The sequence below is a fragment of the Nomascus leucogenys genome, chromosome 23 (assembly GCF_006542625.1).
Source record: "Nomascus leucogenys isolate Asia chromosome 23, Asia_NLE_v1, whole genome shotgun sequence".
In the NCBI taxonomy this organism is placed as follows: Eukaryota; Metazoa; Chordata; class Mammalia; order Primates; family Hylobatidae; genus Nomascus; species Nomascus leucogenys.
In genome coordinates this window covers 22,470,564-22,531,511 of record NC_044403.1, presented here as the reverse complement: position 1 = coordinate 22,531,511, position 60,948 = coordinate 22,470,564, and the positions used below count along the sequence as shown (strand labels likewise).

The 60,948-nt window shown below is 37.1% G+C and overlaps 3 protein-coding genes across 3 annotated transcripts; 1 reads left to right on the top strand and 2 right to left on the bottom strand.

The window, feature by feature from the left end:
• Nucleotides 1-9,007: 9,007 nt before the first annotated feature.
• On the bottom strand, nt 9,008-11,649 carry LOC115832934 (taste receptor type 2 member 42-like). Its single transcript, XM_030804943.1, is given in 2 exon segments — nt 9,008-10,426; nt 10,428-11,649. Coding segments are annotated over 2 exon segments (987 nt in total). The 5' UTR covers nt 10,958-11,649; the 3' UTR covers nt 9,008-9,969.
• A 6,720-nt stretch (nt 11,650-18,369) lies between these two features.
• On the top strand, nt 18,370-23,822 carry SMIM10L1 (small integral membrane protein 10 like 1). Its single transcript, XM_004092116.3, has one exon. The coding sequence runs from the start codon at nt 18,978-18,980 to the stop codon at nt 19,407-19,409; it is 432 nt and encodes a 143-aa protein (XP_004092164.2). The 5' UTR covers nt 18,370-18,977; the 3' UTR covers nt 19,410-23,822.
• Nucleotides 23,823-27,387: 3,565 nt separating this feature from the next.
• Nucleotides 27,388-28,247, bottom strand: LOC105738855 (taste receptor type 2 member 42). Its single transcript, XM_030804942.1, is given in 3 exon segments — nt 27,388-27,957; nt 27,960-28,143; nt 28,146-28,247. Coding segments are annotated over 3 exon segments (777 nt in total). The 3' UTR covers nt 27,388-27,466.
• Between the last annotated feature and the right edge of the window lie 32,701 nt (nt 28,248-60,948).

The window sequence follows — 60,948 nt, the reverse complement described above, 5'->3', positions numbered from 1 at the left end:
GTGTAGAGTCTTCATTTGCTTAGTTTTTGTGCTTGTTTGTTTGCTTATGCAAACAGTGCTAAGTTGCTATCAGCTTGAAATAATGGGTTACAAGATAGTATTTGGAAGCCTCATAGCAATCGCAAATCAAAAAACATAATACAATGGATACACACAAAAATATAAAAAGCAAGAAACTATATCATATCACCAGAGAAAATAACTTTCACTAAAGAAAGATAGGAAGGAAAGAAGAGCAGACTACAACATAACCAGAAAACAGATAACAAAATGGCAGAAGTCCTTACTACCAATAACAACATTGAATGTAAATGGACTAAACTCTCCAATCAAAAGCCATAGTCTAGCTAATCAGTTGCCTATAAGAAACACAATTCGCCTATACAGACATGCAGATAGAAAATAAAGGGATGGAAAAAGACATTCCATGGCAATGGAAGCCAAAAAAAGAGGAATATCTATACTAATATTAGACAAGATAGATTTCAAGACAAAAACTATGAAGAGACAAAGAAGGTCAACATGTAAAGATAAAGGGGTCAATTCATCAAAAGGATATAACAATTGTAAATATATATGCACTCAACACTGGAGCTCCCAGGTATATAAATCAAATATGATTAGAGCAAATACTGTAATAGATGGAGATGACAACTTGTTAGCAAGTCTACTGGCTCCAGGCTGGTACTGGGAGTTGTCTGCAGAGTCCTGTGATATGAACAATTTATAGGACTCTCAGCCTTGGACACCAGTGCATGTTCCAGTTGAGGTGATGGAGGGTGCAATGGACTCCATGGGGGTCCTTAGCTTTGGTGGTTTAATGCTCTATTTTTGTGCTGGTTGGCCTCCTACCAGGAGGTGGTGCTTTCCAGAAAGCATCAGCTGTAGTAGTGTGGTGAGGGACTGACAGTGGGTGTGGCCCTAGATCTCCCAGAATTACATACCCTTTGTCTTCCACTACCAGGGTGGATAGGGAAGGACCATTAGGTGGGGGCAGGGCTAGGCATGTCTGAGCTCAGACTCTCCTTCTGTGGGTCTTGCTGTGGCTGCTGTGGGTGATGGGGATGAGATTCCCAGGTCACTGGAATTGGGTACCTAGGAGGATTATGGCTGCCTCTGCTGAGTCTTGCAGGTTGTCAGGAAAGTGGGGGAAAGCCAACAGTCACAGGTCTCACCCAGCTCCCATGCAAACTGAAGGGCTGGTCTCACTCCCACCATGCCCCTCCAAGCCAACAGCCCCGACTCTGTTTCCAGGCAGAGGGCAAGATGGGCTTGAAAACTTGCCCAAGGCTATCTGCCTCCCAGCCATGAGAGGAAAGGGCTTTAGTTCTTCCCCCGCCTGTGAAGTCTGCATGCCCAATTCACACCCTCCCCCGAGTTCTGGCCAGGTGGCTTCTTGACCAGTTCAAATTGTTACAAAGTTTAGCTAGAGATTTCTTCTGCCTGTGGAGTTTTACCCCTGCTCCTCTGGCCACCCTCCTGATGGAGTACTATGGTGCCAGGCAGGAATGGGCTGTCTGGGGACCCAGTGAGCTCCCGGGCCTTTCCGCCCTGCTTCCTCTACCCCTGCATTTCACTCAGCTCTCTAACTTGACTCAGCTCAAGGTAAAGCCAGAAACTTCTCCTGCAAACAGACCTTCAGTTCTCCAGTGGTGGTGTGTGTTCAGAAGAGGAGGGTCTCCCTTTCCTACTCCTGCAGTTGGGGCAGTCACTGTATTTGGGTGTCTCCTGGGTCCTGCAAGAGCAGTCTGCTTCTTCAGAGGATCTGTGGGTCCTCTTGGGATTACTGGTTTGTTCTTGCAGTGGATTTGTAGCTAAAATTCACAATACAAGCATCCACATGCTGGTCTGTCCAGAGCTGCAATCTAGTCCTGCCTCACATCCATCTGCCACAATCCCCTGAATCTCTGCAGTGTTTATTGTTCCATCCAAACCTACACATGTGCCTATACTTTTGTTTTGTTTTTTGGTTTTTGGTTTTCTTTGAAATGGAGTCTCGCTCCATTGCCCAGGTTGGAATACAGTGGCGCGATCTTGGGTCACTGCAACCTCTGCCTCTCAGGTTCGAGTGATTCTCCCTGCCTCAGCCTCCTGAGTAGCTGGGATTACAGACACATAATACCATGCACGGCTAATTTTTGTATTTTTAGTAGAGATGGGATTTCACCATGTTGGTTAGGATGGTCTGAAACTCCTGACCTCAAATAATCTATCCTCCTTGGCCTCCCAAAGTGCTAGGATTATAGGTGTGAGCCACCACGCCCAGTCTACATATTCTAAAAAATGAAATTGTTCCTCATTGATACATAATCCCTCAATATTAGAATTTCTCAAATTAAATTCCTGAAAATGTTAGAATTAAAAGGTATTTTCTAAAACAGAAAAGGATTTCACAGAAAAGGAAATTTGGGAAACTCCACATACAGCACTTCCTTTTACATTTGTAACAGAGTATACAGAAAGCTTATGATTTAAAAACAAACAAAAAGGTTAAAGTCGCTTAAGCCAGCATTGCCTAAAATATTTAAAAATTAAGAACTTTTTTTTGTAACAACTATGAATATTCTGCTGAACTCTGAGCAATGCTATTCTATATCTCTTTTAATGACAAATGTGTGTTCTGCTATATTGAAGCATTATAATGTTTTTAAGCATAAAAAAAGTTAAGGCTTTTATCTTAATGTTAACAAACTATACATAGCTCTATAACTGTTTTTGCATATCTGTAATCGTTTTATGATTATTTTTAGAATTGTTTCAGAAATATGTAGTTATACATGCATATCAAAAGTATGTGTACATACATACACAGATATAAAGTGTATGTATTTTTATGCTAAATTCGCATTCACTATATCCCACTATATGCTTCTGCCAGTAGTAACTGAAAGAGATTTTTCATGTTTTTGAGCTTTTTACTATCTGGATACCTTTTTGGTATTTTTATAATATATTTTACCAACAGAGGTTCCTCATTCTGTGCATCTTTACACATTTTTTTCTTTCAGTCTTTTTCTAGTATTCATTCTCCTTTATTCTTCTAGGTTTTTTTACTGAATCTAAAATGTTTCCCAGGCCCTTAGCATAATAAACTACTCTAAATGAGAAAAAAATGGCAATGTTTGCCTTAACATCTTACATGTATACCTGAATTTGGCAAGAACTGATGTCATCACAACATTGAGAATCTCATCTAAGAACATGATTTTTTTTATTAGGTAAAATGAGTATTTTTATTTTCATCCATATAATCCTAGTTTTAATACTCTTTCTGTATTCATTATCAAATGCCTAGATGTATAATTAGACTAGGGTCAGACAGCTAACTTAGCTGGATTAATTAAAAGATCTTTCCAAGGAATTTAAAACTTATCAAACTTTTACTTTATGTTTTGCGGTTTTTGTATCTTTCAGATAAAATCCTCACCTACCTTGAATTTATAAAATAATTTACATTTTTCTTAGCTTTAAATTTTGTTTAACTCCTTTTTTTGCCTAACTCATCCTTTACTTCCATTCCTGCTTCCATGGTACTGCAGGCTCAAATAAATTACTAGGATATAAGATTACCTCAAGCCTCTTTTCTGTGGAACTCATAATATCATAAGCATTTGTTACGAGATTGCCTGTAGTTGTTTAGGGGACAAATTATATTAGGGAAAGAAAGTCTTTCTTTAGTTGGTTAAATTTTCTATTATAATTGGGTACTAAATTTATTTAAAGAGTGTGTCCACAACTATTTTATAAACATATTATTTCCCTCTTAAATCTATTAGTGAGTTGATTATCATAATATATTATCATATGTTAAACCATCTTCACATTTCTGGAATCAGAATTTCTTTGGTATGTCATATTTTTTTTTCATGATGGTAGCCAGATCTAAAATTTTATAATATAGCAATAATACATAGGTATTATTTTTACAATTGGGTGTTTAGATTTTTAAATAACTTAATATTTTTCTTTTTTTTAATTTTCTTTCTTTTTTAAATTTTATTATTATTATACTTTAGGTTTTAGGGTACATGTGCACAACGTGCAGGTTTGTTGCATATGTATACATGTGCCATGTTGGTGTGCTGCACCCATTAACTCATCATTTAGCATTAGGTATATTGCCTAATGCTATCCCTCCTTCCTCCCCTCACCCCACAGCAGGCCCTGGTGTGTGATGTTTATTATAAATAAAATTTTAAATATAACCTACAACTCTTTTGGAAAAGATAATTTATGAGATAGTATAATAATACAAGCAAATTTCTTTCATTATTTTTGACATATGCAAGAGTATTTCTTCACAAGAAAATTTTGATAATCTATACTTTTAAGCAAATTGCACATTTTATTAGAATTTTTTATTTTTATCACAAAACTGTTTTCTTTTTAGAGAAGAAAATTTCTCTTCTCTCAAGATCAATTTATTTTTGTTTTATCACTTATCTGTATTATATTTTAGTTTTAACTATTCTCCACTTTTATGTTTATTGACATCTATGGTTAAGAAAGTTCAGCTTGGGAGATGATAGTAGATTGGATTTTCAGCCCCAATTATTTATTCCCTTTAATAGTATTACTCACAGCCTTTGCATGTAACTTTGCTGTGCTCTCCCACTGTGGGCAAAGTATAATTTCCATGCCCATTAATGTTGTACTTGTCTGTGAATTGCTTTAGAATATTAGCAGAATGTATATGAGCAGAGATCTTAAAAATGCATTATCAGTTTGTCTGGGCCTTCTTGTATTTTGATGATCACCATGAGAATAGCCACAGCTACACTTCAAGTACAACTGCCCCTTCTGCCTGAGACTCAGAATGAGACTGTGGATCATGACAGAATCAAATTCCAAGTCTAGGTAGGAGTTGTCTGGTATTAGTTGTCTCATATAATTAGATTTAAGGGTATTCATGACCCTGTTTCCAACAGTAAAGGAGACACTGGCAATCCCTGGCATGCGGTGACACAACAGTTAAATTATTGTCCATAGATGATCACTTACAAAATAATTTATAATCAAGTTCCTATAGAAGGCAAGACATTGAGTGAGGCTGCCGTAGAACATTTTAGTGAAAATAAGTAGAATAGGGTTCGTTGCTGACTTATAAGTGTGCTAGAAAACTTGGAGAAAGAAAAATTATGAACTTAAGGCTCTGAATTACTAGCTTAGGATTATGTAAACTAACATAACATTCCTACGACTGTCTTCAAAAAAGTCCTTATCTCCTATAGCAGAAGTACTAAAATTTCTGAAAAGCAAACTCAAATCAATTTCTGCAATAAATAAATTACCTTGAAAATTGTATTTACAACTTCACAACTTCCTGTGTTAAAGTCAGGAAATTTGCTAAAACAGAAATAGGACCTTAAAAATTGGGGTGGGCCTGTAACGGCAGATCCCAAAGAATCTGGAAGATCTTGAACCCCTAAATTCTGCTGGTGCACCGTTGCCAGGAGATGCACTCTTCCTCCCCTCGCTGAGAAGGTTAGTCTTCCTTCCCTTGCCTTAAAAACCTGTAATGACTTACCTTGAGCTGTTTGGCTTACAGAGGGATGCGGATACCCCTCTATATATATCCCCGCCTCCTCTTATGTTTAAATATATGATAACACTCAATTCCCAGCAGGCCCCAAATGACAAGGTACAAAATGTGATACAGGACAAAGTAAAATTCAGACCAAAAGACTTGTAAGATTTTGTGAATTTTATACCAACACACACCTGAGATATATGAGTAGAAATGGATCTTATGAATGGGTAGATTAGTATAGCAATATAATACATATAATGTGAATTATAATAAGTATTATGAGCTCACCAACAGATATTACCCCCAAAAAATGGCAAACAAGAGAGCAAAATAAGTGGTTTGTGTCCAGAGCAAAACAGTGGAATGTTTTTTCTACTTTAATATTGAAATAATATTTTAAAATAGTACAAAATATTTTTGAGTTTTGAAAAATAGTATATAGTATTCAACATACTCAATACTGGAGACAAATTTGTTAGAATAAAGTCACTCAAATAAATCTTATGATACATCAGCCAACTATGGCAGTTTATGGATACAATCAAACAATTCCAAAATGTTTTTATCAATAATTCTTTTAATTCTCCCATCTGTAGCATATACTCCAATTCAACTGAAATACATTAAAAGAGAATCAAGTATTGTAAGAAGCCAAGAGACAGTTTTCATCTGCTCTGAGGGTTCATTGAAAATAAGCTGACAATAGATAAATAAGAAAAAACACATACAAGTTTTTATTAATGTGCATATACACATGGGAGCCATATGCCAAGTATGAGACTCAAAGCGGGGGCCAGACAATTGACTCTTAAGTGTACTCTTAATTGGGGAGAGGAAAGTGAGGGATGTAAGAATAAATGATTTCCAGAGGAAATGAATAATCTAAAGAGCAATGGCCTAGGACAAATTTCTTCTGAGCTCTAGGGGAGGTGGAGGGAAGGTTAGGGCCAGAACTTCACTGTGAAAAAAGATTGTCTTATTATGCAGATAAAGTCACCCAGGGAATCTCTTGGAGCTGCCTTCATAAGAACAACTGAAAGGTCTGTCCAGGCATGTTGACAATTCCAAGTATCTTATCCAGTGGTTATTTGATCCAGTATCTTATCCTGGTCATTTGATGAGATTCCTAGACAAGGAGTCTTTTAAAAATTGCATTTCTTCTGGAAAGGAATTTTCTTAATCAGATAAGGAAATTCCAGAGAGAATTCCCTCTGGTGCTTCAGGAAAGAGGATCAGAGACACAGACAGAAGGGAAAATTTCAGACAGAATTTGAGGCTTCCTGTTTAGTCCAGCATGTCAAAGAGCGATATATTTTCAGTATCATTTTCTGAGCCCCAATAGTATACAGTTGTAGTTAGTTTCATGGTGCCATATCTCTTGCAGTGTGGCACATCTTATGCTTAATTGTACAGTTTTAATAGAAAAATCCTTCATACCTGTGGGCACAAATTTTATATTAACATAAAAACATTTTCATTCCTATCAAACAGTTCTGCCAATCCCAGGCAGTAACACTCGATCTGTAATTTTGATTGAAGGGCTGGATTCAACTTTGATTACACACAAGTACGAGAAAAAGTAACTTGCACTGATTTGCAATTTTCATTTTGCCCTAAAGCTTGGGTCACTTGGATCCAAATGCCAACTTTCTAAATCTCTGCTCAAAAAAGAGAGGTGGAAAACTTTCCAGTGTAATTCATGGGGGTGCTTAGGTGTAGCTTTTCTCACTTGAAAACAGAGAACCAGAGAAGGTACAGAAACCTGGAAAAATGATTGTAAGTCTTTTCTAGAACATTAGAAACCAATTAGGTCAGTTGTTAAAAATCAAAACTAGAATTTTATGTGAAATATAGAAAATTTCCTGACTTTAACACAGGAAGTTGTGAAGTTGTAAATACAATTTTCAAGATGATTCGTTTATTGCAGAAATTGATTTGAGTTTGACTCATTTTTTAACTCTTTATAAATACAACCTTAATATATTTTCTTCTTATGACTTCTTTTTTTAAGCATTATGTTGATAAAATGGATCCACTTTGTTGCATGTACATGTGGTTCATTCCTTTCAATTTCTCTATATTGTTCCATTATACAAATTTGCTATAATTATTAATCCTTCCTTAATTTATAGGTATTTGAGCTGTTTCTTTTTAGAACAATTACAAATAATACTACCATGGGCATTATTTTACATGTCATTTAATGCACTTCTCTTGGATATATAGCTAGAGTACATGCATTGAATTTGATACTCAGACTCTCTCCACAGACAATGAAAAGGTTAAATAATAATTAAACTAAATTTAATCTTTTCACCTTCACCCCTAGTCTATATACTGTTATTGGCATACATTTTATTCATTATCTCTTTTAACACAAGATATTATTGTTCTATACAGTCAATAGTCCTTTTAGTTATGCACATTTGCCATTGCCTTTATTTTCATTCCTTCTTGCATCTTCAACTTTGTATTTTCAGTAACTTTTTTCTATCTGAAAATGTATCCTTTTGAATTTCTGTTTATGAAATGTCTGCTACTCCTTTGAAACGCACTGAAAATATATTACATTGAATTCTAGCTTCCATGCTTTCTGCTGAAAATCCGTTGTCATTCAAACAGTTGATCCTTTCAACATAATCAATCTTTTTTCTCGGGCTACTTTTCAAATTTTCTGTTGGTCTTTGGTTTCCTGTAGCATTTATATGTTAATTTGTTTTCAGTTATCTTGTCTGAGGTTTGTTGGTTTCTCAAATGTATGGATTGATACATTTTATTATTTTTGGAGAGGTCTCAGCAACATTACTTCTTCCTTCCCTACATTCTCTCTTCTAATCTTCCAGAACTCCAAAAGTATGTTAAGACTTTCTGACTGTAACCTCAATGCTCTTCCCCTTTAGCCTGTATTTTTCCATCTCTTTGTCTAATTATGCTTCATTCTGTGTAGTTATCTTCCAATTCACTAATTCTTTATTCTACCATTTCTAATTGATTGTTAAATCTAATTGATTGTTAAATATTGAATTCTTAATATTAATTTTTTCAGTCATTATTTTGGTGGTAGAAACAAACTTTCACTCTATTTCTATAAGTTATTTTTATGGATAAATACAATACTAATAATACCAAATTCTTAAAGATTTTTTTAAAACTTTTAGTAAACTTGACAAGAAAATACCAATAATTCTCTTCTTTTACCCACACTTTGATCAAAGAAAACACCAATTTTTTTTTTGAGACGCAGTCTTGCTCTGTCACCCAGGCTGGAGTGCAGTGGCGCAATCTCGGCTCACTGCAAGCTCTGCCTCCCAGGTTCACACCACTCTCCTGCCTCAGCCTCCTGAGCAGCTGGGACTACAGGCACCCACCACCACGCCCGGCTAATTTTTTTGTATTTTTAGTAGAGACGGGGTTTCACCGTGTTAGCCAGGATGGTCTCGATCTCCTGACCTTGTGATCTGCCTGCCGCAGCCTCCCAAAGTGCTGGGATTACCCACTATTGATGATATTAATAGCGAAATGAGAGAACCCTACCTGATAAATGTGATAGATGTGACCTCACTCTAATTTCCTGAATGGAAGAGTTCATTTTGTCTGGAGAAAACAATTCTTCCCCATGGCCTTATGATTCTTACACCATTCTCTACATTAGGGCTTAACCTGGAAGAATATTTTCACCTACTACTTCATGAAGACTAATATAAAACCAACATACTTCCCATGATTTACTGGCTATTTTTTCCCTTTATTCCACTTTTTAAATTATGGTAAAAGTTACCTTAAACAACAGTGCTGGATTTTTTTTCTTTCATATGGACATATCCATGTCCTCTATTAAAATAATACATGATCTTCATTTCATATTTTAGTAACATCATTTGCAAGCAAAATTCTCTTAACTGCCTCATTACATTCCCAGCTACTGTGATTACATCTGGGTTATTTTATTACAGTAGTCAAAGTAGCACGACACATACACAAACATATCCAAGCATTACACTGATATATATTATGCTTTAACAAACTTAATTATACTTAACATTTTATAATTTTTTCCCTATTCTATTTATAATTTTTTTGTTCAAAAAATTACATTACACTTTTTTCTGACTGTGATTTTATATATATTTATTCATATTACTTTGTATATCATATGTGCATTTATTTATATTCCATTATAAATGTTTATCTTTTTTCTCCAAGTCTCACATACTCTATTGTTATCAGCAGGCATTATTATAGTAAAGATATTTCCTTGAATCAGACATTATGTCAGGCAACTTTGAGAAAACATGGTTAGTGAATATTTTAAGGAAAATTTCAGAATTATTTAACAACACTTAAAAGGACTCCAAAAAAGAAATTGTTAAATATAAAATTAACTTATGAGGTCTTCTATTAAGTTATTTCTTTCACAGATGCAGAAAGTTAAATTGTGTCTATGAAGTTAAAGGTTTTGCTTTTTTCAGAGAGAATTTAAGATGCCACGGTAGTCTCAAGGAGCTCTGTCTTAGCTTGTTGTTTCCCAAAATTATAATAAATGAGTGGCCTGAGGGAAAGACAACTAAAATCATCATAATAAACATCATGACCTGATAATTCTCTATCTCAAGGAAGATCCAATCTCCTATTAAAGTGGAAATAAAGTTAATAATAAAAAGGAGGAGGAAGACTATTACCATTTTCATGGCCCTTTTATGGGCCTCTGTGCTGGAGACCCTTGAGCCCAGAGAGTTGAGCTGCAAATTCTTGGTGTGTCTCACTAAGGATATAAATAAAAGGAGCAAAGAGGTCAGAGTCAGAAGAAAGGGAATGATGTATGTCAAGCTGAGAAGCCTAAGGCCTTGAAGATAGACTACTTTACTTATATCTGAGTGCAAAGTCATGTTTTTTTCACAACTCACTAATGGCATTGTACATAAAAAGGTAAATAAACGATAAGAACAAAGACCCCAGGAAAAGCACAAGAACCACTCTGTTCATTCTCCAGTTCAGCCAGGTAAAAAAGAAGTGGGAGAAATTGGCTATCTTAAGCAAGTAGAAAATGCTTAGGCAGGTGGCAAACCAGATACTTAAGTGATTAATTAATGCCCAAAGAATAGTAAACAGTTTTACTAGTTTACAGATGGTATATAGATGAGGAGACAACACCATTATAAGTGAATCAAATAGTATTAAATACAGTTGAATGATTCTGACCATACCCAAGCTGGTGAGGATGAAATCAGCTGATGAGACCTTCCAACTCTTGGCCCACTCAATGCAGTTTACCAGTCCAATGAGCCCGTTTCCCAGCATTCCTAAGACAAGTCCTCTTGTTGCCACCACCAGAAAGAAAGTATTAATTCCAACTGACATTTCTATGAAAATATTTCTGATATTGTACTTCACTGACAGCTTTATAGTCAAACAGTTGCAGATGGGCATGCATTTATGATGCTTTCTATATATGTTTTCATCACAATTTCAGAAGGCATAGTCAAAATTCAACTGTATGTTCAGAGATCTTCATGAAAAAAATAGTTTGTTCTATTTATATTGTAACTCCAGTACTAAACCAAATTGTTAAGAGATACAAAACTTCATGAATACCTTTCTTACCACTTTCAGTCAGCTACTATATAATTTCTAGAACAAACACTAATGATGTCTATTTGTCTTCAGCATCAGCCACAATTTTCCATTCATGGTAATGACTAAAGAAGTGAAGTCGGGTATGTAAACATGCAAAAATGAGAGATCATTTTTCACTAATTTGCACTTTCATGTCCCCTGAGCCATACCACTTGAATACAAATATCTTAAATTTTGAATAGAAATTGCTAGAAATAACATTTATTTCAGTAATTATTTGTCTCTCATTCAATAAGATCCTTTTACATACCAAGTATTTTGTTGATGCAATATGATTTATAGAAATAAGTTCATAAAATTATTCATAGTTCAAGAATTTCACCCAAGTCCTAAAACTATTAATAATTTGTACGCAATGTTATAGGAGCTAAACAGAATAAACAAAATATACCAGAATTAAAGATGAAGAAGATACAAATGCTTCAGTGAAGAATTGACTATAGTTCTCTGAGGTTAGGGACATTCAGTTTGAACTGGAATCCTTTTTTTTTTTTTGAGACAGAGCGAGAGTCCGTCACACAGGCTGGACTGCAGTGGCACAATCTCAGCTCACTGCAACCTCCGCCTCCCAGGTTCAAGCGATCCTTCTGCCTCAGCCTCCCGAGTAGCTGGGAATACAGGCAAGCATCACCACGCCCAGCTGATTTTTGTATTTTTAGTAGAGACGGGGTTTCACCATATTGGCCAGGCTGGTCTCAAACTCCTGACCTCATGATCCTCCTGCCTCAGCCTCCCAAAGTGCTGGGATTACAGGTGTGAGCCACCATGCCTGGCCCTGGAATTCTTTAGAATTTATGAAAAAGTAGAAGAAAAGAACTAATATTCAAGACAGGTTTAAGGGCACTTTCAAACTACAAAAGTGACATAAACAAGCTATACCATGCATCTATAGGCAGCAACTTTTTTGTTTCACATTGTATGGCTATTTTAAGCAAAATGCACTCTCCAACTTCCATGTCCTAAATTTCATGTCCTACTCTTTTTTCTAAGCATATAGACTGTATTTCCAAGCCTCTCTTACAGATGCAATGTGACTAAAAGCTGAACAATGTAATGTGAATGGAAATTATGTGTACTATTTCCAGGCCTGTCCCATAAAAATTTGCCATGCATCCTCCTCCATGCACCTTTTCTGCTCCTGGCTGCCTGGAATAAGGTGACCCCAAGGCAATCTTGGAACCTATGTGTTAAAGGTCACCAAGTGATCAGCCTAATTTAGTGAATAACTGCATAGGGAAGGTTACTCAGACATATAAGTACCATTAAAAGAACAAAATTAAATCATATTGTTCAAAATGCTTTACATTTTGGAGCTCATTTGTGATGCAGTTTTTCTACCCAGTCTCACACAGAAATTGGAACTGAAAGTGGGCGAATTTGTTTAGAGGATTTGGATAGTGAAGGAACAGATCTTGGAGACTGGCAACATGATGGCACATGTGGTGTATAGGCAAACTTTTTAAAAACATTATATGCAATAACTTAGAAAAAGGCCATGTTTAATGAGTCTCTGGCCCCAGGGGAAGTGGTTGATGAAAGTCAAAACGGTGTGCCAGGGTTGTTCTCCAAAATATTTTAGCAAGATATTATGAGAAGATGAGAAAGGAAAAGAATTGACTGGTTTGCAAATAAGAATTAAGAGCAAGAGAGAGTTCAGAAATCTAAGGTTTCAGAGGGGTATAAAATCTCACAGGTTTGGGGTATCAAACAGCAATAAGTGAGACTGAAAAAAAAATTGTTAAGAGGCCCATTTAGACTTTTCAATTAAACATAGAGACCATTGTTTCGAATGCCTTCAAGATAACTGCCACCAAAGTGAAAGAAAGAGGCCTGGGATAAGTAAGGGAAAAATGTTTGTCTATTTTCTTATTTATACAGACATGAAACATTTGTGTAAGGACAACCATTTTGGAAATTTTTATAGGGGAAGATGGAACTGACTAGAAGCAAGTAGATTAAAAACTTTATATGTTGCTGAGGATATTGCATTTGTCAAATAAATTATGAGTGATTTAATTAAATATGTGATATTAAAATGACTCTCTGGCTTCCAAACTTGCATTATTGAAAAGACTTGAAATACATACCTTCTCCAGGAAGGTACCCTCCTCATCATCCTTTTCAGATGCAGCCAAGGAGGATAATAACGAAGAACATCCAGAGGGTAAAGCCAGCATCCTCAGAAAATGATGGATAAGGGAGTTTCTCCCAGAGTCCAGACACAGGGACTAACCAGGAACTTCCCTGTAAATCCAGGGCAGGCGACTCCACATAGCCTACCAAAGAAGGTTTGTCACTGCTATGGCCAATCTACCATTGTATTCCTCCTGTTTTCTTTCTAAATGGGAGGAGTTTATTACTGCCAGTTAGCCTGCCCCTAATCATCCACTTTATACTTTGAAGTGAAGATATATCTTGTGTTTTTTGTTTTCGTTTATTCCCAGACCATGAGGGACTACATTTGGACGTGGTAAACAGAACTGTCTATCACTCAGAAGCCCTGAACTTCAAGCTGATATAACATAAGACTTTAATGCATCCCCAGGAAAGGAGCATAAGTGTGTTCTACATGTGGGAAGAAGGGTACATATGGTGATTTAAAAATAGGCATGAAGTCTGTGGCAGATACTGTGTTGCTGACCAAAATCCTTGTTCTCCTCTTCCTGAGCACACATGAGACTACATTTCCCAGGATCCCATGCAGTTGGGTGTGACCCAGTGTCTGAGTTCTTGCCACTGGAGTTTGAGAAGTGATGTGTGAAAACTCTATGTCCCCAACAAATACAGCCTCACCCCAAACACAGACATAAATACACATGCACACTTGTAATGAAGAATACCCCCTGGGCAACCATGGAAAAATGTGTTAATATTTGCCAAGACTTCTTTAGCCTGAGTCAATCAATAATTGCAGAGAGAAGGGATACATGGAGCACTATTCAGCTGTAAAAAGAAATGAGAAAGATTGCTGTATAGTACTATGGAGTGATAACTAATTATTAAATTATTTTAAAAGGAAAAATGCAGAACAATGTGTGTAGTATGTTCTGTATTGTCTAAGAATGGTATTGTCAAAAGCTGACTTTAAAAAATGGTTACGTATAGTGTTCACTTCAGCAGCACATACACTAAAATTGGAACAATTACAGAGAATATTAGCATGGCCCCTTCCATATCTTAAATTTTTAAAAGCAATTAAAAAAGGAAAAAAAAAATGGTTACCTATAGGAAAGGAAACACAGGATGTGACAGGAAAGAAGCTAGGCTTCTCTGATTACATTTTGTTTTGAAGTTTTACCCCTGGTACCATGAACATTTATTAAATAATCATTAAAAATTAAAATAAAGGAATATTAATCCTGAAAAATAAAAAAAAAACAAATGAACCTGTCTGATGGATGATTTAACTAAAAGAGGAATTGTTTCAAATGATCCTACAACATAGTTTTTTTTATCTCCAGAAGGATATATGCTAAGATAAATCTGAAAGTGTTTTAATAATTAAGCTGTTAGAATAATCTAATCTAAGTACTGTTAGTTTGAAACTATTATATGCGCAGATGCACACAATTAATTATGTGAATGTTGTGTGGTTACAGGCCAAGATTTTCAGCATGAGAAAAAAAGAAGTAAGAATATAAAATCTGAATTGGAAATATCAACGTGAACTTATTTTTAAAATCTATTCTGGTAGTTTAAGCACAAAAGACATTTATTAAAGTGTATCAGAGAATCATTACAAAGCCTGCAGAAGCAGATTCAAAGCTAAGCATCTAGATACAACGTGTGTATCAGATTTTTTACTCTACCATATACCATCCCCAAGTTTCTAAGCTCTCACCTTTGCCACAGGGACATAAAAAAGAAGCTGGAAATAACATTTCCCAGACCCCATGGTCAATTAAATTCCCCCTTAAAAAAAGACACTTTGAGGTAAAGCTATTATTTCTTGTGCAGCAATCTAGACTGGCACTTAGGTATCTACAGACTACAAGCATAAGGGTGGGATAGCTACAAATATACTCCTAGGAATCACCCACTTTGAGGCCAGAGGCACCTGATATCATCAGTAGCTGTGATGGTTAATTTTACATATCAACTTGACCGGGTTAAGGAATACCCATATAACTGGTAAAACATTATTTCTGGGTGATTCTGTAAAGGTGTTTCTAGAAGAGGTAAGCACTGGAATCTGTAGACCGAGTAAAGACCTGCCCTCACCAATGTAGGTAGGCATCAACCAATCTGCTGAGGGCCCCAATAGAACAAAAAGCTGGAGGAAGGGCAAATATACTCTCGAGTGCAGACATCCATCTCCTCCGGCCCTTGGACATCAGAGCCCCTGATTCTCAGGCCTTTGGCCTCAAGACTACACCACTGGTCGTATCATGGGACTTCTCAGCCTCCATAATCAATTGAGCCAATCCCTATAATGAATCCCTTTTTAACATGTATTTATTATGGAAATTGGCTCATAATTATGATTCTGTTGGATCTGTTTATTTGGAGATCCCTGACTAATACAGTAGCCTGCATAGAGGATGCAAGTAGCTGACACAAATGTTACTGCCTTCATGTACAACCCCTACAATTCTGGATTCCTGAAAGTAACCCTCCAGAATTAGTCTCACTTCCCCCAAAGCCTTCTAATGTTTGTATAGTGTCTAACTCCCTGATTAAACTTCTTCTAACTCAGAACATCTAAAATGTCTTGTTTTCTACCTAATGTGGTCTGAGGCTTCTCAAAAAAAAAAAAATGCTTCTTTTTGTAAATCAGCTTTACTGAAATATAATTTTTATAAATTATATGAAAAACCATTTTAATTATACAGTTTACTTTTGGCAAATTATACAGATTAACTACCACAATCAAGATATAGAACATTTCCATCACCCCCAAAAACATCCCTTGACATTCCTAGACCCCTTTGCAGTGCATTCTACCTCAGGCCTTTGGCTATCACTGATCTGTTTTCTGTCACTATATTTTTCTCTTTGTAGAAGAGAAAATGGTATCATATTTGAACCTTTCTTTCACTTAGTAGAATGTTTAGAGTCATTTGTTGTTGCATATAAAAGTGATTTATTCTTTTTTGTTGCTGAGTAGTATTCAATTTTACAGGTATGTTTTCATTTCTCTTAAGAATTGCTGGGTTTCACGGTATTTTTTACTTCATAAGAAACTATCAAACTCATCCAAAGAGGCTTTGCCACTTTGCATCTCCACCAGTAATGTATGAGGATTCTAGTTGCCCCCCATCCTCACCAATTAGCATTGTCAGTCTTTCCAAATTTTTCCTCCATCTCTTCTCTCCTTTTCTCCCTCTCTTTCATTTTTCTGTTTGAATAATATATAGTAATCTGCCTTCAGTATTACTGACTCTGCCTCTGCCATCTCCAGTCTGTTGATAAATTGCCAAAGGAATCTTTCACCTCCAATATTGTTTTTCATTTCTAGCATTTTCATTTGAGCCTCTTATATAGTTTCTCTCTCTCTGCTAAAATTTCCTGAGCATGTTATTTATCTTTTCCACTAGAATTTTAACACATTATTCATAATTATTTTTAAAGGTTCTGTCTGATAATTTCAACCTCTGGGCCATTATTTTCTCTTAACAATGCCTGGGGTTTTGCATGTGTGTACACATATTTACAGTAAATCCTGAGATAAATCCTGAGATAAATATTACCCCTCAAAAATGGGCTTCCTTCTTATTCTGTCAAACTATTAAGTGTGTGAAACTGAATCAATCCAATCTGTAGTTTATCTGTATTTAGATTCAAATGGCTCCAGTGGTGGAATGCCAGTAACTTGTTTTGGGGAAGACTGGAGTGCCAAAGGGATTCTCAGTGTTTGTGCTCAGCTTCAAGAGTCCACACATGCACTATAGAGAAGGCTCTTTCTACACTTGTGTCCCTCTCCCAGTATAGTGGCATTGCTTGTTAATCAGAGAAAAGTTCATGGTGGGGCAATGGGAGCTCTTTGTTCTTCTCTAGCAACTGCAACCACCTAAATTATTGGTCCTGTCCCACTCTCAGGTAGAAAGAAGGAAATCTTTCTTCAGCTCTAGAGCATTAAGGAGTAGGATTTGGAGCTTTGTGACTGTTCTTTGCCTATTCCCGTCACATTGGAATAGGACCTCAATCTAGCCATGTTATCAGTGGGTGGCTGCTATTTTCCCCACGGTCTCAAGGTGGAAGACAAAGTTTTCATGGAGTTACCCAGAACTGGAGCAAGTAGGGCGTAAAGGGTGGCACAAAAGAGGAATGGAAGAGAGAATGAGTCCACATAGCTTTACATATTTGGAAATGAAAAATCCAGGAACGTAATGACTCCTGTGACCCTAAATGGCTCTATGTATTAGTCTTTCAGTTTTCAAAGGGAGTAAATTATATTTGTGAACTGAAACTACATAGCTTCTCCCAGTTCTCAGAATTGATCTTTTTTTTTTTTTACATTGCTCTTCAGTCTCTATACCAGTATTTTAGAAGTTGTCGTAAGTAATTCCTCTAAGTGCTATCTCGCTGGAGTGGTATTGGTACAGCAAAGTAGCAAAAGAGTACTAGCTGGGAACACAAAACTAATTTTTACAAATTTCTCAATGGCATGTTATTTCTACCAGTCATATCATCAGTAGACTATATAGAAACAGAGGTACTCTAGGGTACCGTACTTGTGCTCTGAATAGCTGCTAGACATGCAGTACACAGTGCAATGTGTGGTATCTGAACAATGCTTTTCAGAACAAGACTGTAATCTTAAGGTCATGATCAGAAATCACACATTTGAATAATCCATGAATGAAGACGTTGTGTGCGATTAAAAAACACAGTGCTTCTAGTTAAAATGGGAGATAAGTGAAGGTAGTGAAATGTGTATCGTTTAAATAACAAAAGTATTGTGGCTATTAGAGATTCACTGTGCTGTTACTCTAACAGTATTAAGAGTTTGGAAGTACAGGCTGGGCGCGGTGGCTCACGCCTGTAATCCCGCACTTCGGGAGGCCGAGGCGGGTGGATCACGAGGTCAGGAGATAGAGACCATCCTGGCTAACACGGTGAAACCCCGATCTCTACTAAAAAAAATACAAAAAATTAGCCGGGCGTGGTGGCACATGCCTGTAGTCCCAGCTACTCGGGAGGCTGAGGCAGGAGAATGGCGTGAACCCGGGAGGCAGAGCTTGCAGTGAGCTGAGATCGCGCCACTGCACTCCAGCCTGGACGACAGAGCGAGACTCCGTCTCAAAAAAAAAGAGTTTGGAAGTGCAGAGTAGTATTCCAGCCCTTGGAGCCTAGCCACAGGTTTCACAGATGCATCTCCAGGCAGATATGGCTGAAGCTTCCATAGCTAATCTGAACTTTTTAAGGGTTTACATGGATGAGAATATGATTTTGTATGTATGTCCTTATGTATATATGCGTGTGTGTCCACTAGTTTTTTGCTTGAATGTTTACCAGTTCTGTCACTTGCAATTTAAATATTCCTAATAAATAGAAAAATCCAAAGACTAAGATTGTGATCCTTTATGTCTATGGTATATTATGAATACAGAGACCTTGTGCCTTTATTGGCGTAGGAATCATCTTGCCCTAATATTGTTATGAAATCAAAAGGGTAAGATTCCTAACATCCCACATAACACAGAAGACAAACTAAAGTTTTAATCTAGCTTCGGCCCTTACAAATTTTGTGCCCTAGAGCAAGCTACATCTCGCTTAGCTTTTTTCATTTTAAAGTGGAACTATCTGCATGGATGTTCGTACATGCTATACAACATAGCCTATTCCAGAGCTACCATCAGCTGAGCTCTAAATGGTAAATGCCACAGTGAGAAGCAGACAGGAAGGGGCGGAGCGCCAGCGGCGCCTGGGGCTACGCGCCGCCGCACTGCGCCGAGCGTCGGCAGCGTTAAGTTTGGGTGTGAGCCCGGCGGCCGCTTTCCTCACCGTCCCGCCGGTCCCAGCCGTCGCTAGGGGGGTCCGCGGGCCCTGCGGCAACCCTCGCTACAGACGCTGGGCGGGCGGCGACACCTGGCCCATGGCCCCCGCGGCGGCTCCGTCCTCCTTGGCCGTCAAGGCCTTAAGCCCCGCCGCGACTCCCACCTCGTACGGCGTCTTCTGCAAGGGGCTCTCCCGCACCCTGCTCGCCTTCTTCGAGCTGGCCTGGCAGCTGCGCATGAACTTCCCGTACTTCTACGTCGCGGGCTCGGTGATCCTCAACATCAGACTGCAGGTACACATTTAGAGCCATGACTAAGCTAACGGCCTCCGGGGCCAGCATGATGGTCGACTCCCAGGGTCCGTTGCGGCGCGGCGGAGCGGCGAATGGCGAGCCCCACAGTCTCGCGAGAGTGCTCAGGCGCTCTTCGTGGCTGCCCTCTTAGCTGCTAGCGGGGCTCCTCTGGGGGCGGCCGGGAGCCGACAGTCCCTAGAAAGAGAAAATACGCGATTCTGGACACAGAACTGCAGTTAAGACCCTCGAAAAGATCTAAGAAAGTGTGCATCCTAAAACACCTGACGAATTTCAGAATGTGACAAAGCGCAGAGGGTGCATTATTTCAAAACGAAACAGAAGGCTAAAATTTTCAGGAAAAAGAAAATCAGTAAACCGGGAATCCTGGGACTGGATTGTAAGCAAGATTTGAATGAATAAGAAGCTGAAGGTACTAAGGCTGTGATATAGAAGGTACATACTTCTTCATCCCACAAGAGAAAACAATAATAATCAGAAACTTTCAGTGAAAAAAACGCAAAACTACAGGAAAAGCATCCTCCAAGTACCAGACATAAAATGCTGCAAGCTTTTGAACTAATGGCGAGAGTGTAAGAAAATGGGCTCTATTTCAGTGCTCCTGTGGCAGGACGTGGATCAAGACTTGGAACCGCAGAAAAGGAAATCCCATAGTAGCACAAAGCTTGGCTGTTCAGTGAATAACATTTAAATAATCGTAAAATACAAATGTTGTTTATGGTTTTTATTGTTTAAGGGCATACTTAATTATGGTTACAAAGTGGAGTGCAAATGTTATTTACCATGTTTTAAAAATACAGCCGGAAATACAAGTGGGAATGTTGAAGGAGGGCGGGAGAAGTAAATGGAATGGTGGTTATGTCCTTAAAAAGTGGGAACTTGAAAGGTACTGTCTATTGTTGAGTGGGGAAAGACATTTTTATTACTTACAGGGTAGCCATGAAGTTTCTAAAACGGTAATATATTAAAGAGGGAGAGTAGTAGGGGAGAACAGTATGAAGTCAACAGGAAATGCCTAAAGATGGAGAGCTCAGGTAGAATATTTCAAAAAATAAAAATTGACAGAGTACCTGGTGTATTTGAATACAGCCTAGAGAGCTTTCATTTTCCAAAGAGTGTGGGGATAAATTAGTGATTGCATATTTTTCAAAATTAAGAAAACAGAACATGTAATTTTGAACCCTGAGAAAAATGAAGATTTCAAAACTACACTGTATACACTGTATATATACCTCAACTGTGAATAATACTAGTCATGTAAAGTCAGTCATAATTATGTAAATACTGAATACTGATTTTACAACAAATGATTCTATAACACTGGGAGGATGGGAGAGAAGAGAGATGTGTGTGTGTAATGGTGGTGAGCCAATCAAGATCTGATGCAGAAAAAGTATACACATGTTTTTTTTCAGATAAAAAAACTATAATAATCACTAAGAGTGGTAAAGTTTTAAATCAAGATCTGATATAGAAAAGTGCAGAAAAAGTAGTATACACATTTTTTTTCAGGAAAAAATTAACTAATAAGCCACTAAGAGGGTAAAGTTTTAAACTAGTTGCAGTGTTCTGTATTCCACTCATTGTGTCCAGCAAACAGTGTTCTATGGCTTTAAGTAGTAAGCATCTTGCCCCCTCCAACACCATGTCTGGCCTTGGGTAATTGTTCTTTCTAGTCTTTATTCTTTGTCTCCAGCCAAACTCCATTTGGGCACATTCTCCTATAGCCTTTTCTACCTGAAGATACTCTGTGTTTTAAAGCTAAGCTTAGATGGCGCTTTTTCCATTAAATTTTTCCTGGATTCCACTGACTATATAGGAGCTCACTTCTTTTAGGCAATAAGGCCATTTTCATAGGTTGCCTTATTTTTCCCTAATCACACATCAGCTATCTGTTTTATATACCCAAGACAGGTTTCCTAGACTGTGATAAGCCAAAACATTTTAGTCTAAAATATCAGAAGTGTAGTTTAATCAATGAAATAATAATACCAAGGGATTTAGAATGGTGGACATCACTGTTTCCCAGAGCACTGATGTCCCAATTGGTAACACAAAAGACTGTCTAGTCTTAATCCTGAAATGGTGACAGATGCTCCATTTGGGTGACTAGGTGAACATATTCCTACAACTTTTTTCCTCACATCAGTCATTTGTTAAACCGAAGACAAAGAAACAGACTTTGTATTTATTACATCCTCCAACATAATTGGCAGCTCTGTGAGGGAAGACACTATATCCTATTCAATTTTACACCCTGTAGTAACAGTATATGTGTGTACTGTATATATACATATACACATACACATATATAAATGTAAGAAGTAACGACATATGTATACATGTATAGTTACTACTTACTATATATGTATACAGTATGTAAGTATGTATAGTTACTACTTACATACTATATATGTATAAAGTTACATCTTACATTTACCTCCTAATATGTGTATATATATATATATAAAGGTAAATGTATTAGGAGGTAAATGTAAGCTCTGTGGTTTATCATTTATTCACAATTGCTCTTAATTCTTGAGGTATAGTTTGGCTCCTACATGATGCAATTCAGTGAAATTCCCAGGAAACAAAACAAGATTTTGACCTGAATAAATCACTTATTGTTGTAATTCACAAGTGAGTTTATTCTTCCTGGCACACTTCCAGGTAATATCCATTAGGCCAAGGATTTTGTTTGTTCACTGTTCTATCCCCAAGCCTAGAGGATTGTCCAGTGCAGAATAGCTAATAAATATTGTTGAATGGATAGGTGAATGGCAATTTGGTTAGTATGCTCTACATAGCAGCCAATAAAGGAAACAGATATATTTGTCCCTGATAATAAGATGATTCACTTTATTGCCCATAAATTGGGCTTTTTCAGACTATCATGCACGTTGATTGATCCAGAGATCCCTCAAGCATGAAAAAGCAGAAACATAGGTGGTATAATTATTATCAATAAAGATAAAACTTAAGAAATGTAGCTGGCAAAAAAAAAAAATGGGAAACGATGTGTTACAGCTTATTTTAACTATAAAAGGAAAACAGTGAACATAGCAACATATGTAACCTAAGTGATAGGGGAAAAATTTTTTTTTTAATTCTGGGTAAAAATACATGTGATGACAGCGTATCATTGTCATCAGCATTATTTTTAAAATATATTGAGTTTTTAATACCAGGAACTATGAAAAATTATTTATATACATGAGCTCCGTAATTCTCACATATACCCTGTGAGGAAAACATTTTTATCATTTTTCAGAGAAGCGAACCAGGATTTAGAGAGGTTAAGTAACTTCCTAAGGTCATGATAACCAGACCTCAAATGAATCTCCAGTAATTCTAAAGATACATTTCATAAGGAGTTCAGTTTTCTTAAATGTGTGGATAATTACAAATAATCCTGTTTCTCAAATTTCTGGACAGAAATATTACCTGGGTAATTTTTTTTTAACGTAACTATTGAGGGTCTTTCATACTAAAATATAAATATTTAACATGATTTGATATGTAAGTGTAAGTATTTTATACTCTCTGCAGCCTTAAAACCTATTGGCTTATTTTATTAGAGGGTGGTGGGATTGAGGGATATAGGAGCAAAGGGAGAGAGAGGAAAGGACATTGTCCTCAGAATGGAAGGGAAACACTTTCCTGTGCTACCCAGAGTAGAAATCAAACAATCTTAAATTTTGAAGCCATGTCTGTTCCTGTCCTGAGGATCCCTAACTAAACTTTGTTAGAAAATCTTGCAGTTTGCTTTTAATGGGAGATCTTTCTGGCAGGACATCAATAGCTTTTGATAGAGTCAAGAAGAAAATAAAGTTACATGCAGAAGCATGAAGGGGTAAGATGAAAGTTGAGGAGTATAGGGACAAAAGATGAGGGAAAGGAATATCCTAATGCTTGGAAATTTGAGCATGGAAAGTAGTCTAAAGACGACTTGGGAAGTTCCAAGAAAATGGACCAAGAAAAGAACCTCTGCAACGACTATGAGAATTCCCAACAATTGGATTGGATTGATTCATATTAGCCTATTTCTTGGGTTACCTTGAGTGTGGGGATTCTTCTTGCAGTTTTAACAGTTGTACTGTGGTCTGAATGTGCCCCCCAAAAATTCACATATTGGCATTCTAACCCCCAAAGTGATGATCTTAGGAGATGGGGCCTTTGGGAGGTAATCAGGTCATAAAGATGAAACCCTCATGAATGGGATTAGTGCCCTTATAAAGGAGACCCCAAAATAATTCCCTTACCCCTTTTGCCATGTAAGGTTATAGGGAAAAGTCATCTATGAACAAGGAAATGAACTCTCACCAGATATCAAATTCACGAATGCCTGGATCTTGGACTTCCCAGCTTCTAGAATTGTAAGAAATAAATTTCTGTTGTTTATAAGCACCCATTTTATGGTATTTTTTATAGCAGCCTGAACAAACTAAATAGGATTTGCTCAGCAGGATTACCACCAGGTCAGGTCATGAATCTTTTCAAAATTTAAGTAAACCTCTCCCTACCCCTACTCTCCACAAATATAAATTTCAGCAGTACTCTTGGGACAACTAAAAAGCCCAAGGACCTTCCCAGGAGCCTACTACAAATGAAAAGAAACTATGGAAGTCTTAGTAGCTTAATTGCAGGACATCCCTGCCAGTTTCTATCCTGATTAGGGATCTGCAATGAACATTACAAAATCTTCATCATCTTCATGGCTTTCAACACCAAGCATATGGACTTAGCCACTGTAAAATAGTGGCATGCATCAATGAACAATAAAGAGAAATGGAGATCATTCATTTTATTAGTGAGGGAAGTTGGGTACAACTTTTCATCAACCAAAAAGAGGGAGAAAAACAATCACACCGCCAAATAATGAAATATTGTAACTAGAATGTCTTGGCTATAAGATCATTGGCAGAGAATTAGAGATTATGTTCAGCAGATTAAAAAAAAAACAAAAAAAACAGCTGTGATCATGCCACTGCACTCCAGCCAGGGCTGCAGAGCAAAACCCTGTCTCAAAAAAACAAAGAGCCAAAGATACGAGATGTTTAAAGTAAAAAAAGAACTGTTGTTCAAGAGATCATTTTCACTTTTTAATTGGTTTTTGAAAACTATGAAAGTATCTCAAACTGAAGTCTAAAAGGAAAATAATTAATAGAAGCTTCAAAGTTCAGGGGCCAGGTTATATCTATATAAAAGGGAAGCTAACTTATTTCCAGAACTGATTCATTTATTAAACATGGGGCTAAGGAATAGAGGTGGCAATATACAGGTCAGGATAATGCCTTTGTCTTCTGAAGCTGCATCTACATTGGTGCCTCTCAAAATAGCTAAAATTGAAACTAGTTTATCTGTCACCTGGGATTTCTTCTACAAATAACCTTCCCAAAAAAAGTTGCCTAACATTTTTCTGAATTTATCAAACCAACCATCTGATCAATTTTCTAAATGAAGATTTATTTTTGGCAATCATCTAGCTCAGGGCCTAGGTCTTGTACACAGCATTAAGCAATGTAACAGATGAGTGGACTGAAGTATGGGTTTTGCAGATGGCCTCCTTGTTTCTGTATTTTAATTAAGGAAGTCTCCAGCTCAAAGGACATGAGATTAAGGGCAGCAGCAAACCATATGAACTATCAGAGATTCAACAGAGACTATCACGCCCTCTGAAATATGTATTGATCCATGCATATTTTCACTAGGATGTTTTCTTTGAGTAAAGCTAAGGACAACGTGGCTTGCACACCCAAAATATCTTCTCATCTTAAGTTCTAGGCCTAAGGCAGGGCTCAGGCATCAGCCGTTTTTGGCATTAGAAACAGGTTATTCAGGTTATTGGCAACTCTTCTATAAATCAACTGTGTGACCAAACTGGGTTGGTGGGGGGCGGGGGCAGGGGCGGGAAACTCCAAAACTCTCATGAAATCAAGACTATAAACTTACTTTAGGGGAAAGCAATTGGCAAAAAAAAAAAAAAAAAAAAAAAAGTCGATCATTTTCTTTTCCCAATTATTTGTTCCCAGGATAGGATACAGTTCTCTCCAGATTGCCTGAAACTAGCTTTGAATGTAAGAGTCGTGGTTTTCTTGGATCATGGCTTGCATCTCCAACCCAGGCTTTTATTATGGAAAATGATGGTGCAGAGCTTAATCTCAAAATGCCATTGTAATAGGGAGACTGCAATACAGTGGTAGCCACAGTCCCACACTTTCTCCCAGCCTTCATGGTTTAATAGTCATTTTCTGTGCTTTTGTTACCTGGAATAGGTCTCTGCTCCATATGGCTTCATCTCTCCAAGGATAGTACGTGAGATGTGAGTACTTAATCCTAATGAGACATTTACTTCTAAGTCCCATTCACTAGAAGCAAGGGTTGGGTATGGTTGTTTAAATCTTTTGTATCTTGATCATTAAAGAAAAGTTTAGTCTGGACGCAGTGGCTCACCCCTATAATCTCAGCACTTTGGGAGGCCAAGGCAGGCAGGTCACCTGATGTCGGGAGTTCGAGACCAACCTGACCAAAATGGAGAAACCCTGTCTCTACTAAAAGTACAAAAAAATTAGCCAGGCATGCTGGCGCATGCGTATAATCCCAGCTACTTGGTAGGCTGAGGCAGGAGAATTGCTTGAACCCGGGAAGCAGAGGTTGCATTGAGCCAAGATTGTGCCATTGCACTCCAGCCTGGGCAACAAGAGCAAAACTCCATCCCAAAAAGTAAAGAAGGGAAGGGAAGGGGAGAGGAAGGGGAGGGGAGAGGAAGGGGAGGGAGGAGAGGGGAGGGAAGGGGAAGGGGAAGGGGAAGGGAATTTAACTTGTTTACTGAAAGGAGTAATTCTAAACCAAATTATCCTCACTATCTGAACCTAAATATAGCCAGTGTGATTTTAATGTTGCCCTTTCTAAAGCAAGATAATGCCCATGATAATCATTAGGAAATTTATTATACAGTATCTAACAATAAATGGAGTTTTAAAAATCTAAATGTCTGTATAGGCCTGGACTGGCCTTAAGATTATGTATTATACACATTTTCAGTTACTTTAAATTATTTTATTGTAAAAGTCAACCTAGAACTGTACACAAATACAAACATGCCTAAAATTTATGCAAATATGTGACATTCTCTTATAAAGTTTCCTTTATGTTCTTACTCTTAGTGAGTTAGTTGGTTGTGTTAGTTTTCTCTGATGTGGCACACTAGTATTCATGATATGACAAAAATACATCATTACACATGTGCATACACACAGAGATCCTGTGTCAAAGTGTGGTTTTGATCCTATAAAGTAAAAATATAAGCATCATTATGAACATAGGGATAAGTATTCAACTTCTTTTTAGAAATTCAATTGATTTTGCACTTATCCTACAAAGGTAGGATAGCTTGAATTCCTAGCTGGAGTCCTAATGAGAGAATACTATTTTGTTTTAAAAGTTATTATGAGATTATATGCTTTCAATATTTTTAGTTCTTAATATATTTTACTTAGTGTTATAAAAATATTCCACCTACTCCAGATTGGTTCTAGTGGTATTTAGAACGATTTCCAAATATTACTGTTTTTTTCCTCACATATGAATGTAATCACACATTTGCCAGCACATATAAAATTAATACATGTTGCATTATATATTTTACATTTGTATTAAGTCTCAAATATTTCCTAGTTACTAGCAAATATTAAAATGACAGTGATACTTTTTTAAAAAAAATCCAGTATTACACTGGCTGACTTTATGAGTAAATTGTTCATTTATAGGCCATTCTACAGAAATTTTGTGATGCTTAATTATACCTTAAAATAATCTGGGTGAAAAACACATGCTAAAATACATCTTCAATGTGTTCTCATTAATTCCCCTGGAATATAGAAAAGTCCAGAAAGTCTACAAAACTAAGGTTTCACTCTTTTTAGGTGGCACTTAAGATGCCACAGTAGTCCCACAACAGTCTGTCTCAGCTTGCAGTTTTCCAAAATTAGGACAAATGAGTGGTTTGAAGGAAAAATCATTGATGTTAACAAGACAAAAAAATTGGCCTGCTATTTCTGCTGTACAAGGAAAATCCAACTTGTTAGTAGGAGAGAAGCAAAGTGAACCAAAAAGAAGAGGAGAAAAGACACCATCATTTTCATTTTCATGGCCCTCTTATGGGCCTTCATTCTGAGGTCCCTCGGGCCCATGGTGTTGAGCTGCAAATTCCTGATATGTCTCATCAAGGACAGAATTAAAAGCAGCAGTGAGATCAGGGACAGAAGAAAGGAAATTAAGTAGATCAAACTGACAAGAATCCAGAGGTTACAATATAGAATTTTACTTACATCTAAAGACCAAGTTGAGTTTCTTTCTTAAGTTGTGTAGATGTTAATCCACAAGTCACTAAGTCCACCTGTTAATGCAAGGTTGAAAAACAGTAAGAAGAAAGACCCCCGTGGGAGTACAAGTAGCATTCTAATTCTCCATCTCAGCCAGATGAAGCAGGGGTGGGTAAAATTGGCTATTTTAAAGAAGTGGAAAACACTAAGGCAGCAAGCCAGGTAACTAAGTGATTGGTGAGTGCCCCAAAAACATCAATAAATTTTATTAGTTTATTGAAGGCATATAGATGTGGCCATAATGCTGTTACAAATGAATCAAGTAGTATCCAAAGTTGACTGATTGTGGAGATAGCAAGGCTGGTGAGGATGCAGTCGGCTAATAAGATCATTTGACTCCTGACCAGTCAATGCAGTTAACTAGTACAATGAACCCATTCCCTAACATTCAGATTATGAATTCTCCCATCATTACTGTCAGAAAGGTATTTCCAATTCCAGGTGGCATTTCTGTAGAAGCAAATCCAGAAAGCTAATACTATGTTTCACTGATACTTTTGCTGTCAAAACGTTGCAGAATAATATCCAACTTGATGATTTTCAGATTTATATTTAAAATGTTCAGAGTAACTCAGAATGATCTTCTGTTTGATGCCATCTCACTTATCTTCACAAAAGATCTTTTTGTTTTTTAAATATTCATCTCACTAGTAGGCCTGAAATATGTGCAAGAAGATCCAGTCTCACTTAATTTAAAAAAAACTTTAACATTGTTTTTAATCAGCTACTGACTTACAAATTAAATAGTAAATGTAGTAAATGTGCCCACTCATCACTGGCACTGGCAGCAATTTCCCACTTGTGAGGACATCTAGAAGGGCGAAGTCAGGTACACAAATATCAAACAGATTTATTCACACTGATTTGTAATTTGCTCCTCAACTGAAAGTCAATACCATTTGGATTTGAATATCTTAATTTTAAAAGAATTATCTAAAAATAACCTCTACAACATATGTATTATTCATTAGTTTCATTAAATAAACTCCATCATATTTCAGATTCTACTTTAGATGAATTAAGTGTAATAAAAAGAAGCATCAAAAAGCTCACAGAGTAGTGAAAAAAAGCAATATTAAATGTGCTTTTACTACTGATTGTAACCAAAGTTTGATCAAAATGCAATTACAACACAGAGGAGGGTGTTATAAAATCTATGGTCAATAACTAATTCTAGTTTCATGAAGATAATGACAGTTGGCTTGAGTCTTGAAGCTTTTAGGATTTCTTAAAGAAATAGACAAGGGAGATGATTTTACACAATTACGTAAAAGCATATGCAAAGAAGCAAAAGTTATTCCTCTGTCTGAGCTGTTTTACTGAACTTTTGAGCTTGGTTTCCAATGCCTTCCTGGCTATTTGATTCTGAATAAGCTCTTATCAACTGAAATGAAAAAAAAAAAAAATAGTAAAAAAAGATGGAAAAATAGCAAAACAACATAAGAGGGAGAATAGGAGGGAGATTCTACTTTTCATTAATTCTTCCTTCGGTAAAATTCTTTGTCTCATAAAAATGTATCCACAGTAAAATATATTTTATAATAATTATATTATTTTGTAACTCTAATACAATGTTTCTCAACCTTGACTGCACATTGGAGTTAACTTGGGAGCTTTAAAAAAACATACTGATGCCTGTGGGCCACCCCAGGGATTTTTTTTACCTAATTGGTCTGGAGTACATTGCTGGCACTCACTGAGAGGCTCTTGATGTATGTCTTACAGTGACTCCCAAACCTAGGCAAAAATCTTTCTACCCAAAAGCTGCAAATCTATGATTCTGCAAGGACAGGACAGGATTTTGCCTGCCTTTTTCTCTGACAGTGTGTTTCTCATTCAGCCAATTTTGACGCTGACTGGCAAACTGGCCACCAGCTCTCTTAACAGCCACATAAGTGACTTTTTTGTTGCTGTTCATTAGTCTATTTCCAAGTCACAGAACATAAAGGGCCTGGATAATAGTAGGTCTTCCATAACCATTTGTTAAATGAATTAGTGCTAACTTAGTTGGCAGTCCCACTAGCAGCACACAAAAGGAGAAAATGAATTAGGCTTGACTGTGAAACAAGTATGAGAGCAAGAAAAGAAAGTACCTCCTTAGAGAAAATGTTACATTCATATATGAGCTTATGGAAGATTTCTGTTCTAATCCTGAAAAACCCAACACTGTTCTGTAATCTTTCTAGTTCAATCAAGAAATCATACAGAATCAAAAGGAACATATTGGTCTGCCACCCAAGGTGGGGGAGGCTTGGTACTTTTCTTCATGAAAAGGAACTACTTCTGGCCCAGGGAGTTGAAGATGGCTAGAAAACTAGATTTCATGACACAAGAAGCAAGACAGGCCTACAGATCAGAAATGCTCTGCAAGTCATGTAAAGGCTAATTGAGAAGAAGACTCCATTGATAGGCATGGTTTAGCTGTGACAAACACCAAAAACAAGTCAGTCAGGAGATAGTGATTAAAGAACATCTGAGTTTGTAGTTACACTGAAGAAACTAAAAAGATGCAACAACAAGTATAAAAACCACAAGTCCCATATTCTATGAGTTGTATTCAAAGTCCAAGTTAATAATCACAATTTTTTAAATCTACATAATTAATCTATGTCCTACTCTAGACAAAATATCATCCAGTGTCTAGAATGAAAGAAAAATGACCGTGCAAACATACAAACACCCCCTAAAATAACTATTGGGTAATAGGCTTAGTACCTAGGTGACAAAATAATCTGTACAACAAACTCCCATGACACAAGTTTACTTGTATAACAAACCTGCACATTTACCTCTGAAACTAAAATAATAAAGTTTTTTTTTTTTTTAAAAAAAGCACCACTTAAAGCATGACTCTGGCTCAGAGAAGATGCTGTCTGATCAAGATTTTGCTAGAAAAAGCTGCCTACTAAGACTTAGCAGATAAACCACCTGAGACAGTGAGGAAATTGGTGCACCTCTTTCTTGGAAATCAGTATAGGTATGGGTTTCTACCTGATGTATATATTCAGTACGGTTTAAGAAAACATGCCTTGGTATACTTGATTTGTGTCTTATTTGCCTTCAGAACTAGGGTTGGAGTTAAGCCAATTTCAGCAGTAGAAACAGGCTATTTGTTCCTGTTCTATAAATTACCCAACTGTATGCATTGAAATAACCACAATGATTACACCCAGAATCTTGAAATGAACATTTATTTGAAAAGTGAGATGAGTGGGAGTCTTTTTACCTTGGTTTTATATATGTTCTATTTTTTTTTTTTTTTTTGGCCAGAGATACATTGCTACCAATTTAGCCTTAATAGACAGGTAGAAAATTGTTTTAGATGAAATAAGGAAAGAGGAAACAAAAGTATTTGTTCTACCTTCTAGGAACAATTATTTTGACAAAAACTCCCAATGCATCATAACAGAACTCACAGTTACAGATTATGTGTCTTGGTTTATGGTCAGCAAACAGATATTCTATTACTAGAAATTAGTGTTCAAGTGTTGCCAGACAAAAAGTAACCCAAAAAATGAATGAAATCATTTTTAAAACTTGGGCCTTTTTAATGTTGCTGTCATACTCCTCAATTAAATTCTATTAATTAACATTTAAAAGTGTATATTTTAAGAATGATGTTGTATAAAGAACTACTGGTAAGTTATTTCCTATGAACAAAAATATTTTCATTTAGGACAGATATTTAAAATTGTAGTAAGACAATTTTAGAAGAAGAAGAGTAGAAAATTAAGAAGAAAAAGAGTAAGCAAGAAAGGAAGGAAAGAGAAAAGAGGGAGGGAAGAAAGAGAATGAGAAAGAGGAAAGGAAGAGAGAGACAAAGAAAGAAAAAGGAGGGAGTTTCAGAGACAAAGAAAGGCTGAATGAAAATGAAGAAATGTAGCAATATCATAGGAAGGAGAATGATGGCTTTGGCCAAATTAGTGTCTAGAGATGGAAAGAAATATATGGCTATGAGAAACATTTAAGGGAAAGAATCAATAGTCTGTGTGATGGATTTGGAGGCTAGAAAAAGGAGGAGTCTGCAATGACATTTAGGCTTTCCTTTCACTGCTGGATGCATGTGGTACTGTGATCTGAGGGAATCACTGGAGGAAGAATAGGCTTAGAAGCCAAAAAGTAGGAGAAAGAAGAAAAGTTGGAAGATGAGTTCTGTTTTGAACATTTTGGAGTATCTGTAAAGTCATCCAAGTGGAAAGTTGGAGTAAGCACTTTGATATTTGTGACTGCAGCTCAGAAAAGAAATTTGGACCACGTGGGGAGGTTTGGAGAACATCAACACATACTTGATTTTATTAGAGGTGAGGCGCTCCAAGGGCCCTGAGGCACACTAGACGATAAAGAAACCAAAGGAAAAATTAAGAAGCCATCAGAAGGAAGAGGAAAACCGAAAGACTAGGATTTCAAAGCTACTAAGAGCAAGGAGTGTTACAAGGAGGGTAATCAGTACTTCATGATATTAATGAAAAGTCACTTACTGGATTGAGGACCAAGGAACTACTTAGTTAACTTAGCAAGAGCAGTTCAACTGACAACAAAACAAACTACCATGGATTAAAGAGTCAATGAGATCCCAATAATGAAGCATTAGAAAACCAATTAATGTAATTCAATACATTAACAGATTAAAGGAGAAACATTCAGAAAAAATTTGATACAATTCTGCATCTGTTCACAAATATTCTTAGCAAACTGGGAATCAAATGAAATGCTCTATTTCCTGATAAAAAGTATTAAAAACAACCTAGAGTAAATATTATAGTTATCGATGATACACTGAAATCCTTCTCCCTGAGTTTAGGACCAAGTCAGTGATAACCATCTTACTAGGTCTATTTTGTTTTAAGGTTTCTATTGATCAAAGTAAGGCAAGAAAAATACATTTTAAGAAATTATAGGCTGGACATGATGGCTCACCCCTGTAATCCCAGCACACTGGGAGGCCAAGGCAGGAGGATCACTTGAGCCCAGGAGTTCAAGACTAGCCTGGGCAACATAGTTAAAAATTAGCTGAGCTAATTTTTAATCTGCAAAAATATGCAAACATCTTTTGCATTTCTTCATACCATCAACATTTTAAGTCTGAAAATACCTTAGCTTTTATGCCCATATAATTAGCTTATAATTAATACATATTGAATATAATCAAACATTCCAGAGTTTTAAAAAATTTAAACCATTATCACACTCTTTTTCTCATTTTAGGTATTATTCGGGAACATTAAGTTCTCTGACTGTGTCATTGGATATATTCAGTTTTCCTGCTTGGTATCTTAATTATAGACTGTCTTCCAGTCTAAAGCAACTACCTCTAATATCGTATCAGCCATCCCCTCTCTCCATGAAGACCAGTCCTGCTCCTTTCACCTAGTCCAGTCATTCAGTATTTTTTCTTTTTCAAAACCTATGGGCTGTACTTTTCCGTGTGGGGTGATGGGTTACAAGAGAGTTTCTCCTTCACTATTATGCAAACACAGACCGATATTGTTACTCTTTTTGCATTTTCTTTGCCTGATGAATTTCCATTTGTATCTTTAGCTGTGGAAGATCTAGAGGAAGAATTTACAGATCATAAATATTGAAATTCAATCTAAAAATCTCTTCATTCAAGTATGTGAGAAAAATATTGGTCAGAATCTTGTTCAGAATAGGAGGAAGAGGATCTGTGGCATGCATTATAGTCTTTCAATGGGCAGAGTAGTGGTTTGACCACTTACAAATTTACAAATGTTGATTGTACCATACTGTAGCCCTTATTCTCTGTTTTGTCCACAGGTACCAGGGGAATCTATACCTGAGGCATTACTGGAGTCAAGGTATAAAACATTTATGTTCTCTTATCTAATAAGTCTAAGAACTGAACTGCAAAGATTTTAGTTTGCCAGAACTTGCCCTTCATATGTTAACGTAATAGATGTTGGTACTAATTAGAATGGTTCTTGCCAATGTGAAGGTAGTAACTGATATGCTATTTATGTCCACTCGTTCAACTATATCTCTTTTGAAATACCTGAATGATTTTAGAAATGAACCAAGAAACTAGTTGAGAAGAAACCAAATAATATCTAAGGGAGAAATCATATACAACTTCAGGGATTATCTTAGTCTGTTTGTGCTGCTATAACAGACTATCACAAACTGGGTAATTTATAAAGAAAAGAAATTGATTTCTCACAGTTTGGGAGGATGGGAAGTTCAATATCAATGTGTTAGCCTCTGGCAGAGGCCTTCTTGCTGCATCATCCCATGGCAGAACATCAAAGAGGGGGAGACAGAAACAGAGTAAACTCATGCTTTTAAAAGAAACCAACTCACGTGATAAACCCACTCCTGTGATAACAGCATGGATCCTTCCATGAGGGTAATGCCCTCATGACCTAACACCTTTTAAAGGTCCCACCTCCCAATACCTCCAGGTCTCCAACATGTGAACTTTGTGGGACACATTCAAATCATAGCATTTCACCCCTGGGCCCCCAAATATATGTCCTTCACACATGCAAAATACATTTCCTCCCCTCCAGTAGCCCCCACATTGTAACTCATTCCAGTACCAACTTAAAAGTCCAAAGTCCAGAGTCTCAACCAAGTCAGATATGGATAAGACTCAAGGCACAATTCATCCTGAGGCAAATTCTCCAGCCATGAGCCTGTGGAATCAAAACAAGCTACCTACTTCTGAAATTCCATGGTGGGACAGGCATATAATAGACATTTCCCTTCCTGGGAAAAATAGGCAATAAAAGAGGGGCAATTGGTCTTAACTAAGTCCAAAACCCAGCAGGGCAAACCATATTAAATCCTAAGGGTTGAGAATAATCTTTGACTCCATGTCCCACCTTCTAGACCCACTGGGTCAGGGATTGGGCCCCCAATTCCCCAGACAGCCTCACCTCCACAGATTTGCTTATCTCAGTTCACTCCTGAGCAGCTCTCACAGGTTGGAGTTTTGTGCCTGTAGATCTCCCAGACTGATGTTGTGAGGCAGCACAGGGCAGTGAATGCTGAGGTCTTTCAGGCACCTCTCTGGAAGCCTTGCCCTTAAGGTCCTAACTTGCCTCCATGATCTCAGAAATGTCTTCCAGGTCATTCTCCCATTGTCTTATGAATAGAACTTGGCTTCCTTCTAGCCAGATTAATCTTTTCAGGAAATCACCACTTGTCCAAACCCTTCTTATTCTCTCCCGAACATGCTTTTTTATTCTTTATATGGCCAGGCTGAGAGTTCTCCAAATTTTTCTATTAGTCTTCACTTTTCATTATAAATTCCATCTTTAAATCATTTCTCTCTCCTCACATTTTGCTCTATGTGCTTGAAAGAAGCCATGGAGCCCACTGAATGCTTTGCTGCTGAGTTGTCTCTTCCATCAGATGTCCTGGTTCACCTCTCTTAAATTCTGCCTTCCATAAAGCCAAAGGGCATGAACAGAATTCTGCCAGGTTTTTTTGCCGCTTCATAACAAGGATGATCCTTACTCCAGTTTCCAATAAGACATTTCTCTTTTCCATCTAAGACCTCATCAGAATGGCGTTTACTCTCTGTATGTCTACCAACATTCTCATCAGGCCCACAAAAGTAATCTCTTAGAAGTTTCAGACTTTCCCTACAGTTATCCTCTCCTGAGACCTCAGTGGAATCACTCTTAATGCAAAATTTATGACAATCTAGGCTTTTTCTAGCCTGCTCCTCCCATACCAATTTCCTGTTTTAGCCTGCTTTGTGCTGCTCTAACAAAATACCACAAACTGGGAAAATTATAAAGAAAGAAATTTATTTCTCAATTCTGGAGTCTTGGAAGTCAATATGAAAGTGCCAGCATGTGGTAAGGGATTTCTTACTGTGTCATCTTATGGGAGAAGGGCAAAAAGAGAGAGAGAGAGAACGAGAATGGGGCTTAACTTGTCCTTTTATAAAGAATCTGCTCCGGTAATAACAAACCTCCTACTCAATAATTGTTTTAAGCCATTTATGAGGGTTGTGCCTTCATGACCTAAACACTTTACTTAAAGTTTCGACCTCCAAAAACCTCCACACTGGGGATCAAGCTTCTAACACATGAACTTTGGGGGACATATTCAAACCATAACAGCCATGTATTTTAATAATTATAAAAAACAGTAACAACAGCAATAATAAAAGGTATCATTTCTAGAACTCTTACTGTACACCTGGCTCTGGATAAAATGATTGACTTGCATTTGTCCATATATTAACTTAAGAAAATGCATGACAACCAATGAGCATATGAAAAGAAGCTCAACATCACTGATCATTCAAGAAAAATTAATCGAAACCACAATGAGATATCATCGCACACCATTCAGAATGACTATTATTAAAAAGTCAAAAAATAACAAATGCCAGTGAGGTTGTGGAAAAAAGAAGTGCTTATACACTATTGGTGGGAGCATAAAGTAGTTCAGCCATTGTGGAAGACAGTGTGGCAGTTCCTCAAAGACCTAAAGACAGACTAACATTCGACCCAGCAATCCCATTACTGGGTATATACCCAGAGGAATATAAATCATTCTATTATAAAGACACATACATGCAAATGTTCATTGCAGCACTGTTCATAATAGCAAAGACATGGAATCAACCCAAATGCCCATCAATGATAGACTGGTAAGGAAAATATGGTACATATACACTATGGAATACCATGCAGCCCTAAAAAAGAATAAGATCATGTCCTTTTCAGGGATATGGATTGAGCTGGAGGCCATTGTCTTTAGCAAACTAACAGAAAAACTAAAAACCAAATACTGCATGTTCTCACTTATAAGTGGGGGCTAAATTATGAGAACACATGGACTCATAGAGAGGAACACCACACACTAGGGCCTCTTGGATGGTGGAGAGTGGGAAGATGAAGAGGGTCAGAAAAATAACTATTAGGTAATAGGCTTAATTCCTGGGTGGTGAAATAATCTGTACAACAAACCCCCACAACACAAGCTTACCTATGAAACAAACCTGCATTTGTACCCCTGAACTTAAAACATGATTTCTGGGTGTGTCTGTGATGCTGTCTGAAAGAGATTAGCATTTAAATTGGTTGACTAAGAAAAGAAGATCATCCTCAACAATGCAGGTGGGCTTCCATTCATCTCTGGCCCCACTGTTGGGTCTGAGGACCATTCTTGGGACAGATGTAATTTAAAGCTGACATAGTGTTAAATGGTTGCATGTGAACCACATCTTGGGTGCTTTGGATTCAGATCTTCATCATCTCTGGGGGGAGCATAGTAGAGCTAGATATCAGGGTTCCATTCTACTGATAACATCAATCATGTTATATCCAGTGAACATGGCTCCTTCTACCTCCATCTGCTTCTGTTCATGGGGATCAAATGAACTTTTCTCTGGTCTCTCTCTCTAAGGGTATGTGTTAGGGTGTGGGGGCAAGTGATTGCTGCCATTGATTTATTTCTTCTTATTTCATAGGCATAAGGAAGGGGGATCTAATAATTATTGGCTTAAGGAGCCATATTTAAGATAGCAAACATTTGTTTTCTAAGTGAGTCATAACAACTTGAATATAATTTTAGTTAATTTTTAAAAATTGAGGCAACTCATACCTGTTATTGAAATCCAACTATTTTCAATGAATACCAAGGTACTGTAGAAGAAAATTCCAGTTATATAGGATAATATCTGCTTTATTTTTTCTCATCCTAACAAGTTTTGATAATTATAAATGAAATTTTGAAAATTCTGTTTTACTGTGAATCAAGAGTATAAAATTCTACTCTGGGCCTAGGTGATAAACAAAAGCTGTATTAGCACTTATTTGGAAAATTCAGATAGGGCAAGGTCTCTTTAAAATAAGATTGGCCTCTGTTATTGAGCACTCAGCATGTGCAAAGCACAGTGCCAGGCATCTTTATACATTATGCCATTTAACTAGCACAACAAAACATCGACGGAGTGGCATTATAGCCATTTAGAAGACTAAAAAGTTTTCAATCCTTTAACTAAACATAAGAGTTTTGTAATGGCTACAATGTGAAAGAATGAAGCTAATAATTGTGTGCTGTTGTCATCTGAAATGCAACTGGACACTGTCACTAATTTTCTTATATACATCCACTCTTCCATGATTTATTTGCTGTGTATATGAATGTAATATGGCCCAGAAGAGAACCATGGCTCTCTGTTTTTATCTAAATTTCCTTTTCTTTATATATTTTGATAAATACGTTTTTATTTAACTATTTAAAAATGAATCATCATTTTTCAGAAGTTAAAATACACAGATGGGTACAAACATCTGCGAGATGTTTTGAGATAGGATCTTGCCCTGTCACCAAGGCTGGAGTGCAGTGGCACAACCATGGCTTACTCCAGCCTCAACCTCCTGGGCTCAAACAATCCTCCTACCTCAGCCTCCTGAGTAGCTAGGATTTTAGGTACACACCACCATGCCCAGCTATTTTCTTCTATTTTTTTGTAGAAACAGGGTCTTGCTATGTTGCCTAGGCTGGTCTCAAAGTCCTGATCTCAAACAATTCTCCCACCTCAGCCTCCTAAAGTGTTGGGATTACAGACATAAGCCACTATGTGCAACTAACTAGATTATGTTTTATATCAAATTTGGAGAGTATATTTGGTATGGTTTGCCTTAATATATAGACACATATTTTGCAAATATCCATATAATTGTTCACTGCAGTTGTTCATTTACTTATTAGTTTGTCTGATATTAAAACTTTCAGCCTTCTGTTATTTTTGTGTGCTTGTATGTGATACTTATATACCTATCTTGTTTTTTGTTGTTATAATAGTTTATCGTTGGATTTGACTTTTTCATACAAATCCAGCTACAAACCACTTATGGCAGAGATTTAATGGAATTAAACCATCTGTAGTACTGATTAGTACATCTGATCTTATGATTGATATCTTATTTTTGTCTTTTCTTGTTTATTTTGCTTTCGATTTATTTTCTTTCCTGACTTTTGCTGAGTTGACCAAGACTTTATACTGCCTTTTCTTGTCACTCCAGTGGTTTAAAAAAAAAAAGTTCTGACCCGTATTTCTAATCCACTAGTAGTTACCATTACAGTGTTTATAAAGCGAATTAAATTCATAATTTTCAGTAAACATAGCAAATTTAACAAGATCAATTATAATACTCCTGCTCCAAGAGGACCCCATTTATTATAAAATTATTTTCTCCCAGGGCTCTTCCTAGCTCTCAGATTTTGTTGAAAACATCTAGAATTTACTTCCAAACTACTGCTAATTGTTCTTTACATTATTGTCATATAATTCATTTATTTATATTTTTAAATAAAATTCAAAACCACATAAACGAAAATTGTTTAAACAAGTAAAAGTTTTGCTGGTTTGAGTGCTCACTCACTCACCACTGCTGCTTTATTAGCCATGTTCTGCCTTTTATTGATTGTTTTATCTTGACTTGGCTCTATTTTTTTCAGGAAAGATGCAAGTGTAGCAGTATTTCTGAGCCATGGTATTGTCCATAAATGACTTGATTTTACCCTCACACTTCAATGATAAAATGGCTGAACATATAAGATTTACACTTGTTTCTCTTCAGAAATCTGTGAATACTACTTTATTACCTTCTAACTAGAGAAAGGAAACCTTTGTTTCTGCTTGTTGCCCATAGGTTAAAAGCTGCCTATGGTTATCTGAAATACAGTTCTGGCAATTCTTTGAAAATTCACTGGTGCTCAAAGACAAAAACAAATAAGGTGAAAGTTTTTAAGTCTGTATATGGAGTTAAGGATTTCCTCTTTTTGCTACTCTGAAGCATTTTTAAATTGACACAGCAATCTTTAAAGAGCTTTTCTAACCTTGTTGTTTCCCATAATCAGGACAAATGAGTGACTTAATGGATAGGTAGTCACCTAGTGCCACTATTTTCCTCTTGCATAGAAAGTAGCTGACGGATGATAGGGAAGTTCCCAAATGGTAGAGAAGGTGGAAGAAGAAAGCAATCATAATGTTCATGGCTCTCACATAGGCCTCCGTCCGGGTCTCTTGAGCCAGGTGCCCATCACTACAGCTGTACAGTGTTTCCCCTTAGGGAGATAATGAACAAGGAACATTAGATAGGAGAAATTGTAAAGTGAATAGACAACTCCAGGTTAATGAGAATCTGGTCAACAGGAAGGTGGGCTTCATTCACACCGACCTTCCAATAGGAGTTTCTCTTATATTTTATATCAACATTGATCCAGAAATAATTTGATCTTAATTACTGAAATGATGGATATATAGAAAAACAAGAAGACCATTAAGAATGTAAAAAACAGCCCTGCTAATCCTCCACTTCAGCCAGAGGAAAATGGCATGGTGGAAAAGTGCTACTTTAAGCAAATAAAAAATACTGAGATATGAGGCTAACCAGATACCTAACTACTTTGAAACTAATCTGAGAATGTCAAATATTGTTATAATTTTAATTAGATTGTAATTAATGGCATCTATATCTGGATAGTCATTATAAGTACATCTAATAGCAACACCCCGAGCAAAAGTGTTCTGCAGGTGGCCAAGCTTGAGAGGATGAAATCCATCAAACAAATCTGGTTCTCAGCCCAGTCAATTAAATCCATCCAGTCCATGAATATTTTTTTCTTTATTTGAGACAGAATCTCACTCTATCACCTAGTCTGGAGTGCGGTGGCACAATCTCAGCTCACAGCAACCTCCGCCGCCTGGGTTCAAACAATTTTCCTGCCTCAGCATCCCAAATAGCTGGGATTACAGGCCCGCGCCACCATGCCCGCTAATTTTTGTATTCTTAGTAGAGACGGGTTTTCACCATGTTGGTGAAAACTCCTGACCTCAAATGATCCTCCCACCTCAGCCTCCCAAAGTGCTGGGATTACAGGCATAAGCCACTGCACTCAGCCAGTCCCTGAAATTCTTATTGTGAATTCCACCATGGTTACAGTCACAGAGATACTTTACACTGCCTTTGGCATAGCTCCAGAAAGAACGCCCCACTTGAATTTGCAATGTAAGTTCTGAATAATCACCGATCGTTTATTGTAGTTAATACATACATCTGTTATTTGGTATTCATAAATGTCTCCTACCCCATCACTCTTATCGCTGAATCCTCAATCAGGAAGTACTCCTGTCCCTAAAATTCGACATAGTTTTCAACCCAAGTTCTACATATGATCATCCAATATGCCCTTAGATTGTGATTTCCACATTAGATTGTGACTAAAATATGTTTCTCTTTACTAAAGATGCAAATTGAAGACAAGTAGCTTTCTAAATTGTGCATGCCCCATCTGCAAATTCTGTAGATGTCTCAAGATGATTTACTGAGTCTTTAGCAGCAGTCTAATACAAAGACTATGGATCGAACTTCTAATGTTAGAAATATAAATGAATAAACTGAATAATTTTTATCACCATCAGTAAGGAATATGCAACAGACTAAGAGTACTTTGGAAATGATTTATGAATTGGAGTGGTGTAATGTTTATTAGGTAGTGAGTTATGCAGATAAATATTTTTCAATGTTTACCTGGGTTCAAGAAAAAAGACATCAATGTTTAAATATAGACTGAACCTCTGCCATACCATGTGCTGTATTAGGCACAGTTTAAAATCTCATATAAAGAGGATCATATCCGATAATAGCTGTAGGCAAACTTAGGTGGCAAAAGATGTCTTCTATGCCCTGTATGTGTCGCATAACAAAAGAGAAGGAGATAGGAACTGTCTTCTCTCAATAAGAGAAGTATTCTATCACTGACTTGCAAATCTGTCATAATAATAAAAAGTAGACTAGCTTTTCATTGGTTGCATTACTGCTTTAAGTTCTTAATAAGCAATATATGTCTTTATTATTTGTGCTTGAGACAAACAGCTTTTATCTCTATACACCCTAATATCTGATGCCCCATTTACCTTATACCCGCCATATTATTAAAGTCTTTTTTCTACCTTTCATTCTACATTAAGGCCACAGTATTATATAGAGTAGTCATTAGGATTGTTGCTGTAAGATAATTGCATGATCTAAGCTAATTTCAGATACATTACACCACACACAGTAATAAAAATACAAACAAAAGTTGACATTTATTGAACTCTGTGAGCAAAACACTGTTCAATCACTCTACATGTCTTATTTCATTTAATCCTCACAATAGTCCTAGTATAGGTATCATTGTCTCCATCTTACACATAAGGGAACTGAGATACAGAGTTTCAGGAAATGGATATATATGCATGGAATTCCAAGAAATCTTTAAAGATATCTCTTAAAATTATCATAATAATAAAACAAATATGTAATACTATATTAACTTTGGAAATTAAACATAACATATAATGGGAAATTAAACAATCATATAATGGGAAAGGAAATAATTTTTGCCAGCCAAGCCAATCAAACAAGATCAAGAAAGCTATTGTTACTAGGTGCAGTTGCTCATGCCTGTAATCCCAGTGCTTTGGGAGGCCAAGGCAGGAGAACTGCTTGAAGCCAGGAGTCAAAGACCAGCCTGGCCAACACAGTGAGAACCCATCTCTATAACAAATTTAAAAAATTAGCCAGATATGGTGGCACACTGTATTCGTCCACTCTCACACTGCTATGAAGAAATACCTGAGACTGGATAATTTACAAAGAAAAGAGGTTAAATTGTCTTATGGTTCCTCCGACTGTACAGGAAGCATGGCTGGGGAGGCCTCAGGAAACTTACAATCATGGCAGAAGGCAAAGGGGCAGCAGACACATCTTACATATCCAGAGCAGGAGGAAGAGAAAGAAGGGGAAGGTGCCACACACTTTTGAACAACCAGATCTCATGAGAACTCTATCACAAGAACAGCACCAAAAGGAGAAATCTGCCCCCATGATCCAATCACCTCCCTACATGCCCCACCTCCAACATTGGGGATGACAATTCGACATAAGATTTGGGCGGGGACGCAAATCCAAACCATATCACACATGCCTGTAGTCCCAGATACTGAAAGGCTGAGGCGAGGGGGTCCCTTGAGCCCAGGAATTCGTTCAAGGCTACAGTGAGCCATGATTGGACCTCCAAACTTCAGCCAAGCTGACTGAGTGAGAGATGGAATACACAGTTAAGTAAGCAGAATGCAAATAGAGATGAGCGATGGGAAGCTGATGATGTCAGCCTGACTCGTGGTTTAGACAAGCTGTGAGATATATCAGAAAGAGCATCACTTAACATCTTTCACTTCTGTGGTGCAGCAACACTAGGCCTCCACTAGCAAGATATGCAAGTCCAGGGCTTGGTGGGATTGAGAGACACTCCTCCTCTTCTCAATTATATGCAAATATTTTGCTGGTTTTAAAAGAAAGTGGTTTGAGTGCATGCATTTATAACAACGGTTACCCATAATTCCAGTTGAATGATGGTAAATTTGGGGGCATTACTTTGTAAGGCACAAACCATGAGGATAAAGAAAATTGGAAATAAGACAAATTTTGGAGGCTGTAAAATAAACGAATATGTGGTAAAGACTATGATTTAGCAGACTGAAAAAGCAGAATCCTAAACCAGTAATGGAGAAAGCTAAGAAGCAACCTGATTTGCCTTATGGTATACTCAAAGGATTCAGGAATCAGCAATGAGGATAAAAGCGGTGCTAAAAACAGAAGGACTGGTTGAAAGACTCTTTGATGCAATTTAACTGGAGATCCTTTCCCCATTTCCACACAGCTGGGGACTGGCTCTTCCCCACTCCAGTAGACGAACAGATATTCCTTCTCTGGAGAGAAGAGTCACTTGCCTGGATACTTGCCTGGGAACACTCACTAGACACAGTTGAAAATAGAGGAACAGCACTGAAAACTGAGGGATGCACTCAATGATAATGAACTCAATGTAAAAATCCCCAGATTCTTCCCACTAATTCTCCAAAGTGCTGAGAGACAGGTTTATACCCTTCAAGCAGATTGGAAGTATCTTCTTTAGGGACACCGAACAGTCCTTTTTTAATACGTAAAGCTGGGGATGACAGTTGGAAGTCCCAGCTAACTTAGAGGCTGGAGCAAGAGGATCACTTGAGCCAAGGAGTTGGAGGATACAGGGTGTTATGATCGCACCACTGCATTCCAGCCTTAGTGACTGACAGACACTGTCTCTTAAAAAAAAAAGACCTAAACATAATTTCTTTATATTCCAATATTAAGCTTCATATAAAATGTCCAGAAATGAATGTATCAAGATGTATAGAATCTATGTGGCAAAAACTATAAAAATCTAGCTATGGCAGAAAATGTTAATAGATGAAGTAATTTGCTTTCTTTCTTTTGCGAAAGACTAAATATTGTAAAGATGTTAATCATGCCCAAACGATTGGGAAATATATGCATTTTTATATTAAAGATACTAAAAAATAATCATGAAGTTCAACTAAAAAATTAATATGAGAATAGCAAGAAAAATTTTGAAACATAAAATTAAGGGGAAGGACTTGACATACCCTCTATTAAAAATATTACAAATCTGCTATAATCAGAAAAATGTGGCTTTGGTACAATAATAAACTTTGGTACAAGAATAAATAGCTCAAAAGAAGGAAATAGAAGAAAGCACACATGAAGTATATGTAAGAACATAATATATAATAAAAGATATTTCTAAATAGGAGAAAGATAAATTATTTAATTGAGCAACTGATCAATCACATGATTGAAAGGTGAACTTAGATTTATATGATACTTTTAAACCATAAAAATGCTTTTATAGTAGGCTTTAAATTACAAACCAAACTACTGGGATTACAGGTGTGAGCCACCGTGCCCAACAGTTACTTTTTGATATAATGACATTTTTTCCTTTGGATAGATACCCAGTAGTGAGATTGCTGGATCAAATGGTAGATCTACTTCCAGTACTTTAAGAAATCTCCATACTGTTTTCCATACAGGTTGTACTAATTTATATTCCCACCAGCAATGTATAAACATTCCCTTTCACCATATCCATGCCAATGTCTATTGTTTTTTGACTTTTGAATAATGGCCATTCTGGCTGCCAAAAGTAAGGTGGTATCTCATTGTGGTTTTAATTTGCATTTTTCTGATGATTAGTGATGTTGAGCATTTCTTCATACTTTTTTCGGCCATTCGTATATCTTCTTTTGCGAAATACTCACTTTCTGATAGAATTATTTGTTTTTTTTTTTCTTGCTGATTTGAGTCCCTTATAGATTCTGGATGTTAGTCCTTTGTCAGATGCATAGTTTGGAAATATTTTCTTTCGTTCTGTGGGTGGTCTGTTTACTCTGATGATTATTTATTTTGCTGTACAGAAGCTTTTTCAGTTTAGTTAAGTCCCATTTATTTATTTTTGTTTTTGTTACATTTGCTTTTGGGGTCTTAGTCATAAATTATTTGCCTAGGCCAATGTTCAGAAGAGTTTTTCCTAGGTTATCTTCTAGAATTTTTATGGTTTTAGATCTTAGATTTAAGTCTTTTATTCATCTTGAGTTGATTTTTGTATAAGGTGAATTTCATTCTTCTATATGTGGCCACCCAAGAAACAGGAATATTAATTTGTCAATCTTCTGCTTTTTTAATTTTACACGTATCTGTTGTTTTCTTTTTCTTTAATATGTCTTCCCTCTTTTTTTTTTTTTTTTTTTTCTGAGACGGAGTCTCACTCTGTTGCCCAGGCTGGAGTGCAGTGGTGAGATCGCAGCTCACTGCAACCTCCGCTTCCTGGGTTCAAGCAATTCTCCTGCCTCAGTCTCCCAAATAGCTGGGAATACAGGCGCCCTCCATCACATGCCCGGCTAATTTTTTGTATTTTTAGTAGAGACAGGGTTTCACCATGTTGGTCAAGGTGGTCCCGAACCCCTGACCTCAGGTGATCTGCCCCCCTTGGCCTCTCAAAGTGCTGGGATTATAGGCATGAGCCACCAAGCCCAGCCCTCTCTCGTTTCTTTACTTTTGTTCTGTTACTCGTTCAAATCTTTTGTGTTGAATGCTCAACTCATTTTTGTCAAAAAGTATTTTGGGATATATACCCAAAAGAATTTACAATGAGAACTCAAGCAGATATCTGTACCCCCATGTTCAGAGCAGCATTATTCACAATAGCCAAGAGTAGAAGCAACCCAGGCGTGAATAGATAATCAAAATATTGTTAAGCATTTTTTTTTTGAGAATTATTGCAGCTACAATTCAAGATGAGATTTGGGTTAGGAAATGGCCAAACCATATCAGTTATGTTGACAATTTTCACCTTTTTAAAAATTTCGATTAAAAACACACAACATAAAATTTATCGTCTTAACTATTTTTATGTGCACAGGTCAGTAGTGTTAGGTGTATTCACATTCTTGAGCAACAAATCTCCAGACCTTTTTCATCTTACAAACCTGAAACTTTATACCCATTAAACAACTCCTCCTTTTCCCCTCTTCCAGCCCCTGGGAATTTATCTTTTTGAGAATATCTATTAAGCATATTTCAAATCCTCACTTGTATGTTCAAATGACTCCCCTTCTTCTAGTCTAGGTTATTCAGAATTTTTGTCTTTTCCTGGACTGAATGTTCTTTTCAATTGTCTAATTACTTTCTCCCAGGTTCTCATACTCCCCTGAAGATATTAATTATTTTGTAGGTCATTGTGTACCAAGGAGTAGCCAAAATTCATACCCAAGGTTTTGACACTCCTGATGATTTTAAGAAGGTAGTGGGTGTGCACTCCAGAGGATGACACTTGCGTCATTGGGTGACACCACCCTGTCTGCTGACCCCTCACCAAATGACTGTTCACCTGGGATAACTGCTGTACCTCCACACTCCCCATTGTTCCCTTTCAAGATCTTTCCTCACTCACTGGTAACTTTCCAGGCATCGAGGCATGAAGAGGAAGGTGGAATGGCCCAATTCTCACCAATCACCTGTGGTTGTCTCTTCCCTTCTGCCATGTGGGCTGTGGAGTCCAGATGTTACACTGCAGGCCCTGCAGCTCTGAGGACGAATTGCCATTTATCTACCTCAAGTGATGGGCCAGAAATTGATCTTGCAGTATGCTAAGGAGAAAAGAGTGTCAATTAAAATCTCTACCTCATCCACGTTTCCTGTCCTACTTCAGGTTCAAGCCACTGTTTTCTCTCACACCATGTCACAACCACCTTCTGTCTTTTTAAGACTTCTCAGTTTTTACTTTAGTTCTGAAGACCCAAATACTTTCTCCTCACTTGTATAATGGTAGAATGGAATTAAAGAGAGTAAAGAATCTGACCTGTTTCACAAAAGTTGTTAAAAAGCTACTTTTTACTAAATCTTGATTTCAACATGAATACAAATAAAATAATTTCTGCTTCATAGGGTTGTGCTAAGCACCAAATAAATAACCACATGTGAAAGTGGTTTACAAAACAAATATAAATTAGATTAGTTGGTGTGAAACAAAGTCACAGTTTCAATGAATTTTTCTCACACTCCACATACAGTGAGCCAGCAAACCGATTTTCCTCCTTTTTGAAAATCTGACCACCTTTACCCTGCCTGCCATCACCAGCTGGGATAGTGGCAGCCCAAGCCACCATCATGTCTCACCTAGATTATTGTAGAAGCTTCCCTACTGGCCTCTTGCTGCTGCTCTAGCCCCTACAGAGTGGTCCCATTCATATGCAGGTCACATCATGTCAGCACCCTGCCCAAAACCCTCCAAGTGGTTCCTTGTATCACTCAGAGTGAAATCCAAAGCTCTCATTGCTGTTTGCAAGATCCAGCATGATCTGTCCACCACTCCCTACCTCAGCCCTGATCTGACCTCCTCACCAAGCACTATCCCCTTCACCCACCCCTCCCCTGCCCCAGTGCACTCCATGCTGTTTCCCAAGCATTCAGGGCCTCTCCAGCCTCAGGGCCTTGGAGGGATCTTCCCTCTGACTGAAATCCATATAGTCCCAATCTCAGTGACTCTCCAAACCCAAGGTCTGGAAAGCTGGATTCAGAAATAAGATCGCAGTATACAAAACTAAGAAGGCTGCCATAGCAGATTGTTTTTGGCTGAGTCTGCAGAGGGAGCAGCTGGTGTGAAGCTCTGTGAGGACTGCAGAGAACAAAAATCAATAGGTATTCGCTTCTTGTAGCAATTCAGAATAACAAGTTGTGGGTCAGGAGTGCCACCTACTGACAATTTTTTTAAGATGCAGAAAAAGATTTTAGGGAAATTAAACTTTCCCAAGGATGAATCTATAATGCTAAATAAGTGACAAGATAAACTACCTCAAGTATTAAGAAGCCATAAGACAATTTCTCGTTTGAAACTATAGTTGGAGCCAGGTACGGTGGCTCATGCCTGTAATCCCAGCACTTTGGGAGGCCAAAGCAGGAGGAGCACTTGAGGCCAGTAGTTCAAGACCAGCCTGGCCAACATGGAGAAACCCCATCTCTACAAAAAATACAAAAATTAGCCGGGTGTGCTGACGCATGCCTGTAATCCCAGCTGCTCAGGAGGCTGAGTCACGAAAATCTCTTGAACCCAAGAGGCATAGGTTGCATTGAGCTGAGGTTGCACCACTGAGCTCCAGCCTGGGTGACAGAGCAAGACTCTGTCCCCAAAAAATGAAAAACAAAAACAAAACAAACAAAACAACAACAACAACAACAACAAACTCTATAATTGAGAAGCAACTTCTGATACAGTTTTTCTTAAACTCCAGCAAATAAATTTATAGAGCCACAATAAAAGCACAAATCACAAGCATCTTGAACATCAACAATAGCTTGGACATATTGAAAAAAGATCTAGGAGTGAGTTTCATTGATTATGAGGAAAATTGGTTTTAAAATGTAATTTACTATAAACGTAGTTTTATCTCATTAAATAAAAGCTATTTGAAAAGCGGTAGAGCCATATTATTAATTCAGGCTGTTTTTAAACAAATATTTACTGAGCAAAGTGTTGGGATCTGTTACAGTTGCTGCTGGTGGCCTCACAAGACACAAGTCAGACCAGGTCCCTGTGAAGGTGAAGTTTCTATCCTCCTTGATGAATGCATAAAATAAACAACCAAAGAAATAAAGTAAAAGTAAACTTTCAGATATTTATAAGGGCTTTGAAGGAAACAAAGCAGAATGCCTGGACATACTAATTCTAAAGGCCAGAGGACTTTTTGTTTAGGGCAGTTGGAAAAGGCCTCTTTGAAGAGACAGTGTATCAATTAACAGTTACAGCATAACAAACCACATCAAAACTCAGTGGCTTAAAACAACAAGCATGTATGACAGTTCTCACAGTTGATTCTGTGGGCTGGCTGGGCCCTTCCCGTCTAAGCCGGCTCAGTTGGGACTGCATGACCTTGAGTAGCCCCACTCACAGCTCTGAGGCCCAGCCAGGATAACTGGGGATCCATGGGCTCTCTCCATACATGACAGCAGAAGAGTTCCCAGCAGCAAGACTGGAGGATCGGCTCATGGTAAGGGGAGATGAGTGGGAAGTCACACACATTAATGGTGAATAATTTATACTTTTCATCTTTACACGATTAAAAGAATCAGTTAAACTACTGAACACACGGAACATGGATTTACTTATTTGATCAGTGTGTTAGTTTTTTTATTGCTGCTGAAACAAATTACTACATATTTACTGTCTTAAAACAATACACATTTACTGGAAAGACGTCCTGTGTTCATGGGCTGGAAGATTTAATATTGTTAAAATGTCAGTACTACTTAAAGCAATCTAAAAATTCAAAATCCCAGCAATGTTTTTACAGAAATAGAAAAATCTAAACTAAAATTTATATGGACATTCAAGGTACACAAAATAATCAAAGTAGGCAAAATAATCTTCATAAAGAACAAAGACACTTCTCCAAGAAGATATACAAATGTCCAATAAACACATAAAAAGGTGCTCAACATCACTAATCATTAAGGAAATGCAACTCCACAGTAAGATACCACTTCATACCCATTAGAATGGCTATTATCGAAAGAAAGAAAAAAAGAAAAGAAAGAAGAGAAAGGAAGTGAAAAGAAAAGAAAAAAGAGAAAAGAACGAAGGGAAGGAAGGAAAGAAGGAAGGGAGGGAGGGAGGGATGGGGAGGCGGGGGGAGGGAGAGAGAGGAAATAAGTGAGAGTGGCAGGAGGCAGCCAAATGCCTAGGCAGATAGGAGTGGGTACCCAGTGAAACCCCACCTCCAAGCAGAAGACAGTTGAAAGCCTGAAAGCCAAGCTACAAGCTAAATCCTCAGATGGGACTGATAGCTTGTCTTCCTGCTTGGTTCACTTTCCTCTGATTGATCCTCACCTTTCACCTATTTTACATACACCTACCCTTTCCTAATTAGTTTTCTACGCTGTTGTGCCCACTTATGAGTGGTGTCTTTGCTTTAACCATTTTGGCATACTCACAAACCAATCAGCATGCACTCCCCATTCTGAATCCATAAAAAGCCCTGGACTCAGCCACGTGGGGGACTTCCCACCATCGGGTAGGGGAACCCCCACCCAGGCATCCCCTCTTTGCTGAGAGCTTTCCTTTTGCTTAATAATTTCTACTTCACTCACTCTCCAGTGTCTGTGTGCCTACTTCTTGGTTGTGAGACAAGAACTTGGACCTAGCTGAGCTAAGGAGCAGAAAAACTGCAACAGAGGGAAGGAAGGAAGGAAGGAAGGAAGGAAGGAAGGAAGGAAGGAAGGAAGGAGAGAGGGAGAGAGGGAGGGAGGGAGGGAGGGAGGGAGGGAGGGAGGGTCGGCAAGCATGGAGACAAATTGGTAACCTTTGTACATTGTTTGTAGGAATGTAAATGGCAAATGGTGCAGCTGCTGTGGAAAATGGTATGGTGGGTTCTCCAAAACTGAAACACAGAATTCCCATACAATCTAGTAATTCTACTTCTAGATATATACTCAAAAGAAATGAAAACAAGGACTTAGATATTTGCATACCCATGTTCATAGCAGCATTATTCACAATACCAAAAGTCAGAAACAACCCAAGTGTCCATCGACAGATGAATATATACACAAAATGTGGTATAAACATGCAATGGAATATACCCAGTCTTAAAAAGGAAGAACATTCTGACACATGCTACAATACAGATGGACCTTGAGGACATTGTACTAAGAGAAATAAGCCAGGCACAAATATGATGCCACTTATATGAGGTACTTACAGTAGTGAAATTTGTAGAGACAGAGAGTAGAATGGTGGTTGCCAGGGGATATAAAGGGGGGAAATATCATATCATAATATCATATAGAATTCTGGATTACATAAGTTTATCTCTTTGGGATATAACTAGGCAGAATCACTGATTCCATTTGCTAATTGCTGAGTAGTTTACCTCCAAGGGATGCAGTGATTCCCAAACATCCAAACATTGCTACTGGTTGAATCACTGAGGAACTTGCTAAAAATACAGATTATAGGGTCTAAACTATGATCTCATAAATCAGAATCTCTAGAGTTAGGGCTTAAGAATTTTATTTTGTTTAAGATACCCCCAATTTTTATTCTGATGTAACTGGTCCAATAAGATTGACATTTCTTAATCAACACATTAGGCATCCCAGTAAGAAAATACAACAATAACTTTGTGCATTAAGTTGGAAACCATGACAAAACTTTCATTTTAATATGGTGGTTTTTCAGAATGAATGATTTCAGGATCTTTGCCAAAGTCTCATGCTTCTGTTTCCAAAAAAAAGAGCCCCAGCAAATGTTTACTTCAACCCATTGAGTAGGCTAAGTGCCAATTAATAAATAGAGATGAAAGTGGCATGTGAACAACCAAAAACTTTATGGATAGGCACTGAGAATCTTCCTGTGTGGAGGACAAAGAAGGTATTATTCTCCTAGGTCATTATAAACAGGCTAGATGACCCTTAACCATATAAAAAGACATTTGAATTCCCTCATAAGAGAAAAGCAAATTAAAACTGTGCCTCATTTATCACATTGGCAAAAAGTTTTAAAAGCTTGTCAACCTATTTTGTTAGTGAAATAAGAAATAAAAACATTCATTGCTGGTGTTTGCAAATCAGTATAATGTTTATAGAGATGTTAAAAAACAAAATTTCAACAAACTGATTTCAAAGATTTAATTGGCTTTTATTATCAATTATGAATTGGGCTGCATTCCATCTATAAAATAGAAAAATGCTCCATGGGCATAGCAGAACGATTAATATGTGTAAGGGAGTTTGAGCAGAAACAAGGAAATAGCATAATACAACAAAGTGGATTGGTTAACTTAGGGTTACTTTCCTTGAAAGGGTTAAAACAAGGGGTACTTTCATGTCATGCCAGCCTAGGTTTACTGGGACCTTTTTAACTGGTTACTGTGAATCTCCTTTTTTTGTTTTTTTGGGTTTTTTTGGAAAATTTGGCCCGATGGGAGATTTTCCTGTTTTTTAAAGTTTCGGTTTGACTACATGGCATTTGTCAAGAGTGACTCCATTTTGGTTTGTCCTGTTGGGGGCTAGTGCAGGAATTCAACCCAAAACAATGATCTACCATACATTTTATTTAACAGAAGGAAAATCAGTAATATTTAACAAAACTACATGTGTGTTTATTTTTGATCCAGCATTTCTTCATCTAGGAATTTATTCTAAACATGTACCACTAACAAAGAAATAAATATGGACAAACTTACTCATTACAGCATTGTTTGTATTCACAAAATATTGGAAACAACCTAATTTCCCATACATAGGAGAGTGATTAAATTAACTATGGTATGTCTATGTAAGGAAGTACTAAGCAGCTATAAAAAAGAATGAGGATGATCTCTATGAACTGATGTGGAACATTCTCTAGGGCACATTGTAAAGTGGAAAAAGCAAAGGGGAAATGCATATATGCCACCATTTTTGTAAAAAAAAAAAAAAAAAGAAGACATAAGAATATATTCATAAATCTGCTTATTTTTGCATAAAGAAATACATGAGAGCTGGTCAGGCATGGTAGCTCACTCCTGTAATCCCAGCACTTTGGGAGGCCAAGGCTGGCAGATCACAAGGTCAGGAGTTCTAGATCAGCCTGGCCAATATGGTAAAACCCGTCTCTACCAAAAATACAAAAATTAGCCAGGTGTGGTGCTGTGCGCCCATAGTCTCAGCTACTCAGGAGTCTGAGGCAGAAGAATCACTTGAATGCAGGAAGCAGAGGTTGCAGTGAGCCGAGATTATACCACCACACTCCAGCCTGGACGACAGAGTAAGATTCTGTCAAAAAAAAAAAAGAAAGGAAAAAGAAATACAAGAGAGCTAAAATAGATATTAATAAGATTGGTTACCTACAGGAAGTGGTTGGGAATGGAATTTAAGGGATTGGTGATTGGGAGAGTATACGTTTTTATATAGTTTTGATTTGGGGGTACCATGTTAATGTTTCATGTACTCAAAAGTGCCTAAAATCAACAAGGATGGTAACATGAAATAAAGTAGAATTTTAAAACACAAAAAAACAAATAAACTTAAATATTGCAAATGAATGGCATAACCAAACTGAAAGAAAAAAGTAACTGACTTATCTTGCAACATAGTACTTGGACTATACTCCCCAAGTCTAAAGACAAAAAAAAATACTAAATAAATATTAAGCTCTAGTTAGTGTTATCCCCTACCCTCCAGTGATATGGATTAGCAATTCTAAAACTACTTCTTAATATTCTAAGGTGGAGCAAATGTATACAGTCAGCCATGCATTTCTACGAGTTTGTTTTTCTTTTTTTAACCTTCACCAGTTTATTATAAAGGATATTACTAAGGATACAGTTGAAGAGATGCATAAATCGGGGAAGGAGCCTGAAGCTTCCACGCCCTGCCTGTGCCTGCTGCCCTCCTGGCAGCTCTCCAAGCCTGTCTTCTTGTGTTTTTGTGGAGGTTACATAGGTATGATTGATTAAACCATTGGCCATTGGTGATCAACCTGACCTTCAGCCCTTCTCCCCTCCCTGGAGGTTGGAGGATGGGGCTGAAGGTCTCAACCCTCTAATATTGTCTTTGGTCATTCTGGTGACCAGCCTCACTCTGAAGTTATCAGTCAATATAAGTATAAAAAAGGGCAAGCACTTTGGAGAGTACAAGGATTTTAGGAGTTGTATGTTGGGAAACTGGAGAGGAAGAGCAAATGCATATTTCACAGTATCACATCCTCACATCTGCCAAAGCTAACTGAGCATCTGAGGATTTTGGTATCCACAGGGGTCATGGAACAAATCCACTGTAGACACTGAGGGATGACTGTAAATATATTAAGCATAATGGAAGCCAAGTTTCTTGAAGGGAACTGTAAATGTAGAAAGGGCAAGAGTAACATATGGTCTTGAATTGGAATTGAAGAATATTAGTCTGTTCTCACACTGCTATACAGAACTGCCCAAGACTGGGTAAATTATAAAGGAGAGAGGTTTAATTGATGCACAGTTCTGCAGGACTGGGAGACCTCAGAAAACTTACAGTCATGGTGGAAAGGGAAGCAAACACTTCCTTCTTCACATGGATCTCATGAGAACTTCAGATCTCATGAGAACTTACTCACTATCACAAGACTGGCATGGGGGGAACTGCCCCCATGAGTCAATTACTTCCCATCAGGTCCCTCCCAAGACATATGAGGATTATGGGAACTAAAATTCAAGATGAGATTTGAGTGGGTTTGGCTCAAGATAAGTCGTTATCAGTATGAATTCACAGTTTTTAATAGAGAAGGAAATATATATATATGTATATTTTATGTGTTTCCTAGCTCTGTCTGCCTAAAAGAAAGAATATCACAGTTAATAATGAGCACCTTTACCTCCCAGATACTGTTTTCTAAATAGCATTCTGCACTCTAAATAGATCCCAAAGGATCTAGGGATCCCTGGAAAAATAGCTGATTTCAGGCCTATGGCAGTAAAAGCACAAGATAATTCTTGATTCCTTTTTCGGATGCAAAATAAGGATATACTAAAAAACAAAAAAAGACTCAGGAGCCAGCTTGAAGCTCTCCCATTGGCCAAATGCAGGATAATTTGAACATTAATAGTATGAGTATGTCATAATACCAATGAACTATAGAATTCCATAATTACATAGAATTCTAATAATTATAGAATTAATTTTCTCCAAATAAAATATGAAGCTAAAAATGCAAACTGGAATAAATGATTAAAGGGAATCTACTTTATAAAGCCAATTATTGAATGTTGAAGAAATGATAGAGTTAAAAAATAACTATTTCTTGCAACTATCTTAGTAATTAATAATTTGTTTAAACAAGAATCATCAATGGATGCTAAAATTAATAAGTGAGATTTTAAAGCTAAGCAGAGTATTTGCATAGTCTCAATGTTTTTCCCCACAAATTACTTTCAATTATAAACATGGAAATAGTAATTTTAAAGCAGAGAAACCTGACAAACACCACATTAACCAAGAGATCAAAGCTAGCATCACCAATATTGAGACAAACCAGTATCATGTACCTTCTGATACTGATTCACTGAAAAAGAAACAGTATCACTCTTGTGGTGTTTTTCAAAAAAAAAGAAAAAGGAAGAAAAGAAAAAACTAAATCTAATCATGTGGAAATCTCAGGGATACACAAAATCAGGAGACGCTCTAAATAACAACTGGCATAGCTTTCAAAAATGTCAAGGTTATGAAAGAGAAAGGACGGCTGAGAAACTGATCCAGATTAAAGAAAACCACTGAAGCATGACAAATAAATGCATGGCATGACTCTAGATTGGATCCTAGACCAGGAAAAATAATTTGTCTATAAAGGGCATTATCAGGACAATTAACTAAATTTAATTTGACTGTGGATTAGATAATGAGGGGGTCCTATGTTGAATCTAAACCTATTGCTTTTGATCATGGCATGTGACAATGTAAGAGAATGTCTTTGTTCCAAAATATACACATCAAAGTATTTAGGAGTAAAGGAGCATCATGTTGCAACTTACTCCCAAATGCTTTGAAAAATATATATGTGTATATGTGTTTGTGTGTGTGTGTGAGCGGGAGAGAGAACACAAATGAGATAGCAAATGGGGCAAACTGTTAACAATTAGTGAACCTGGGTACAGGCTAAGAGTAGTTATTCTTACTATTGTTGTAACTTTTCTGTACTTCTGAAATTATATCAGGACTAAAAAATTACCAAAAAGTTGTTTAAACATGGCTGAACTAAATGTTTGCTATAATACTTCCTCAGTCTAAAATCTGTATGGCTAGGATTCTGATTTTCACTTCCTTTTCCTAAAAGGAGGCAGTGCAACTATAACCAGACAGTGCAAGTATAACTCTGACAAAATATAGTTCGAAGACAACAGAAGTCTCTCTATTCCTATTTTCTATTCTTTGAATTCAATGTGCTACAGATTTTGTGATTGCAGGCTTCAGTTTTCTCACTATATAATCCTAAATGACAGTGGAGGTACAATGTCAAAACATAGCTCCTGCCTCTGTTATAATCAGCTGTAGAAGAGAAACTAAGAGAAACTGCTGGCACTAAGAACCATAGTTTGAAAAACTGGCTTCAATTTCAACAACTGTAATTTTTAAGCCTTTATGTGTTATATTTAACTCTCCCGTGCACTGAAAATTCCAGGTTTGGTATTAGACAAAATATCTCTGAATTTCCTCCATCATCCTGACCCTATAGACCAAATAGTTTAATACCAATGAAATATAAAATGTACATGTAGAAATGAACTAGAAAATTTTTATTGAAATAACTAATGTTTTAATTTATATAAATTGACCCAGAGAAGACTCTCATGGCCCAGGATAAGAGTATTGTTTGATTTTTTAAAATTTCTAGTCAAATGTTTCCACTTAGCACAGTAATCTTCATCCTCAACTCTCATGGTAGAATAATAACAACAACAATAATAATAAATAGCATTGCCAGGCATTGTTCTAAGTGATTTACAATACTGATTAATTTAAGTCATTAAATTATTGTATGGGTAATGTAATTAATGTATTCTAACAATCGGGCCGGGCACGGGGTTGTTCACGCCTTCAATCCCAAGGCTTTGGGAGGCCCAGATACGTGGATCACCTGAGTCAGGAATTTGAGACCAGCCTGACCAACATAGTGAAACCCCATCTCTACTAAAAATACAAAAAAAAATCAGCCAGGTGTGGTCATAGGAGCCTGTAATCCCAGCTACTTGGGAGGTTGAGGCAGGAGAATTGCTTGAACCTGGGAGGCAGAGGTTGCAGTGAGCCAAGAGAGTGCCATTGCACTCCAGCCTGGGCAACAAGAGCAGAACTCCATCTCAAAAAATATATATATTATAAAAATCCTTATTTTATAGAAAAGAAAAACCAAAGCACAAAAATGGTTAGGTAAGCTGCCCAAGGTCACAGAGCTAGTAAGGTTGGGTCTGGGATTCAAACAGAGACCCTCTCGCTCCAGAATCTGGGTTCCTAATACCTGTAAAATGCCACATTTCAGGCATCAGCAAGACCTTTTGCATATTACTTTCTTCTTTATCTTCCACAGAAACCCCAATGCTTGACTAAGAGGCTGATATTTGCAGCTGAATGTATTGAATTCTTTCCTCCTACCTGGGGAACAGGCGCCCTCTGTGTCCTAAATGCCATATTCCCATTGTGCTTTGTGTCAGATCTAATAGACCATTCCCTGCACAATCAGGCAAGCCAGAGTCAGTGAACTGCGTCTCTACTCTGTGCCTCCAGATGCTGATGGCTGCTGGCACTTTGCTTTATTCACTCCTTTGGGAAAAGAATAAAAGGGTAGGGCAGGATGTTGAATACCATGGAAAGCAATGGGTGGTGCCTGGAAGTGAGAACAGCTTCTTTACTACCTATTTCTCTGAACCTTAGCTTCTTCCCTTACGATAAGTAAATGCATTTAGTACTCAACAACTTGCTAGTGGCTTTTATGGGCAGTTTTCTTAAAATGGAGCATAAAATTCTTAGGTCACACAATTACATATTAAGAAACATAGATTATGTAAAAATGATTGTAAACTTTTAAACTGTGTACAAATATTAGTTATATTAACAGTCATTAACACCCAGGTCCAAGACCAGGAATTAAGCAATAATTATTTCTATCTTCTGTGAGATCACTGGAGCAGAAGTGGTTACAAATTGATACCTTGCATTTAAAGATTAAGAACCTATCAGATAAAACAAAACATCCTATTGGACTCCTTACTTTCCCATCATCAAAAGCCAGAAGACTAGTACAGACAGACTACTAATCACGATTTGGGCTCATAAGTAAAGCATAAAGAGTAACATGAAATAATCCTGTGTTTTTTTTACTCTATTAAAATGACAGCAAATTCTTAGGCAAATTCTACAGTTTCCATTTGTTGAAATTAGAAGAACCTGCTTGGAAGTAATGCAAAACCTGGGTTTCTAAGTGAAGAAGCACATATGAGCCAAAAAGCTAAGGGGACATTTAGAACTTGGTAAGAAATCTCTGTGGCTCTAGCGAGTGACTTTCATGGCCTTACTACAAGGCCACTGGAGCTTTAGTGTGAGAACCTTTATGATCTTTACGAGGAAGGTTTCTAAGGTCCTGGTGTGAGGTCCTCTGTTACTGATGTGAGACCACTTGGCTGGCATTACCTTGAGTCACTGAAACTTAGCTTTGGACTTCAAAGCTCTTGGAAAAGGGATATAATGTTAGAGAACTAGCACTTTAGTCCTGTTAAAGCCCACAACAAGAAGAGTACCATTTCAGATGGATGAAATGATTTTTACCTCCTGTAGTATTTCTCAGGGAAGACCACAAGCCAAGACTTCAAAATAAAAGGCAGCCAGATATACACAATACTACCAAATTCTGATGGAAAAAAAACTCTTTCATTTGAGAAATTAAAGTATATCTAAATAAATGGAGAGATGTTTTATGTTCATGGATTGAAAAACTTGATGTTGGTAAGATTTTCACTTCTTCTCAGTATAAAGTTAATGCAGTACCAATCAAAATCCCAGCAAGCTATTTTGCAAATATTTACAAGTTAATTATTAAGTTATAAGGAGAAGCAAAGACCTAGAATAGCCAATATAATACTGAAGAAGAAAAAAGTTGAAAGATTGGAATGATCAAAATCCAGAACACTGACAACACCAAATGCTGTTGAGGATGTGGAGCAACAAGAACTTTCCTTCATTGCTGGTGGAAATGCAAAATGGTACAGCCACTTTGGAAGACAGTTTGGTGATTTCATTTACAAAACTAAACTTACCATTACCATACGATCTAGCAATCACACTCCTTGGTATTTATGCAAAGGAATTAAAAACTTATGCCCACACAAAAATCCGCACATGAATGTTTGTTTATACATCCTTGTCAAAACTTGGAAGCAGCCAAGATGTTCTTTAGTAGGTAAATGGATAAATAAACTGCAGTACATTCATACAATGGAATATTATTCAGTGCCAAGAAGAAATGCACTATCAAGCCATGAAAAAACATGGAGTAAACCTACATGCTTATTGCTAAGTAAAACAAGCCAATCTGAAAAGGCTGTATGATTCCAACTCTATGACATTCTGGGAAGGTTATAACAATAAAGACTATAAAAAGATCAGTGGTTGCCAGGGGTTAGGGAAAAGGAAGAATGAACAGTCAAAGCCAAAAGGATTTTTAGGGCAATGAAAATACTCTGCACGATACTATAATGATGGCTATATGTCATTATAAGTTTGTCCAAATCCATAGAATGTAAAACATGAAGAGCATATCCTAATGTAAACTGTGGATTCTGGGGGATAATGATGTTTTAATGTAGGTTCATCAAATGTAACAAATATACCACTCTGTTAGGAGATATTGACAATGAAGGAGGCTATGCATGTGTGAAGGCAGGGAATCTATGGAAAATCTCTGTACTTTCATCTCAATTTTGTTAGGGACCTAAAACTGCTTTTAAAAATAAAGTCTTTATTAAACAATATTTTTAAATAGGCAAAAAGATCTAAAGAGACACCTCAACCAGAGAAGATATACAGATGGCAAATAAACATATGAAAAAATGTTCCACGTTGTATGTTATTAGGGACTGAAAATTAAAACAACAATGAGATACCACTATATGCCTATTAGAATGACTAAAATGAAAAAAATCTGACAATACTAATTACTGGCAAGGATGCAGAAAAACAGGAACTCTCATGTATTGCTGGTGGGAATGCAAAATGATAGGATCACTTTGGAAGACAGTTTGGTAGTTTCTTACAAAGCTTAACCTAGTGTTACTATGTAATTCATCATGTGCACTCCTAGCTATCCACTCAAGTGATTTAAAAACTTATGTTTCTGCAAAAACCTACATGCACAAGTTTATAGCAACTTTATTTATAATCATCAAAAACCAGAAGCAATCAAGATGTCCTTCAACAGGCAAATGAATTTAAAAAACTGTTGTGTACACATACAGTGGAATATTATTCACTGAGAAAAAGAAAGAAGCTATTGATCCATGAAGGAACATGGATGAATCTTAAATGCATGTTGTAAGTGAAAAGAAGCCAGTCTAGAAAGGGAACATACACTATGATTCTAATTATATCATGTTCCACCATGATTGCTAGATCATATGGTAACAGTAAGTTTAGTTTTATAAAAAAATCACCAAACTGTCTTCCAAAGTGGCTGTACCATTTTGCATTTCCACTAGCAATGAAGGAGAGTTCTTGTTGCTCCACATCCTCACCAGTGTTTCGTGTTGTCAGTGTTCTGGATTTTGGTCATTCCAATCTTTCGACTTTTATTCTTCCTCAGTATTATATTGACTATTCTAGGTCTTTGGTTCTCCTTATAAATTAATAATTAACTTGTAAATATTTGCAAAATGTTTGCAAAACTCTGTAAAGAAGATTAAAAATAGAAGGTCAGTGGTTTCCTGGAGGGAGGGAGACAGGAGGGTTGAATAGGTGAAGCACTAGGGATTTTTTAGGGTGGTGAAAACATCCTGTACAATATTGTAACTGTGGCCAAATGACACTTCGCCAAAATGCATTGAACTTTGCAGTTCAAAGAGTGAAAATCCATACAAATTTTAAAAATCATTTAAGAGTTTGGGAGATCTCAAGATGAAATGCAAAATGTGACAATATAATTTAATTGTATCACAGTTAGTACTAAAAAACCCTCACTGAAGAGGGTAGGGACAAAAGTGCTGGCCTACATAACTTTGAAAA

Coding starts and splice junctions, on each gene's coding strand:
- SMIM10L1 (XM_004092116.3), top strand. CDS start 18,978: ATGGTAAATGCCACAGTGAGAAGCAGACAGGAAGGGGCGGAGCGCCAG.